General features: G+C 50.1%; 5 protein-coding genes and 1 long non-coding RNA gene across 14 annotated transcripts; 3 read left to right on the top strand and 3 right to left on the bottom strand.

Moving 5' to 3' along the window:
• The first annotated feature begins 47,530 nt into the window (after positions 1–47,530).
• LOC120697799 (common plant regulatory factor 1-like) lies at positions 47,531–51,838 on the top strand. Of its 9 annotated transcripts, none has more exons than XM_039981147.1 (12): positions 47,531–47,761; positions 48,710–48,791; positions 49,158–49,202; positions 49,280–49,369; positions 49,443–49,526; positions 49,632–49,768; positions 49,870–49,915; positions 50,044–50,086; positions 50,396–50,598; positions 50,767–50,844; positions 51,014–51,139; positions 51,248–51,838. In XM_039981147.1, the coding sequence occupies exons 2-12, from the start codon at positions 48,732–48,734 to the stop codon at positions 51,464–51,466; spliced, it is 1,131 nt and encodes a 376-aa protein (XP_039837081.1). In that variant the 5' UTR covers positions 47,531–47,761; positions 48,710–48,731; the 3' UTR covers positions 51,467–51,838. The 9 variants fall into 9 exon arrangements, with proteins under 9 accessions (XP_039837081.1, XP_039837077.1, XP_039837082.1 ...); XM_039981143.1 differs by having other exon boundaries at positions 50,387–50,598; XM_039981148.1 differs by having other exon boundaries at positions 47,544–47,761; positions 49,139–49,202; positions 50,447–50,598.
• Positions 51,839–55,548: 3,710 nt separating this feature from the next.
• On the top strand, positions 55,549–58,960 carry LOC120697798 (putative glucose-6-phosphate 1-epimerase). Its single transcript, XM_039981138.1, has 8 exons — positions 55,549–56,151; positions 56,271–56,345; positions 56,860–56,916; positions 57,069–57,232; positions 57,764–57,898; positions 58,001–58,103; positions 58,329–58,428; positions 58,519–58,960. The coding sequence occupies exons 1-8, from the start codon at positions 56,035–56,037 to the stop codon at positions 58,722–58,724; spliced, it is 957 nt and encodes a 318-aa protein (XP_039837072.1). The 5' UTR covers positions 55,549–56,034; the 3' UTR covers positions 58,725–58,960.
• Positions 58,961–59,952: 992 nt separating this feature from the next.
• Positions 59,953–61,084, bottom strand: LOC120697797. Its single transcript, XM_039981137.1, has one exon. It carries the CDS (start codon positions 61,050–61,052, stop codon positions 60,309–60,311), a length of 744 nt encoding a protein of 247 aa, XP_039837071.1. The 5' UTR covers positions 61,053–61,084; the 3' UTR covers positions 59,953–60,308.
• Positions 61,084–62,900, bottom strand: LOC120697796. Its single transcript, XM_039981136.1, has one exon. It carries the CDS (start codon positions 62,743–62,745, stop codon positions 61,105–61,107), a length of 1,641 nt encoding a protein of 546 aa, XP_039837070.1. The 5' UTR covers positions 62,746–62,900; the 3' UTR covers positions 61,084–61,104.
• Positions 62,901–66,909: 4,009 nt separating this feature from the next.
• On the top strand, positions 66,910–68,109 carry LOC120700634 (F-box protein At5g49610-like). Its single transcript, XM_039984881.1, has one exon. The coding sequence runs from the start codon at positions 66,910–66,912 to the stop codon at positions 68,107–68,109; it is 1,200 nt and encodes a 399-aa protein (XP_039840815.1).
• Positions 68,110–68,489: 380 nt separating this feature from the next.
• On the bottom strand, positions 68,490–69,119 carry LOC120701249. Its single transcript, XR_005686014.1, has 2 exons — positions 68,976–69,119; positions 68,490–68,875 (listed from the first exon to the last, which is right to left on the bottom strand). It is a non-coding gene; the product is annotated as an uncharacterized LOC120701249 (long non-coding RNA).
• Between the last annotated feature and the right edge of the window lie 921 nt (positions 69,120–70,040).

Raw genomic sequence — 70,040 nt, 5'->3', positions numbered from 1 at the left:
TTCAGCAGATGCAGCAAACTGGTTCAGAGTCTTCTACAAAGGACTAGATAATCCCCTATATTTCCCATTTACTGAATCTGAATCCTTCGAAAACCCAACTGCCTTCAGACTAGATAGTTTTGCCGATGACGACAGCACTCGGCATCTGTATTCTTTGATGATTCGACCTGGCTTTCTTCCTGTTGGCATCAGCACCTCTAATAGAATTATCAAGCCAGGTTATGAATCTTACCAGCCAGTCATAGCAGCCCGGCAATTTGGCCTAGGACAGGTCCCTCCCCACTTCCATATTCACCACTTGGTGGAGAGCAGAGCCGATCTGCCTGATGGTCTCACTAGCTCAAGATGCTATAACATGTTCGATGACATCCACATTCCAATACCAGCCGATCTGTCCTTCACATTCTCATCAATCGGCTTCAGCACATGGTGGGGAATGTGGAAAACGCATGTATTCAGGAAAGCTCTAGGTCCTCGACTACAGCAAATCGATCCTGAATACATAATCCCCGAGGAAGAGGTACTGAATCTATGCATTTCATTCCTTCCATGTCTTCCATCCTTTCTCTTGGCTAATCCTGCTCATCCTATTAGCAGCAACAAGATGGCCCAGAACCTACGACCAGCACTGGAGAGCCATTCCACTTTCTTCCAACTGCTCCTGATGTACTCTTCTGCAAAGGATCACCACCAATGAAGAAAGTGATAATGACTGTCCAGTCAGACTTACTTCAGTCGGCTTCCAAACAAAGACAAACTTCTGCAAGTGTTGCCTCCTGAGTCTTGACCAAGAAAAGGAAGATGATCACGAGGCGAGTGGTCAAGAAACTAGCACCAACTTCCCCAAATCCATCAGAGTCAAACACCAACCAGGTAACTCATCATTCAAAAATTCCTTCTTTACTGCATACACATGTACTCTGGTTGACTGTAATTCTATGTTTAGGATGCAGCTGAAGACATCTCCAATGCAGAAAGCCCAGCACAACATGAGATGACTGCAACTCGTAATGCACTGATGGAGGCAAACGAGGAACAAGCCGATACAGTCGATGTTCTTGACGTCAACACAGGCTCTAACAGGACGATTGCTCCTGAACCGTCCAATGCTTCTCCTTCAGAACAGGTAACATCACAAAACCAATTCTGAACCAGCCGATATCTCCATAAATACGTCTTGCTCTAACTCCAGATATGTCCATAGGGCTTTGACATTTCAGGTTTGCTTTTCTTCGACCCGGCATCAATGGGTCTGACTGTCCCTGGAGCAGAGACATCATCTCTGCAGCAATCGGCTAACTTGGCACATCAGCTTCAACTCATCAAGGATCTTCTATCTACTCCAATCACTGCTCTAGTTGATGATTCCAGTAATATAAAGAACATCTTCGAGCAAATAGAATCCCAACTCCCGGAGCCATTGCAAATCAAGCTCTGGCCAGCCAGCAACCTTCCATTCTTTCGGATAGAAGTGAGTAAAGCACAACAAAGGATGGAAGCACGTCGCTCTCAAGCTTCTCTGAAAGCTGACATTACCCAAAAGTGCAAGGCCCTCAACCAGAAGAAGGCAACTCTAGATATCAAAGCTGACGTGTCTGCCAACATGAACCGACTCGACCACCTGAATAAGGAACTGGCGGAACTCGAAGAAAAGGTCTGCACCACCAAAGAATTCATCCAAGCCGAGGAAACTTCCATTGCAAACTCCAAACAAGAAACCCAAGAAATAGCCGAGCAGATACAAGCAGAGTTTGCAGAGATCAGCACCTTGAGTCGGCAGATAGTTACAGACGATGACAAGGATGACGAAGCGATTGTAGCACGAGCAGACGCCGTCCGTACTGAAGCCATCCATGCCATAGAAGAATTCCTAAACCAGTAGACAGGCTCAAGAGATAATTAGCACTGCCTGTTAACATGAAACATGTAACTGTTTTAAAAACATCTTAAGTCGATGGTTACACATCGGCTGTTTGCTTCTCATATATATTTTTTACTAGCCAACTCAACGTGTTGGCCCCTTCTCTTTTTTTATTGTTGTTGGCCAACTCAACGTGTTGGCCCCTTTTTTTTGCGGCCAACTCAACGTGTTGGCCTGTCATGATTACAGCCAGATGGATCTCCCACATGCTCGGGAAGTACTTCTTGAGGTGCTGATCATTGACAGCAACAGGAAACTTGACACCGTCCAATTCCTCGAGCATGTACGCATTCCCAGGCAAAACCTGATCAACCTTGTACGGCCCGTGCCAAGTTGGGGACCATTTACCAAACTTTTTATCTTTAGTTCCCAATGGCAATAGTGCCTCCCAAACCAAGTCTCCAACTTGGAAATCCTTAGGCTTGACCTTCTTGTTGTATGCACGGGCAACTTTAGCCTTATTTTCCTTGATCTTCTCCAACGACCAAAGCCTTAGCTCTGTTAGGTCCTCCACATTATCGTTCATCAAAGCTGCATACTGTTCAGCAGATAGATCATTCTGGAACTCAACACGCCTTGATCCGGCCGTGATCTCCCATGGTAGCACAGCATCCTGGCCGTAGACAAGATGGTACGGCGATGTCTTGGTGGACCCATGACATGAAGTACGATATACCCACAAAGCTTCTGACAATACCTCATGCCAGCGCCTAGGATATGCCAACACCTCTGATTGGATGCTTCAGCCTGTCCTTTAGCTTGGGCATAATACGGAGATGATCTGATCAGCTTAATCCCCATGTCATCGGCAAACTTTCTGAACTCCTCCGATATAAAGACCGATCCTCCATCGGTCGTAATGGTCTGAGGGATCCCAAATCTGTGAATGATGTGCTCTTTGACAAAGCTAATCACATCTCTTGACGCTACTGACCTCATGGGCACTGCCTCTACCCACTTTGTAAAATAATCTATGGCAGCTAAGACCCATTGGTGACCTTTACTAGACGACGGGTTGATCTGACCAATCATGTCCATGGCCCAACCTCTGAATGGCCATGGTTTGATGATAGGATTCATTACTGATGCCGGCACCATCTGAATCTTGCCGAATCTCTGACATGCTTGACATCCCTTGTAATATTTGAAACAATCTTCAAGCATAGTGGGCCAGTAGTAACCCGATCGCCTAATCAGCCACTTCTTCTTATGAGCCGATTGATGAGTACCGCAGGCTCCTTCATGAACCTCATGCAAGAGCCGATTTGACTCTGAAGGTCCCAGACATTTAAGCAGTAGTCCTTCCAAGGTCCTGTAGAACATGTCATCCCGTATCAGAACATACTTCATGGTCTTGAGTCTTATCCTTCTGGGTGCCCCCCGAGCCGAATCCTTCAAGTAATTGAAGATATCGGCTCTCCAGTCTCCGGGTTCTAGAAACTGAACCTCCACATCGATTCCATCAGCTGTCTCCTTGTAGCCAGAAGCCATCTGTGCCAAATCATTGGCTTCATTGTTCAGAACCCTACGTATCCAGTGGAAATTGATGTACCTGAATCGTGACATCAACTCACGGCACTGCATCCATATCGGGAAAAGAGCCTCACTCTCACATCTATATTCCTCCGTGAGCTGAGAAATCACCAATTTTGAATCTCCAAAAATTTCCACCGCTTCTGCTCCAGCTTCGAGGAGTAGTTCCATCCCTCTGCGAACGACTTCATATTCCACCAGATTATTGGTGCATGGGGCAGTCATTCTGATAGAAAAGGAGTAAGTCGCCCCACGAGGTGACACCAACAGAATTCCCACACCGCACCCATCATCACAAGCCGATCCGTCAAAGAACATAGCCCAAGAACGAATGAATAACGCAGCAATATCAGTGCCGATCCTGTCTGCAACAAGATCCGCCAGTGCTTGTCCTTTGACTGCTTTTGCAGGCTGGTACCGGATATCGAACTCTGACAATGCAAACATCCATTTTCCAAGTCGGCCTTTCAGGACAGGAGCCGACAGCATGTGCTTTATGACATCCGATTTGCATATGACAATTGTTTCCGTCGAGAGCAAAATATGACGAAGCTTCGTACATGTAAAGTATAAGCAAAGGCAAAGCTTCTCGATTTCAGGGTACCTGGTCTCGGCGTCTAACATGTGTCTGCTGAGGTAGAAAACCACCCTCTCCTGGCCGTCATGCTTCTGGACCAACACTGAAGCAATGGAAGTGTCACCCACGGATAGGTACACGTAAAACGGCCTATCGTGTTGAGGAGGAACCAACACTGGAGGCTTTGACAAATATTCTTTGATTTCATCGAAAGCTTGCTGCTGTTCTACCCCCTAGCAAAACTCATCATCGGATTTGATCTTCACCAAACCCATGAACGGCTCAATGCGTCCAGACAGATTAGAAATAAATCGTCTGACAAAGTTAATTTTACCGATGAGCTTCTGCAACTCTTTCTTTGTAGTAGGTGGCTTCATCGCCTTCACAGCTTCTTGACTCTTTAGGCCGATCTCAATTCCCCGTTCATGCACCAGGAATCCCAGAAATAGACCGGCCGATACGCCGAAGGCACACTTCTTTGGGTTCATTTTGAGCCCAAACCTTCGAGTCCGTTCCAGAATTCGGCGCAGATCTTCTAGATGCTCCCCAGCTGATTTGGACTTGACCACAACATCATCAATGTAGATTTCTACCAATTTGCCGATGAGATCATGAAAAATGTAATTCATGGCACGTTGGTACGTTGCACCGGCATTTTTCAGTCCAAAGGTCATAACCAATTACTCGAACAAGCCGACCGCGCCTCGTACTCTGAACGCGGTCTTGTTCACGTCTTCCAGGGCCATGAAAATCTGGTTGTAGCCGGCATTGCCGTCCATAAAACTCATCATTTTGTGGCCAGCAGCTGCGTTGATTAAAGTCTCTGCAATAGGCATCGGGTATTCGTCCTTCGGCGTTGCTCTGTTGAGATCTCTAAAATCGACGCAGACACGCCATCGGCCATCCTTCTTTTGCACCGGTACCACACTGGAGATCCATTCTGCATACCGGCACGGCCTGATGAATCCAGCATCCAACATCCTCTCCACCTCTTTCTTGACTTCTTCTAGAACTTCGGCCTTCATCTGACGTGCTCGTTGCTAAAACGGCCGAAACCCTTTCTTGAGCGGGAGCCGATGCTCGATGATGCTTCTATCTAGACTGGGCATCTCAGTGTAGTCCCACGCGAAACAATCCCAGTACTCTTTCAGCAGTGCAATCATCTCCTCTCGCAAGGCCGGATCCAACTTTTTGCTGATAAATGTCGGCCGTGGCTTATCCCCAGGACCGATGTCAACTTCTTCCAAGTCATCAGCTGACGTGAACCCGTATCCTAGCTTGCCGTCATCTGAAAAACCAGCTGCGAGTGCAGGCGAGTCTTCGTTGTCCACAAGGGCGCGGCGCGTGCTCGACGGGCATCATTTCCGAGTCAGGGACGCAGCGAGGAGGGAGGTAGTGCTCCAACTGCGATGGAACGGAGCAAGCAGGCGCGCGTGCTAGCTGCAGCATGATGGCTGCTCAGCTCTGCGCTCAGGAAGCAGGAACAAAGTAGAGTAGTGAAGGAAGAGAGAGAAGAGAGGGAAAGAGAGAGAAGTCAGAGAGTTGACTTTAAATTTTCTCAAAATTTTCAATTGGATCATGAAAAAGTTTAAATATGAAAGTTGTTCAAAATTCAAAATCCTACAACTTTTGTTTCAGGCACAAACTCATTTGAAGCCTTGATAAAGAGTTAAATTTAAATTATTGATGAATGTGCATTATTGCTCTATTTGAATCCAAATTCAAATTTTTCTTAAATTTTTGTGTAGCAGCTTGAAAAACTTTGAACATGAAAGTTGTTCATCATTTGAAACCCTACAACTTTGGTTTTAGGTAAAAGTGCATTTGAGCTACGGTTTGAAATTTGTTTTTAAAGCCGGTTTGTTACAATTTGAATTAATTCGTCATTTTATGTGACATTTATTCAATGCATATTTGAATATCCTAATGAATTTATGCAACATCATCTAGAGTGTGCATTGATGCATTTCATGTGTCATTTCATGGTAAGCGTGAAAAGTATACTAGCTCTTTATAAAAGGTGTATTTGCTCTCAACTACAAGCACATACATACACGCACACATGCAACTATTTAAATTTTTCTTGGTTAATGACGCATGATGACAGGTTTAATTCCTCTTGCTTAGTAGTTTAAATACCTGGGCTGTCACAATATGCTCAATAACCACGATAATAATGGACTATTGAGAGGAATGATTGCAGGACCAATGCAATGCAATGATGGACTTCTCCATGCGAATGAAACGGTGCATGTGTGTTGTCGGTCGAAACCCACCGGCGAGTAGCGACGGGCAACACGAAGAGCCGGGAGGTTGCTGGGGCGCTGGCAGGCACTGCTCCCTCGTCGACGGCCCGCAATTCCGTCACACGCCCGGAGGTTCTGTGGAAAACCGGGCGTGCCACCTGACCTATACCCGATCAGGAGGGTGTGAACGTGCTCCGAACAGTTTTCTGCGTACAAAGACACGTGTAAACGTAAGTCCGAGCCGTGGTCGGCTCCCTGGGACGACTCTTGCATCGGCTTTAAAGAGCCGATCGAGTCCCGGTGTCGGATTGGATCTGCATCTATCCAGATACTGATGAATAAAGCAAATAACTGTAAAGCTGCTTCAATTAAATCTAGCTAATCTAACCCACGATGGTAAAAGCTTCACTGCTAAATCGGAACATCCTACATGTGACTAGGCCTAATGAACGTAACAGACAACTGAACTAGAACCCAAAACAGAGGCCTAAGAACTAGCAAGAGCCGATTCCCGGAACAATCCCTATCAAGGCCAAGATAAAGCATCTACTACGCCACCGGATCATCCAATCCGTTTGTAAGGCCTAACCTAGCAGATATTACGCCAACTCCTAAGATAAGAGCAAACCATAACAGATTAGATCTACTAGATATAAAAGAAGTAGGGTGTTGCCTCTGTGCGACTAATTCTATGCGACAAGAACTAGCATAAGATTGAAACATGATAGCACAGAGACAACGTGATATTCGTAGATGATAAGCAAGGAAGCACAATAAATCTACTAAAAGCCATGCTACGAAAATCAGGATAACTAGCATTACTCGCCATCAAAAATGCTTCAGTACGAGTAATACCAAGGTAAAATCAAGAACAACGCTGCCCTGATTGCGAGAAGCAATCAGGGCAGCATGGCGCTTACTTGGATGAAACCCTAGGATTAGGGGTGGCGATGCGCCGAGAGTTGTTGTTTGCGAGACGTGATGACGCTCTCTTTCATGAATAACATAGGGTACATATTTATAGTCCGGAGACTTGGGAAACAATCTAAGCTAATCTTGTCCCGATCGGACTCTATCTCTAATCTTGAACTAAATCTAGGATACATGGCCTATGTGGCCCAAATGCTCACGCAGGAGCCAATTTACAAGCCTTCTTCAATCTTCTGCTTTAAGCCCATCTTGCTTTCAGCCCATAAATTAATCCTGTTAATTTATGGCGATAACAATGTGATATGATGCATTTGCCATGATGCTGGTTCAATGATGCATACACCATGATGCAAGGATGACAATGCTCTCGATGTATGCATGTATGAGATGCATAAGCATGATGCGCACATGCATGAGTTGATGATGCACATGGTTCGTATCCTGTAACCGTTCTCTCGTGACTAACCTCACGTTAACCCTATACCCTGGAGTAAGTATTAGAAGTTAAAACACTAGTAAGGGTTGCACAAGAAGGGATTGAGGTGAGGTATGTCACATATACCGAGACACCAGCGCGCTCCTAGTGGCTCAATCATGTGGTTGCAGCACACATGAGGCTCTAGGTTCCGTCGCGGCATCAGGGTCATGTGATTAAACACCACCACAAGAGAAATCAAGAGTAGCAACCCAACAGGCCAGAAGAGGCAAGATAGGTTAGAGGAAACCCAAGACAACCCACGATGTTACACTCGAATGCATTCCCGTTAGTCAATCTATGGATTCTCAACGATGATGCAACACCATGCACTGACCAATGACGTGATGCATGATTGTTCCAATGACTATATTCAAAAAGTTATTTTGTCATGAACTTTTTTAATTTATCCAAAACTACTGAGCAAGAATGGAATGTACAAGGTTCCGGTGTTAGAATCAAAATAGCCAACAATATAGATTACGACATCAATGATAGGCCGGTCATTGAATGATGGATTGAAGGACTTTGTTGGCAAAATCAAGGCTTAGCCATGGAAAGTAATAGTGGTTTTTTTTGGAATAGGTCCGAGACATAGATCAAGAGGTTGATTTGAATGATAAGCTAAGATTTACTGAAAAGGTTCTCACATGATCCAAAGCCACTGAGAAAGATCTTCTCAACCAAGGTCAGACTAGCAGATTGCATGGGTCTCACTACTAACAACACAGAATTAGGTACAAGCAACACATTTTGGTAAACCGACGCAACACGCATGACAATCAAACAAACTCAATGTCGGGGTCCCGACTCGGGGGCCTGGATCCCAACTAGTAAATGTTGCGTGTTTCCTCGTCCCAGATGATGATGCAAGAGGCAACACAGTAACGCACGGTTTATCCTGGTTCCGGCCGCGGGGCCGTACGTCCAGCAAAGGGGGTGTGCGAGAGCACTGTATTATCTTGCACCCGGAGGGCTTGTAGTAGGGGGTACAAGCAAGACGAGAGAGGGAGGGAAGCTCCCCGGTCTCTGCTAGAGGTGGAGTCGATCGAAATGAGCGCTTAGTAGTGCTGAACGTCCTCCCAGAGAGAGAGAACGAGAAAGCGAGAGCCAGAAAAAACCAGAGAGCGCCTAAAGGAAGCTTGCCTCCTCCTTTTATAGTCACAAGGAGGGGCGTCACACATGAGTGGGGGCATGGAAGTCGTCGTTTTCCCCCGAATCGCGGGGGTACAGTGGCCGAATACTGTAGGAAGTACACTGTAGGGCATGGCACCAGGCGCGGCAGTCGTCCTGGATATTGTCCTTGGTCCCGCGGAGATCACGCCGGTCGTCCTGCCAGCCCCTGCAGGCGGTGTGGTCGTCGCTGGTGTATGGTCTTCTATATACGGCGCGGTGGCGTTCGGTGGGCCCTGCGGACTGGGGTGCTGCATGCACCAGCGATAGCGGGGTGCGCGACGGCCCCGGACCCCCTGGTCGGAGTGCGGGCGTGCACACTAGGAAGTCCGGGGGACACGTGGAGGTCCCGGACTCCGCGAGGGGGAGGTCTGGGACCCCGTCCGTGTGTGATGAGCGCCCCTCTCTGAAGGATGCGTGACGTCGCTGGACCCCTTCCCCAGCGGGAGGCGAGTCCGGTTGGTCGGTGTAGGCAGAATAGTAACGGGAGCAGTGCAGAGCCTGTCTTGTCTCGCGTCGCAGGTCCCACAGTGTTGCTACAGCAACTGGGATGGCGGAGCGGTGACCGGAATCAGCGGATGGGACCCTGGTCACATCCACTGTGGGAATGGCGGCCCGACGCCGCCTGTCCTGGGTGCCGTGGTGGAATGGCTGGCCTTTAATGCCTTCGTACGACGGGCGAGTGAGCGGCAGGGCCGTTTGTCCCTTGTGCCGAGAGGCGGCCTCGAGCGAGGCGGAGATGATTCGCCCGCTCGAGGGTAGATTCGCTACCCTTGAGCGAGGCGGAGATGTGGGGCGCAGTCGAGGGGTCTCGACGGGGACCCTCGAGCGAGGCGAAGATCGTCCCGCGGGTTCGAGGGGGATGCGAATGGGCCGCATGCTGGGCTTCTTTGAGTCCTTTTCTTTCTTTCGGATTGGAAGGAGGCCGTGGGCCTTCGTGGGCCCGGTTGCCTTAACATGTGTTTTTGCGTTTTAAGGCGATCTTAGTACCCCGATTAGGGTGTCCCTAATTGTGGTACACGACAGTAGCCCCCGAGGCTTTGGTCGAGTCAAAGGATTCGGCCAAAGGGTGATTCGGTGATTTCCCCCTTGGACGTGATCGGTCAATGTCGCGCACCCGCCAGACGCGCCTGAACGCCTGCCCGGCGGATGCGACAACTCGTCAGTCGGGGTAGTGCGCCTACAGGGGGAGAGCTTCGAGGCGCGCGCCTCTTTGTTTGTTTGTTTCGGGGACAAGACGTGTCTGCGTGCTGAGGGGGGCCCGGGTGATGATGGCGCCTGCTGCTCGGCAGCTGGCGCTTTCGTCGCGCTGTCCCGCACTCAGGGGCTTGGCTCTGCCTTCCCTGGTTGCCTTGCGGCACGCCGTTCGAGGGCGATCGGCTTGAGCCGATGCTGTGCCGCCTAGCGTCCAGGGCTCAGCTTCGTTTTATTTTGTTCAGTTGCGTCACGGTGCGGTGACCGAGGGCATGCTTTGCTCGTGGAGTGCCGCGTCGTCACGGGCGATACAAGCCTCCGCTCTTTGATAAGCTTGAAGCTCTATGCCTGGCGCAGCTATAAATAGGGGCCGTGGAGTTCCCTTTCCTCTCCAACCTCCCAGCTCTGTCTTCTAGCATTACCCAAGTCTTAATGTTTTCCTTTGCCTTTTGTGGCCGGCCCCCAGATGGGGGTGGCCTGGCTTTTTTAGGCCTTGGCGCCAGAAGAATGCTTGCGAGCGGTGGGGGAAGACCGGAGTGGGCATGCGCACCATCCCTCAGCTTAAGTGGGATCCGCAGAAGAGCATTGGGCCCGTGGGGTCCTGCTCCTGCGATGTCCCCTAACCTGAAGGGGGATGGAGGCGCCTGACCATGGCGCTGGTGCCATGTCTGGTGGCTGTTCTTCGCATCGCCCCCTGGCAGCAAGGTTGCTCTCGGGGAGACGGTACGGGGGGCGCTGTCCGCCAGCTCGACCCCCCGCGTAGTCTTCGGTGGAGGAGACGCTAGAAGAAGGCTTGCGAGGAGAGCATTCCGCTGGGCCCGTGCGGCCTGGGGGCTGCTCCTCGCATCCCTAGTAGCCTGGCCGTTGCGTCAGCCAGGGGCTCGGTGCCTTTCTTCATCATTCGTTCCTCCCCAAGATAGGGAAAATTGCCACGTAGGTGGCAATGTGTTTGTATCTTTCGACAGCTTCGCGCCGGTAACCCTTTGTAATCTTTATTTGTATTTGAGCAATAAAGTCACCTTTCTCCTCTACGGGGAGGATGACCGAGGGTATAGGGGTGTACAGAGAGTTACGACCCTCGAATATGCGTGAAGTCTCCTTCGCGGGGGCGCGTCAGCACAGCCGCGGGTGTAGCCCCCGAGGCTTTGGAGGAGAGTTTGTGCTCGTCCAAGGGCTATAAACGTTGTCTCACTGGATAGCTTTACTGGGGTGACCATCCAGCGTCTTTCTCAGCCGGCATTGGCACTTTTTCAGCCGGCCTCGGCATTCTCAGCACTGGTACAGTGGCCCGGCGTTCAGCTTAACCATCAGGAGAGCGCACGTTAACAGCGGAGGGTTTGGTTAGACACGTGGAGCTTCACAATTGACGGTCGTCGACTTATTCGAGGGTGCGGTTTGAACCGTGGTGTGCGAGGAGCCCCCGAGCCTAGGCCCGTGTGAAGGCGTTCAGGGGAACCTTCGACTTTGATTACGACCCTCGTCGCCCTTCCGCAGGGAGGAGGGGTGAAGCACACCATGCTACCCATGCCCGGGCCGCGAGCTATGGCTGCTTCAGTGAGCTATTAGCGGGTTGTTCAAGCGGACGTCCGTGCCCCGTTCGATAGGGGTCGGCTCGTGGTCCATGGACACGTCTCATAAAGCGCTCGCGAGGATTCGCTAGGCGGGGCTCGGACCCATTCGATAGGGTTCGAGGGCTCGATGCTCTCCCTCGATGGGATCCCCCCTTCTAGGCACCCTCGACTGGCCTTGAACACTGCGTAGGATGTCTCGAACTCCGCGTTCGAGGGTGGCTTGTACGGCATATCCCTGCAGTCCCTGACTCTGGTGATCTGGGGCTCCTGTCGAACCTCCGAAGGGCCAGGCTTCGAACCCCTAATCAGTAAGGCCTCGAAATGCGATTCCTTCGAGCGTAAAGGGACCCCTGAAGCAGTATTCCGTCTTGATTCGAAAATGATGCAAAGTCGCGAGTCACGCGCGCGGGTCTTCCGCTGGTGGTGGGCGACGTGGCTCGATTCGTGCGGTGCGGTGCGGTGCGGTGCGGGCGCGCCTTTTCAGGCAGCAGCCTCGGGCAGACGAAGCGGCGTGGGCGGCGGCTGACGGATGGGATAGCGCAACAGTCGCGCCGCGCCCGCCGGTTACCATGTCGCAGTTATTGCTTCGTGCGCGCGTGGGAGACTCCGCGGTCGTGGGGCCCAGCCGTCAGCGACAGAGAAATCTACCGCATTTAATGCAGTAGATTTGGGCTTACCTGGCTGTTTGCCTTCGTCTCCCTTTGCCTTCTCCGCCTCCCCTGCATCCTGAGCCCGTAGCCAAGAGCGAAAGGAGGAAGAGGAAGGAGAGAGAGAGAGAGAGAGAGAAAGCGCACCTTAGCCATCCCAGAGCCTTTGCTTCCACATTCCCCCTTGAATCGAAGAGATGTCGGACATACAGGAGCCTTTGCCGTGGGGGAAGTCCTCCGCCACCGTGGTAGTCCTGGAGCAGCGGGTCGCCGACCGGCTGCTGCCGCGGAACTCCGACTCGGGGGCGCCGGCGTGGATTTCCCCGCATCCGGACGAGACCGAGCCGAAGCCCCCGCAAGGCTACATTGTGAGCTTCGTGCGTCTTCACGAGCGAGGTTTCGGCGTCCCCGTCAGCAGGTTCATAAGGGCTTTGTGTGAGTACTACGGAGTGGAGCTGCACAACTTCAGCCCCAACTCCAACTCGCAGGCGGCGGTCTTCGTCGCCGTCTGCGAGGGGTACCTCGGCATCGAAGCCCACTGGGACCTCTGGATCCATCGGTTCTGCGGCGAACTCTTCGTCGAGAACGCGCGGGGCCAACCGAGGCGGTTCGCGCGCGCCAGTGGCCTGACGCTCCACGTCCGCCCGACCCGGAGGAATTTTTACATCTTGAGCAAGATGACGACGAACAACGCCGGGTGGAGTCGAGGGTGGTTCTACCTTCGGAACTACAGGGGCGCGCTCCCAGCGTTCACCAACAGAGTTCTCCGGGAACGACTGCCGAAGTGGGACTGGGGGGTGTCGCCCCCAGCGCAACAAGCCAAGCTCGAGGGCCTCACCGACGCGCTGGCGCGTCTGGTGAAGAAGGGGTTGACGGCGGCGGCCGTCATCGCAAACTTCCATCGACAGAGAGTGATTCCTCTTGTGGAAAGGGCCCTGCGGATCTTCCAGCTCACTCCCGGGAGCCAGGTTGAAGGCTCGAGGACGTCGAACAAGCTGCTTTCCCACACCACCGCCGCCCGGAGGGCGAAGTACGCGGTGGCAGAGTTCCCCCAAAATCCCGAGGATCTCTGGAGGATCAAGATGCGCCCCGAGCCGGGGTACATTTCTCTGGTAAGTTTTGATTTCGAATCTGCTGTGTGTTGTGTAGCCCCCTTTTCCTGACTCCATCTCGGCATGCTTTGCAGGGGTTGAGGTGTGACACCTCGAAGCCCCCGGTCCCGGAACAACGCCAAATCAACCGCCTCCATGTGGAGAAGATAAAAAGGCGGAAGGACGCGGCGGAGGCAAAGGTTGAGAGGAAGAGGAAAAGGAAGGCGAGGCACGACAAGGCGTGCAAGCTTGCTCGCGCGGAAGGGAAGCCGTGTCCCGCCACGCCCGAGTCCTCGGAGGAGGACGAGGAGGAGGCCTCGGACGCCGAGGACCACGCTCTAAGGAGCGACGAGGCAGTTGCGGGCGCGAGCCCCCCGCCCACCTATGAGTGGGATGCCGACGAGGGGGCGCCGGCAGCGGTAGAAGGGACAAGGGTCGTGGCAGAGCCATCAGCGGGTCCGTCCCTCGAGGGTTCAGAGCGGGAGTCATCCCCTCCAACAGCGGGTGAGGAGACGCCCGCACCCCAGGTGCTTGTCCGTGGCGACGAGTCTGCGGCGGGCACGGGGTCGTCCGTGCTGGCAGCCTCGAGTCACCAGGCCGACACGAGGGGGGCGCCCTCGGGGCAATCTTCGAGGGGCGGCACGGTGCCGCGGGCCCGAAGAAGCGCCACGAGGAAGGGAAGCATGAGTGCTCGATCCGGGTAAGCAAACTTCGGTTTCATTTTTGTTGCATGTTTGGTCGATTTCTCGATCTTGTTGTCCTCAACTTGTGTTCCTCGATTTTTTAGCCCCGGGGCCGTCGCCAAGGATACGGTGCAACTTGCCCCGGCTAAGGCCCTCAAGACCGGGGCACGCAGCACGCTGCACACAGCGCCGCAACCCCTGCCTGCTATGGACCTCGAGGCGGCGGCCGCGAAGCTACGGGAGGCCATGGCTCGAGGGGCCCAGGCGGCGCAGCAAGCTCGGGCACAGGAGGAGGAGGGCGACGCCGGCCAGAGCGGTGCCGAAACAGACGCTAAGGCTATCGACGCCGAGGAGACCTGCCGGGGCGGCGTGGACGGCGCCGCCCTGGTAGTCACTGAAGTCGAGGCCGGTCAGGGCAATGCGGCTAGCGCTGCCCGACCGGACACAGGAGGAGAGACTGGCGGAGGCGCGCATGAGCTCCCTGCCGACCAAGCAAAGGAGGAGACCCTCGTCCTCGAGCCCCCGAGGGCCAAGGGCGAGGGCGTCGCAGAGGAGGAGACGGCGTTGAGGGCACCGGGGGCAGAAGGAGCCCCCGTCTCGGAGCCCACCGAGGCCCGGGACGAGGGCACCGTCGCGGTGGTGCCCGCGCCAACGGCGCAAGGGAGCGCGGCGGTGGTGGTGGAGCTGCCGGACAGTAGCGAAGAATACGGGGACTCGATGGACATCGACCCCGCTGCTGCGGCAAGCGCCGCCGCGCACATTGCCGAGTTCGCATCGGCCAGCGCGGGTGTGCTCGAGGCGGGGACGTCCGAGGGGCCCCATCACGGGGCGATCGTCCCGTCTGGGCCCCCCTCGGAGTTTCTCCGCAAGGAGCAAAAGGTGGAGGAGGCCTGGAACGCGCAGATGAGCGTTGGTCGCGAGATCTTGCAAGCCCTCGACCGCGCCTTCTAGCTCCATCAGAATGCGGATTACCAGGTCAGCCAGGTAAATATTTCCCCCCCCCCCCCGAAAATTGCTCGGATTCGGTTTAACTTTAATGTGTCTTTACCCACGTCTTTCCTCTTGCAGCGGCTGAGGGAAATCTCGCGCGAGAAGAGCGCCGAGATGACCCGGATGTACTCCCAGATGAGCCAGCTTGGGCAGCACAACGCCGAGCTGGTGCTCAAGAACATCGAAGCTAACACGAAAATGGCGGATCTGGGAGCGCATCAGCAGGCGCTTGAGATGAATTTGGCACGGGTTGCCGGCGAGCGGGACGTCCAGAAGGCGGCAGCGGAGCAGAAGGCCCGGGAGGCCGAGGCGCAAGCTGCCGAGCTGCAATGCCTCCGGTCGGCGCTCGAGGAGAAGGCTCGGGAAGTGTAACACCTCCAGTGTTTAGCACTGTTTAAAACATGCAATTAACATAAAATGACACGTTAAACCCCCAAATTCTCAATTACTTAAAAGCCCGAAATTCATTTAAATGAACCAAAAAGTCAACCTCTCACCTTAGCCCAAATAAACTTTTGCCAAAAACAAAAGTTGTAGAGTTTGACAAGGCAAACAACTTTTGTATTCAAAATTTTTCAAGTTACAACATGAAATTTGGAGAAAACCCCGAAAAACAGTGGGTTTAGGGGGATTTCATTTAAACTTGAATTCAAATTTTTAACTTTCAAATCGTTGCTCAAACGAAGTTTGGCCTGAAAGGAAAGTTGTAGGAAATTGACTTTTGAACAACTTTCGTGTTCAAAATTTTTCGAGTTTCAATTGAAAATTTTGATTTTGGATCGAATCAAACCGTTGACTTCTCTCTTTCTCTCTCCCCTCTCTCTCTCCCCCTTTCCTCCTCCCTGCGCGCGCGCGGCAGGGCCACTCGAGCACCGGGCTCGCTGCACCGCTGCATCGCTGCGCTCGCTGCCTTGCTGCTGCCGCACTGCTCCTTGCTGAGCTTGCCATCACTGCCCCACTCGAGCGCGCACGCCGCCCTCCATGGCACTCGCTCGCCATCATCGCCTATGCGTGCCGTGGCGCCATTGCTGCTTCGCCGCCTGGCCACGCCACCGAGCGCCTTTCCCCGCTGTGGACAATGTGGCCGCCTCGCTGCACCCGCGCACGCACTCACTGCACTCTCCCTGGCTTCAATGCCGCACCACGACGCCGGCTACACGACGCGCCCTCGGCGCGGTCGGCCATCAGTGCCGCCCGGCCTTTACCTAGCCCCTTCCTCCTGGGCTCTCCCCTCCCCATTTGCTTCGCCAAGAGGCATTCTACCCTCCCGCTCCACTCCCCTTCCCTTCCCAATCCGAGCCGAGACATCCCTGGGCCAGAACGGCGCTGCCGCCCCGCCATTGCCGCCGCTGCTCGAGCTCACCGTGGCGCCCCTACCTCCGGTGCCCCTCGGTCCCAACTGAACCCCGGAACGGGACCTCCTCGCCGCGGTGAAGCTCTACGGCCTGGCCTCGCCCATTCCCCATTGCCGCCGGGCGCAGCCGTCGCGAGCAGAGCCGCCGCCGGCCGCCGCCCGCCGCGGAACTCCCTGCTCTGCCCCTCCCCGACTCAATTCAACCCCCGGACTAGCTTCCTCGTGGCACCGTGAAGCTCCCCGGCAGGTCGTCGCCCTCCCTCCCGCGCCGGAGCGCCGCCGCAGCAGCTCGCCACCGCCGGCGAGCCACTGCTCCGCCGCCCGCCCCGCTCCCGGCCACCCCCGACCTCGACAAGACCCCCTACGCGTAGCTCTCGCCTCCCTCTTGCCCTTCCCCCACTTCCCCTCGCCGCCGGTGAGCTCCCTCGCCGGGAAACGCCACCGTCGCCGCCTCCTCTGTTCCAACGCCGGACAGGGGCATGTCTGTGAGCCCCCAAATCTTTCCAGGGGCCTAGATGCAAGCTTCCGTTTCCTTTTTCTTTTGTTTTGAAAAACATGAAACTTGTAAATTAGTTTAAAAATCGTAGAAAAAATAGAAAAATGCAAACTCAACTGTTCTGGAATCTTTGCAAAGAGATCTACAACTTTTGCTACATGCACTTTCATTTGCTCAATAGTGTTTGCTTCATTTAAAATACAAAGAAAATATACCTTTTAGTAGATCTCAAGTTACCAGCATGAGCTGTTAGCCATTTTTGGTCAGTGGGTTAAATGTTAGATGAATAGCCTTGTGTAAAAGTTTCGTGGACATGTTAGATGAATAGCCTTGTGTAAAAGTTTCGTGGACAGTTGACATGCCAAGCTGTCAGTTTATTTAAATCTTGGTGTATGCCTAGGATAGATAGTTGTATTTATCCAAGTTGTTATGTTATGTTTCATGGGTTAAAACTTTCAAAGTACCTGTATTTTCATTCCCAGAGTCTACAGAAAAAGTTTGAGAATTTTTAGTTAAATCGAACTGGACCAAATGATTTTTAGTGAGGATAGATACCTTAAATCATGAAAAATAGTTCCTACACATTAAAAATTCTAATAATTTTTCTAGGGGTTAACTTTGAACATATAACCATGCTGGTAAAATATGAGGCTCTGGAACTTGCTATAACGGTCTGTGGAATTTAGTTTTGATCCATACAGCTATACATTGTGCTATTTTTAATGCCTTGTGTAATGCTTAGTTAAATCTGAAATAATTACAGTAGACTTAAAATAAGTTTAGGAGCACTCAGTAAAAATTTTAGCATCTTTACTTGTAGGGTTTGTTCTGTATAAATGAATCTTAGTCCTAGCAGTAGCTGTTTAATTCATTTTTAATAATTAATATGCTCACTGAAAATAGCAGAAAATTTTATGGCAGGTTTGTACTTAAGTAATTGACTCTCCATAAAAATTTCATCTTCAGAATCTATACCCATCAGCAGTTTTAAATATTCCATGCTTACACATGTGAATAATCTTTCTAAAAAATAACAAAACCCTCACTTCCTTAATAAGAAATCGTTAATCTAGATAATGCTCTATAAATGATTGCCCAAAGAAATGTAAAGAAAATATTTTACCACTCTATCGTGAATTAAATTTAGTTTGTTACTATCACCACAACTCATGCATGTGCATTTCATATAGATTTGACTACTCTCGCCGACGGTACGTACGAGCTGGTGCCGGAGTCCGAGAGTGAGCAGCGTGAAGCTCAAGTTAACCTAACTGAAATCACTGAAGACCTGAATCAGAGTTCAGAAGAGCCCAAGGCTAGCTCCGCTCAGGAAGGCAAGCCCCGGAGCATGTCCTACCTATTTTAAATTTATGCAACTGTTTATATTCCTATCTACTTGTGCATTAAGTTTGTAGGAATTGTTTGAAACCCTAGCTGCATAATCTTAAGTACCTATGTTTGAATACTAGTATGTGTAGGTCGCTAGTTGGCTATGCTAATGGTTCGGTAGAAGTCGAGTGATTTCCTGTCACTCGCGAGAATTATAGGAGTTGGATGTTTACTACACACTGCAATATAAGGTTTACGAGCGGGGTTGTTGTACTTGTGCTACCCCGTCTGTTTAGTGAAAATGGATAAGGTCGCGGTGTGTGGTAGTGGTGGTTAAGCGTTTGAACGTACTAATCACATGCCGAGAAATATGGTAATCGGTAAGCTTAAGTACCTGATCGGACCGGGGAGTGGACATTTCCCTCACCCTCTTGGAACGTTGTTTCTCATGCGGCCACATGCGGGTGCAAGCGTGGTCACGACCCGGCGTCAACCGTGGCGTGGGGCTCTTGTAGTCGAAGGGGGTGACCCTGATCCACAAGCCGGAAAGAAAGAGGAAATGTTGCGTGGGGACTCGGTTCCCATGCGTGTGTTTAGGTCTGCCTGGCCAGGTTAACAAATTCGATTCGAATCGTCCGCTTCTCACGGATATTGGGACTACTTAACTCTTTTGCCACATAGAGTAAGAAGTGGAACAATGATGATGAGAAACATGGTTGAATGATGAAAAATAATTGTTGTCACCGCGTATGCTATTGGATAGATGCTAATGTAGAATGGTTAATCAAACTAGAACCTGAAAGCTAAAATCGGAAAATAAGGACTTACAATTTATTGATTTTCGGCAAAAACAAACCCCTCAAGCCAAAAGCCTTGCATGTCTAATTAGAGGGCTAAGTATATCCTAGTCGGGTAAGCCTTGCTGAGTATTAGCATACTCAGCCTTGCTTGTGGCTCAACTTTGTTTTCAGGTGATACCTTTGAAGATCGGATAGCTAGCTTGACTTGGCCGTGTACTTTACCTCCTGGTTGGTCGGTAGAGTGGGATACGACTCCGGCCAACGATGACAATGATGAGTGATGTCATGTACGGGCTTCATCATGACATCGTGTATCGTCGTTTAGTACTCGCTTTATTTACGCTGCAGTGAACTCTGAACTACTTTCAATTTGAACTTCAAGTACCTTTCTGAGTTTTCGAACTTGGTTTGTAATATTTAAGTTAAGACTCGGTAATGTAATATATTGTGAAATGTTGTACTCTCTGGACTCACCTTCGTGTGGTTTGTATATAAGCTTTGGGTTTCGAATGCAGCTCAGGTGGTTTTATCGGGACTTTACCCGACTGGACTGTCGGATTACTCCGTTTGAAGTGCGTGTTAGCCGGGATTAACTTTATGGTGATGGTTAGCGCACTTGAGCCGGATTAATTCGGGCGGTGCTGCCAAAGGAAGCCGAGGCGCAGAGCGCCGAGCTACAGCGCCTCGGGACATCGCTCGAGCAGCAAAAGACCGAGCTCCTCCACAAGGAGATGACCATAGCTGCGCTCACCGACACCCTCCGGGAAATGGGCGAGGCCCTCGAGGGGAAGGAGGTGGCCCTCCAGAACGTGGGGGCCGCTCTTAGGGAGAAGGAAGCCTCCTTGTCCTCGCTCGAAGAGGCCGCCCGGACCCAGAAGGAGGAGGCGCAGAAAAGTATCACGGGTGAGTACCTTTGAGTTTTCGTCGGATTGTTTCTTTTCGTAGCTGACATTGATTTCCTTTGCTCAGAGCTGGAGCAGAAGGTGGCGGACAAGTCCGCGGTGAAAGAAGCAGTCCACACCGCACTCACGGCGGCGCAAATGGAGTTTGCTGAGCTGGAGCAAACCGCCGTGAGCGTGTGTCAAGAACTCGAGGGGGAGGGTGCCGTCTCGGGCAGTTCGGTGATCAGCCGCCTGCGCGCGCTGGGCGGTCGGATTGCCGAATACGCCAAGAGCACCTTCCGTCTCGGTGTCCTACGGGCCCTCGCCGTGGCCTCGACACACTACCTCATGGATCTCCAGAGGGTGTCTTCGGGGTACGTCGTTCCCGATGAAGCCGACGCAGCCGCAGAGGAGTTCACCACCGTCCTCGCCGAGAAGCTCGAGGCAGACATCCCTCCCATTGCCGAATTCGACGCCACTGAAGACCCGCAAGGGGGAATGGTAGCCTGTACGAAAACTGGGCCTCGAAGCCCATGTAATGGATTAGTGTTTATCGTAATCACACTTTGTAATCGCATCTTATGAATATAAGAGATTTATTTTCGTTGAATCGACTGTGTGGCCCATCGAGGCCTTGTGCGTTCGAGCCTATGTTTCTTTACTTTATTTCCGTGTTATTGTATGCGACTTAGATGAACGTCTGCGAGGAATTTCGCGTTCATAAGCAACATAGGCGTGGGGTGGTGAGGGGGGTGCCGTATCCCGGAGGCATAGGCGGCCCCGCGATTCGGCCAGCCCCGTACCGTAGTTACTTACGCCTCGCGTCCGTTTCTTCCAAGGATACGAGAAGCTTAGGGGCGAGACGGAAATATTTTGAAAAAACATTGGCGATTTTTGGGGACGTTCGGGGGTTCCCCCCGTAGTAGCCCCCGAGGGAGGCTCGGCTTTGCCGAGGGTAAAGCCGAGCGTACCTCAGTGTTCGTGCGCATCCGAGCCTTCGAGGGTCCGGAAGGTTCCCAAAAATCAATAAGTAAAGCGTACTTCCTTATTATTTCGGGAAATTGAAAATGCGAGTACAAACAATGTACAAATAGCTTGGAATGCTAAGGATAGAAGCGACGTAGCTGTTGTATGTTCCAAGCGTTGGTGAGGACTTCGCCGTTTTCGTTCGCCAACTTGTACGTGCCGGGTTTGAGCACCTCGGCGATTATGTATGGTCCTTCCCATGGAGGTGAGAGCTTGTGGCGGCCCCTGTTGTCCTGTCGGAGCCTCAGCACCAAGTCCCCTTCGTTGAGGTCTCGGCGCCGGACCCCCTGCGCTTGATACCTTCGTAAGGACTGCTGGTAGCGCGCAGAGTGTAGGAGTGCCATGTCTCGAGCCTCGTCCACTTGATCCAGCGAGTCTTCGCGAGCTCGCTGGTTTTGTTGCTCTTTGTATGCCTTGAGCCTTGGCGACCCGTACTCCAAGTCAGTGGAGAGAATGGCCTCGGCGCCATAGACGAGGAAGAACGGGGTGAAGCCTGTGGCTCTGCTTGGTGTCGTCCTGAGGCTCCAAATGACCGAGGGTAGCTCCGTGAGCCATCTCCGGCCAAATTTGTTCAGCTTGTTGAAGATTCTTGGCTTCAGTCCTTGGAGGATCATGCCATTGGCACGCTCCACTTGCCCGTTCGTCTATGGGTGTGCCACAGCCGACCAGTCCACACGTATGTGGAAGCTGTCGCAGAACGCCAAGAACTTCTTGCCTGTGAACTGGGTGCCGTTGTCGGTGATGATCGAGTTCGGGACCCCGAACCTAAAGACGATGTCGGTGAAGAATAGAACTGCTTGCTCGGATTTGATCTTGCCGATGGGTCGAGCCTCGATCCACTTGGAGAATTTGTCAACCGCCACCCAGGCGCCTTCTGCAGCGGACCGACGAGGTCCAGTCCCCACACGGCAAATGGCCATGTGATGGGGATGGTCTGCAGAGCATGGGCCGGGAGAAGTATCTTTCGAGCATAGAACTGGCAACCCTCGCAGGTCCGCACGACGTTGGTGGCGTCGGCGACCGCGGTGGGCCAATAGAAACCTTGCCGAAACGCGTTACCCACGAGGGTGCGCGGCGCAGCGTGGTGGCCACAGATGCCAGCGTGGATGTCGCGAATCAGCTCCTTACTCTCGGGGATGGGGATGCATTGTTGCAGGACACCCAAGGGACTGCGCTTGTGTAGCTCATTGTCGATTAGAACGAAGGACTTGGCCCGCCTAGCAAGGCGCTGCGCCTGAGCACGGTTCGAGGGTAAGACCCCTCGAATCATCCAGTCAAGGTACTGGGCGCGCCAATCTTGCGAAATGGGGGCCTCGTCAACTTCCATTGCCTCGGCCTCGTCCGCGGAGGTGGTGCCGAAGTCAATGTCCATGGGCTCGACCTCGTCCGCCGGGGGGTTCCCGCCGGAGGGCCCAGCGGACGAGGGGCCTGACTCCGTCGGATCCTTGAACTCGACGGAGGGCTTGGTGATGTCGCAAGCGAAGATGTTCGGGGGGACAGTGGTTCGCCCCGACGCGATCTTGGCTAATTCGTCGGCGTCCTCGTTGTACTTGCGCGAGACGTGGTTGAGCTCTAGGCCGTCGAATTTGTCTATGAGGCGGCGCACTGCATTGCAGTACGCCTCCATTTTCGGGTCGTGACAGCTAGACTCCTTCATTACTTGGTCGACGACAAGTTGAGAGTCGCCGCGCGCGTCGAGGCGTTTGACGCCGAGCTCTATGGCGACGCAGAGGCCACTGAGGAGGGCCTCGTACTCCACCATGTTGTTCGACACAGGGAAATGCAAGCGTATCACGTACCGCATGTGTTCTTCGAGGGGTGACATGAAGAGGAGGCCGGCACCGGCGCCGGTTTTCATCACCGACCCGTCGAAGTACATAGTCCAGCATTCGCCCTGGACTTGCGATAGGGGCAGCTGAAAGTCCGTCCATTCAACCACGAAATCGGCCAAGATTTGTGACTTGATTGCTTTACGGGGGGCGTAGGTGAGAGTCTCTCCCATCAGCTCCATAGACCATTTGGAAATTCTACCCTCGGCTTCCCGGTTGCGGGCTATCTCTCCCAAGGGGAAAGACGAGACCACGGTGATGGGATGGGCCTCGAAGTAGTGGCGCAACTTGCGTCGAGCCAGAACCACTGCGTGGAGCAGCTTCTGAATCTGCGGATAGCGTGTCTTAGTTTCAGACAACACTTCGCTGATATAGTACACCAGTCGTTGGACAGGCAAAGCATGGCCCTCCTCTTGTCTTTCGACCACAATCACCGCGCTGACCACTTGGGTTGTCGCAGCTACGTACAGATAGAGGGGCTCGCCGTCCGTGGGTGGTGTGAGAATGGGAGCATGAGTAAGAGATGCCTTCAGCCTTTCGAGGGCTTCTTGAGCTTCGGGGGTCCACGTGAAGCGCTCGGTTTTCCTCAAGAGTCGATACAGGGGTAAACCTTTCTCGCCGAGATGCGAGATGAACCGGCTAAGGGACGCTAGGCATCCCATGACCCTCTGTACCCCCTTTAGGTCTCCGATCGGTCCCATCTGAGTGATGGCCGATACTTTATCAGGGTTGGGTTCGATGCCCCGCTGGGAGACAATGAAGCCCAAGAGCATGCCTCGAGGCACCCCGAATACGCACTTCTCGGGGTTGAGTTTTACCCCTTTGGCTCGTAGGCAATCAAATGCGATCCTGAGATCGGCAACCAGGTCATCCGCCTTCCTGGATTTTACAACGATATCATCGACATATGCCTCTACGCTCCGCCCGAGGTGGTCTCCGAAAACGTGGAGCATACACCGCTGGTATGTAGCTCCAGCGTTTCTGAGGCCGAAGGGCATCGTAACGTAGCAGTACATGCCGAAAGGTGTGATAAAAGAAGTCGCGAGCTGGTCGGACTCTTTCATCTTGATTTGGTGGTAACCGGAGTAAGCATCAAGAAAGGATAGAAGCTCACACCCCGCAGTAGAATCTACAATCTGATCAATTCGTGGCAAAGGAAAGGGAACCTTCGGACATGTCTTATTTAAACTAGTGTAATCTACACACATCCTTCAGTTTCCACTCTTTTTCTTTACAAATACTGGATTAGCTAGCCACTCGGGATGGAATACCTCTTTGATGAATCCGGCCGCCAGAAGTTTTTGCAACTCCTCGCCGATCGCCCGGCACTTGAGCTCGTCGAAGGTCGCAGGTGTTGCTTCACCGGCTTGGAGTTGGGTCGAACATCAAGGGAGTGCTCGGCGACCTCCCTCGGTATGCCAGGCATATCCGAGGGGCTCCACGCGAAGATGTCAGCGTTGGCGCGGAGAAAATCGACGAGCACCACTTCCTACTTGGTGTCGAGGGTGGCGCTGATCTACAACGCCTTGTCGTCGTGTTGCTCGGGTCAATGGGCACTTTCTTCATGCCCTCGGCGGGTTCGAAGCTTCCGGCGTGTCGGTGCGTGGAGTCCAAGGCCTCGCTTGCTATTTTGTCGAGGGTGGCTGCGAGGGCCTCGTCCTCCGCTTGAGCCTCTGCGTGCTCAACGCACTCGACGTCGTACTCGTAGGCGTGCTCGAACGAAGAGCCGATGGTGAAGACGCCCTTTGGACCCGGCATCTTCAGCTTGAGGTAGGTGTAGTTGGGGACGGCCATGAACTTGGCGTAGCAAGGACGACCAAGGATGGCATGATAAGATCCTCGAAACCCCACCACCTCAAAAGTGAGTACCTCCTTGCGGAAGTTGGCTGCTGTGCCGAAGCACACAGGTAGATCGATCTGGCCGAGGGGTTGGACTCACTTCCCCGGCGCAACGCCATGGAATGGCGACTTGCTGGGGCGAAGCTTGTCCAGTCCGATCCCCATGAGCTCCAAGGTGTGGGCATACATGATGTTGAGGCTGCTGCCTCCGTCCATGAGCACCTTGGAGAAGCGGGTGTTGCCGATGATGGGGTCGACAACGAGCGGATACCATCCCGGATGTGGGACGTAGTCGGGGTGGTCCTCGCGGCCAAAGGTGATGGTATCCTTCGACCAATCGAGGTAGGATGGCGTGGCTTTGGTAACGGAGAAAACTTCCCGGCGCTCACGCTTGCGCTGCCGAGAAGTCATGTTCGTTGTTGCTCCTCCAAAGATGAAGAAGGCGTTCTCCACTGGGGGAAACTCGTCATCTCCACCTTTGTTGCCAGCATCTTTCTTCTTGTCTTCGTCGCGATGCGCGACGCGGTTGTAGAATTTATTGAGCATTTCGCACTGCTCGAGGGTATGATTGACCGGGCCCTTGTGGTAAGGGCACGGCTTCTTAAGCATGTCGTCGAATTGGCCAACACCGCCTCGAGGGGGGCCTCGAGGTCCTTTGCGGTCTGGCGCGGCAGCGAAGGCCTCCTCGGAGTCCTCTGCCTGCCCCGACCCGCGCTGGTTCGATGGGACCGGGTTCTTTCCCTTCCTCCCCCGCTTCTGTTTCTTGGCGGGGGCGTTGGGCTTGATGTTGCTGCCCTCCACGGGCGCATCGTCCTTGCGTTTGCTCGACTTGTCGTTGAAGATGGCACCAACAGCCTCCTCGCCGGCGGCGTAGTTAGTGGCAGCGTCGAACAACTCATTGGTGTTGACGGGTCGGCTTCTCGCAAGCTCATGCACCAGGTTCCTGCATGTCGTACCCTCGAGGAAAGCGTTGATGACCTCGACGTGGGTGACGCTGGGGAGCTCGGTGCATTGCTTGGAGAAGCGTGGCACATAGTCACGCAGGGACTCGCGGGGCTTCTGGCGACACCCTTTGAGGTCCCCGGAGTTCCCAGGGCGCACGTACGTGCCCTGGAAATTGCCCAAGAAGATATGGACCAAGTCGGCCCAGTTGTGGATCTGGTCCGCGGGCAGGTGCTCGAGCCACGTTCGTGTGGCGTCAGCAAGATGAAGGGGAAGGTTGCGGATGATGACCGCATCCTCCGTCGCGCCGCCTAGCTGGCACGCTAGGCGATAATCGTTGAGCCAGACTGCGGGATCGGTCTCGCCCGAGTACTTGACGAGGGTGTTGGGTTGTCGAAAGCGCGGGGGAAAAGATGCAGTTCGGATCTCCCGGCTGAACACCCAGGTGCCCGGAGGCTCCGGTGACTCACCCCTGTCGTGCTCGGGGTCGAAGCATCCACCCCGCCGAGGGCTGTACCTCCTGCCGTCGATGATGCAGCGGGCGTCGCCGTCGCCGGCATGATCGCGCATGTCACGGATTCGCTCCCTTGCGGGAACTCTCCCGATGCGCTCGTGCACCGAGGGTGTCTTCGCACCGGGCGCTACGGCCGCCTTGCCCTTCCCTGCTGGTGGTGTGTGCACAAAAACCTCATTGTCTATGGCTTTCGAGCGCATACGAGACGCAGAACTCTCGGCCTGCTGCACGGCAGCTTGCTCGATGAGCTCCTGTGCCTCGCGGCGCAGGTTGCGGCCCGAGGGCGTTGATGGCTCGGGCATAGCATGGAGTAGGTAGGCCGCAGCGACGAGTTTTTCGTCGGCCGTTTGCAGTTCCGGAGGTTTGTCGACATTGTCGTTGGCTAGGATCCGCTCCCGAGCGACGCGCCCCGCCGCCTGGGCATGTGCACCACGCGCGGTACGCTGCTGCTCGAGCACGGTGCGCAGCTCCTGGGTTTGCTGACGCTGCTCGTCGAGCTTGGCTTGAAGCTCCTTGAGCTGCGCCAGCTGAGCTTGTCGTGCCGCCGAGCTTGATGAATAAGAAGGGGCTGTAGGCAGCACCAAAGTTTGGTTCGCCTGCGCGTCCACTCCGCCGTCCCCGTCGTCACCCGGAATGTTGTCGTCTTGCCCGTCCGCGAGCTGGACCATGAAGCACTCCCGGGCAGGATCGTAATCCCCCTCGCTAGAGTCTTCAGAGCAGGTGAGGCAGTAAGCCATCGCCAGCTGGAACGAGTGGAGATTGTCGGGGTCGCGAACCCTGGAGTAGTCCTCGGCCTCCTCGGCCGTGAAGTTGTTCATGAAGAAGTTGACATCGTCGGCGATTGAGCTCGCCATCTCGGGTAGGATTCGTCAGGAGACGACGCGTTGAGGCTGCGGATCGACAGAAGATGATGACCTGGCAGATCCTCACGCTTGGTGAAGTTAGCGCTGATTGAAGAGACGTAGGCAGCAGCGTTGCGCATCCCGAAGGGGAAGGGCGACGTCGTGGTCGAGCCCCCCTGGGAGGCACAGGTGTTGCAGCAAATGTTGGTGCTGGCGCAGACGACGCCGAAGCACGTGATGACGATGCGGTGGCCTCGTTGGCCGTGATGCTGAGTTGCGACATGCCAGCCTCGACCCACGTAGGGGAGTTGTGGCGTGTCGCGCGACGCCGCTCCGTGCGCGCTTGTCGCGAACGTTGGCCCGAGCGCCTGTTGTGCCGGGCTGGTGAAGTCGGAGTAACGGGGTTGCGTCCGGGCGAGAGGAGCTGCATGAGGTAACCGTTGCCGGTTGCTCTGAACTCGAGACTCCCGAACCGGATCATATGTCCTGCTGGAAGCGGATCCGAAACACCCATGGGGTATGGGATGGATCTGCCCGCCATCCCCTGGAGATCAAATGGGGAAAAGAGAGAAAATGTCACGCAGCTGCCCCTACCTGGCGCGCCAACTGTCGGTGTCCCGACCCGGGGGCCTGGATCCCAACTAGTAAATGCTGCGTGTTTCCTCGTCCCAGATGATGATGCAAGAGACAACACAGTAACGCATGGTTTATCCTGGTTCCGGCCGCGGGGCCGTACGTCCAGCAAAGGGGGTGTGCGAGAGCACTATATTATCTTGCACCCAGAGGGCTTGTAGTAGGGGGTACAAGCAAGACGAGAGAGGGAGGGAAGCTCCCCGGTCTCTGCTAGAAGTGGAGTCGATCGAAATGAGCGCTTAGTAGTGTTGAACGTCCTCCCAGAGAGAGAGAACGAGAAAGCGAGAGACAGAAAAAACCAGAGAGCGTCTAAAGGAAGCCTGCCACCTCCTTTTATGGTCACAAGGAGGGGCGGCGCACTTTAGTGGGGGTGTGGAAGTCGTCGTTTTCCCCTGAATCGCGGGGGTACAGTGGCCGAATACTGTTGGAAGTACACTGTAGGGCATGGCGCCAAGCGCGGCAGTCGTCCTGGATATTGTCCTTGGTCCCGCGGAGATCACGCCGGTCGTCCTGCCAGCCCCTGCAGGCGGTGTGGTCATTGCTGGTGTATGGTCTTCTATATACGGCGTGGTGGTGTTCGGTGGGCCCTGCGGACTGGGGTCCTGCATGCACCAGCGGTAGCGGAGCGCGCGACGGCCCCGGACCCCCTGGTCGGAGTGCGGGCGTGCACACTAGGAAGTCCGGGGGACACGTGGAGGTCCCGAACTCCGCGATGGGGGAGGTCTGGGACCCCGTCCGTGTGTGATGAGCGCCCCTCTCTGAAGGATGCGTGACGTCGCCGGACCCCTTCCCCAGCGGGAGGCGAGTCCGGTTGGTCGGTGTATGCAGAATAGTAACGGGAGCAGTGCAGAGCCTGTCTTGTCTCGCGTCGCAGGTCCCACAGTGTTGCTACAGCAACTGGGATGGCGGAGCTATGACCGGAGTCAGCGGATGGGACCCTGGTCACATCCACTGTGGGAATGGCGGCCCGACGCCGCCTGTCCTGGGTGCCGTGGTGGAATGGCTGGCCTTTAATGCCTTCGTACGACGGGCGGGTGAGCGGCAGGGCCGTTTGTCCCTTGTGCCGAGAGGTGGCCTCGAGCGAGGCGGAGATGATTCGCCCGCTCGAGGGTAGGTTCGCTACCCTTGAGCGAGGCGGAGATGTGGGGCGCAGTCGAGGGGTCTCAACGGGGACCCTCGAGCGAGGTGGAGATCGTCCCGCGGGTTCGAGGGGGATGCGAATGGGCCGCATGCTGGGCTTCTTTGAGTCCTTTCCTTTCTTTCGGATTGGAAGGAGGCCGTGGGCCTTCGTGTTCCCGGTTGCCTTAACATGTGTTTTGGCGTTTTAAGGCGATCTTAGTACCCCGATTAGGGTGTCCCTAATCGTGGTACCCGACACTCAAGATATGCTATGATGCATGCACGTTCTATCGTTCCTCATGAAACAATTGCCAATAACTAGGCATACGGGGACAACCGGTGGCACAATACGTACTCTCCCTATATATACTAGTCGTTCTTACGTTCAAAGCTTACGTAACGTGGTTAGCGTACCTGCAGTTAAACACAACATATAAAGAGATATACAATTCCATTTCTGGACCCTTCGTGCCAGCACACACGAACGGTCCCCATATGTCCTACGCCACACGGGTAACGCATATGCAGTTTTCCACGTATTCACACATACATTACCATCCACTATAGAGATGGCACCCAAACATTCGACGCTGAATGGGCAGCGCTTCATACGTTATCGGGGCAACTTATTCACTTCCCGTACAAATAGCCTTACGGGACACCCAAGGGTACACGTGTCCCAAGGTACACGGTTATGTCTAACCACATAACAGGTCTTCACCTCGTAACATTACCTTACGAGATGGCCGTGATTACAATCACACAGTGGGAAATCCGCACTCCATATCAGGCGGCAGTTAGCGACAGGCTCGTTTGAATTGAACCTTATCACCTCCTCATATGCTCATCATACGGGACCCGCACACGTATGAAACACATGAGCTATTCTAAAGGACTACCAAGAATGCTTACCTTGCTCACCTGAGCGTAGGTGCGTCGTTACAGAATATTAAATGCCAGTTGTGCAAGAAAGTAAGTTTTAACAGAATGTAAAGTGCTGGAAGTGCTGGAATAAAATAAATATATAGATGCCACCATAGCTAATAAAACCTAGATAGGGCATACGAGCTATCTATATTATTCCTTAGCGCAACTAGCGTCAAACTTTCGAAACCGAACATTTTGCAAGCCAAAAAGTTAGTTTTAAACTTAATTAAGCATACAAGTAATCATCCCCAGTGCGTTTCGACTCTGATACCAGCTGTAACAGAACCGCCTAAATTAAACCGGCTTAAGTGCGCTAACTATCATTTTAAGTATTAATCAAGCCACCGCGCACTTAAAACGGTGTAATCCGGCAGCCTGCTGGGTTAAGGATCGAAAACACCAGAAGTCTCACCCGAAGGCGAGCACAGATGATTACATGCAAACAGAAGTTTCTCAAATTTAAATTACAAAATAGAGCTTAACAAAATGAGTTTATCTAAAATATCAGAGTTCAAAAAGCAGCGAAAATTAAATAGAAGTTTGCTTCAAAAATCACGATACTACGAAGATGTGAGGATGTCACATCGAGCCCACCAATGTGAACCCTAGTTAGCTCCAACCAGCAGCAGCTACCTGAAAATAGGGTAACAACAAACCCTGAGTATACTAATACTCAGCAAGACTTACCCGACACGGGTATACTTAGCCCACTATCTAGACATGAAAAGTTTTTTGGCTCCGGAGTTTGTTTTGCTGAAAAGCTACTAATACTGGATCCTTGCTTTCAATATTTTAGCTCAATTTAAATTTATCAAGTACCAACTAGATTTGACTAAACATCTAGAGCACGCATGGTTCATCACATTATCTTTTCAGAGTACCACAGCCAAACATTCTCAGTTCAATCTCATTCCACTTCTTTACTACGATGTGACGAAGGGACCAAGGTTCTCTTAACCGAGAGAGACGGCGAATCGATCCGATTTAACCTTGCAAGGTGGACCTAACACACACGTCACATATAGGCCCCGTCGGACCCTACGTGGCAACCCTTCACATCTGCACACCGAATAGCCGAACTGCCCTGTGACCCGGGACTGCTAGCCCCACCGATACCAACGAAGGGTCAGCCATGAGTTTGTATACTAGCTCCACTGGTGAAGATAGTATCAAGTCCGCCTACCGGTGCACATATGGTACTGAGCTTACCGGTTTCGACTACCTCCTACTTTATATGGTTAGTACTGTTCAAACTTGGTCCGCACGGCCAACAACGGTACGGTCCTCAATAGACACAGGCGGAGGCTCACTTTCCATTCATTCCATGCCCAGAACCAACTTTCCTCCGCCCAGTCTCCATTTTCCCTTTCTTTTCTCAATGCTTCATTCTCCAGTAACTTTTCCATAAGTAACAAGACCTATATCTCGCGAGTGACAGGAATCACTCGACTTCTACCGAATCCTAATTAAGCATTGCAGTACTAACGACCTGTATACTAGTAGAGTGACTGAGGAAACCTAGGGATCATGCATCTAAGGTTCCAATCAACTCCTAGAAACTTAAATGCACAATAATTATATAACAAATATTGAATACTGAAATTAAGGGTTATGCACCGGGGCTTGCTTGGGTTTGACACAAAGTCAGTTAATTAGCTTGTAGTCTTGCACCGGCTTGACATCATCCCAGTCCAAGCATGCACTCCAGTCGGTCCTTCCGTCTTCTGGATTGGTCCACCCGTGCACCATCTTCTGGCTCGGCTTCAACATTGCCCTCCGGTTCCACGTGTCGCACATTTAGCTTACCTAGATGATATGCAACAATGCAAATGCAAATGCATTTAAAGGAAAGACATGACCGGGCGATCATTTATCGAGTAAACACAACAATCAAACTCAAAAGGCAAAAGAGTTGGTGCTGCAACACGAGAGTTCATTCAAGTATTTTAGCCTGAAGTGTTTCCTACTAAAAAGCATTACTAGCTTGCTTAGAAAAAGCTAAGCAAGGATATAAAGCAAGAAAGAATAATTTATTTAACCAACAAGGCATAAAAGTAAAATAAATAAAAGCAACCCATGAATTAGTTCTCAAGAGGTTAACATAACTTATACAAGACTAACTTAAATTGTTGGAATTAACAAGCAATCATGATTTTCCAGCATTTATTGATAATAGGAGGTAATTAAATTAACCCCAACATGACATACAAGTTAATTTAAATCAAATCATTGCAAGCACTCACCAAATAAGTGTTAGCCAAACCTGTCTATCTAACAAGAGTTAATATACTTCACCCAGAAATGACATAACTTGATGGATTGAAACATGCAGAAAGGAGAAGTTTAGCAATGCTTTTGTAAAATGAAGTCATAGCTGGAAAACAAACAAATACAAAAACATAACTTGCAGCCATGTTTCAGTAACAAAAATTAACTATCATGATAAGATATTGGTAAAGAGTGTAACAAAAATTTATTAACATTTATCGGTGACCGAAAATATTTATTTTAGCCCTAGGAAGACAAACCGAACAAAAATAGATTTACAAACATGCACATAGATTCTGGTTCTAAAATTTTTACAGTGAAATAAACATATAAAGAGTAAGCTACTACATAAATTTCATAATTTTCTGACTTCTAGAACTGCAGATATTAAATAAACAAAATAAAACAAACATTACTCATGATTAAATCAATACATCAAGAAAACATTAAACAACCAGCATATTAAATATTTTTCCTAAGTTATAAATGTCAAAACAAAGCTAACCCAACAAGTTTTACATTTTTTCCATTTTTCTACTATTTTCTACAGATTTTCAAAGTTTCAAGCAATTTGGTCCCTAAAATACTATTCCTATGAGTCTATGACATTGCAGAAAACCCCCTGGACTTAGTCTAATTGCTGCACGAGGCCCCTGGTCGCCATTACAGTGAGCATGAGCTCACAGAGCTCCACGGGAATGGCGCTCCCGGCCTCCATTCTCGAAGCCGAGGGCATGGGGAGAGAGAGGAGAGTGAGGAGGTTCTATTTAGGTGACTCGGAGCACGGGGAAAGGGGTGGAAGATGGTCGGCCATGAGCGGCCATTGTTGCCTCCACGAGAGCTCGTGGGGAGGTCTGCTCCGGCAGAGAAACGGAAGGGCGCCTGTTGGGGGTGGGTAGAGGAGGGAGTGTGGGTGCTTACCAAGTCCTCGAATCAGGCGGGGAATGGCCGGAGGTGGGGGTGCGGCGTGCAGGGCCGAAGGCGGCCATGGCGGGCGGCGGTGCTACGCAGACGCAGGCAAGCGGGGTCGGCCGGGGACGAGACAAGTAGCGCTGCGGCCAGGCACCGCTGCGGTGCCCCGTGGCGCGGCGCAGGGGAGTGCGGAGGCGGCTTGCGGCAGCGCTCGCGAGAGGAATCGAGGAACGGCGCCCAGAGATGGTCGGAATCGAGGAACCGTGAGTGCTCAGCTCGGCTTGGTGCGATGAGGAAGAAAGGAGGGGAAATCAACCAGAGCAGTCGGGAGAGGATAGGGCACTGATGAAGGATAAGGACGTGCTCGCTGTGGTGAGGATCGCCGACGCGTGGAGTCGACGCTGGCACGGATGTGCGGCATGGGCGCCGGGAGCAGTGAACAGAGAGAGAAAATGATTCAACGAAACTTAGCTCGATTTTGACCGTCCAAAACTAAAAATTTCACATCGAAATTTGAATTTTTGCCAGAACAAAAGTTGTAGAGGAAGGAAAAATCTACAACTTTAATGTTGGGCAACACTTGATTTGAGCTTTAGATTTGGAGAAAACAGGGGTCAAGGCTAAGTCAATAACTGAAATTTAACTAAGCCTACACGATTAACACTAATAACCATGCTTAAGTGATGATTAGCGACTAAGCACGGAATTAGCACCTAAATTAATACTGGGGTGTTACAGCCTCACCCCCTTAAAAGAATCTCGCCCCGAGATTCAGAACGAAATACTTCCAAGGAGAGAGGAGCAGACTAATCCTCAAAAGCGGTAGAAAACACTTACTCCGGAGAAGATCAAAGTTGATGGCAGGAGCGAGAAGGTCACTATTGATGGTAGGAGCCGTTTCAGATAAGGATTTGAGAACCTAAAGAGTGATTAAAAAGCGAAGTGCAAGAAACACGATATCTACCACAATTTCCTTTGCCCAACTGGCAACTTGTCTAACTTCAATTATTGCAAGTCCTCTTGCTCCAACAGTAATGGCATAAGTAGCTTGATCATCCCGGCATCTTCAACAAGATCGCTTGTCTACCACCTCTTAATGATGACGGCGCATTCAAGAAGACATCCGAACTCGATTCTTGCACGGCACTTCAATTAGATTGTACAAGCACACCATGCACGATTTCCAGGTCCAGAAAGAAAAGGTAAAAGAATAATCAATGACGATAAGGCAAAGTGGTCAAGTTCTCGCAGAGTCGAGATAAAAACATCCTTCAGTGTTGAATGTTTGCAGATATCGATGAGAGTTATTTTAAGATTTATGGATAGCAGAGGTAGATAGTACTGACGATTGGCTTAAGAGGAGTTTTTGGAACATCCCTGCTCAGGATTTTGCTAGTCACAAATCATGATTTTTTATGCCAGTGAAATGTCACTATGCTTAGGGATAGTGACAGAATGTTCAAACTCATGATGCATATGTGTGGCAGAACCGCCCAAATTAATCCGGCTCAAGTGCGCTAACCATCACCCTAAAGGTAATCCCGGCTAACACGCACTTCAAACGGAGTAATCCGGTAGTGCTGTCGGATAAAGTCCCGAAGAATCCACCTGAGCGTCGATTGAACCCAAAGCTTACATGCAACTCACACGAAGGTGAGTCCAGAGAGTACAACATTTCACAAATATATTACATTACCGAGTCTTAACTTAATTATTACAAACCAAGTTCGAAATCTCAGAAAGGTACTTGAAATTCAAAATTGAAAGTAGTTCAGAGTTTAACTGCAGCGGAAATAAAGCGAGTTCTAAACGACGATACAAGATGTCATGATGAAGCCCGTACATGACATCACTCGGTATTGTCACCGTTGGCCAGAGTCGTATCCCACTCCACTGACCAACTAGGAGGTAAAGTACACGGCCAAGTCAAGCTAGCTATCTGATCTTCAAACGTATCACCTGAAAACAAAGTTGAGCCACAAGCAAGGCTGAGTATACTAATTGTCGGTGTCCCGACCCGGGGGCCCGGATCCCAACTAGTAAATGCTGCGTGTTTCCTCGTCCCAGATGTTGATGCAAGAGGCAACACAGTAACACACGGGTTTATCCTGGTTCCGGCCACGGAGCCGTACGTCCAGCAAAGGAGTTGTGCGAGGGCACTGTATTATCTTGCACCCGGAGTGCTCATAGTAGGGGGTACAAGCGAGGCGAGAGAGGGAGGGAGGCTCCCAAGTCTCTGCTAGAAGAAGAGTCAGTTGAGGTGAGTGCTCAGTGGTGCTGAGAGGCGACGATGATCGCGAGTGTGGGTGACTGTGGTCGCAGATGTCCAGAACATCCGAAAGGAGTCCCCCTTAAAGGAAGCCCGCCTCCTCCTTTTATAGTCACAAGGAGGGGCGGTGTACACGAGTGGGGGAACATGGAAGTCATCGTTTTCCCCCGAATCGCGGAGGTACAGTGGTCGAACACTGTAGGAAGTACACTATGAGGCATGGCGTCGGGCGTGGCAGTCGTCCTGGGTATCGTCCTTGGTCCTGCGGAGATCGCGCCGGCGTCCTGCCAGCCCAGTAGACAGCGTGGTCGTCACTGTAGGATGTTCAGTCTTCCAGACGTGATGTGGCGTTCCGTGGTCCCTGCAAGTCAGGGTCCTGCATGCACCGGCGACGGCGGGGCACGCGACGGTCCCGGACCCCTCTGGACAAAATACCGGTGTATGCACTAAGGAGGTCCGGGGGTTGCATGGAGGTCCCGGACCCCTCGAGGGGGGAGGTCCGGGACTCCAGCTGCGTGTGCTGAGCGTCCCTCCTGGAGGGGTACGTGGCGTCGCCGGACCCCTTCCCAAGCAGGAGGCAGGTCCGGGGCCATACGTGTGATGAGGTAGAGCCCGGTCAACCGGAGTTGGCAGAACAGTGACGGAAGCAGTGCCGAGAGCGTCTTGTCCTGCGTCGCAGGTCCCACTGTGCTGCCACAGCGTCCGGGATGGTGGAGCAGTGACTGAAGTCGGCGGATGGGACTCCGGTCGCAGCCACTGTGAGGAATGGCGGTCTGACACCGTCTGTCCTATGCGCCGTGGAGGAGTGGTCGGCCTTTAATGCCCCCGTACGACGGGCGAGTGAGCGACAGGGCTGTTTGTCCTTTACGCCGAGGGGTGGCCTCGAGCGAGGCGGAAGTGAGTCCCATGCTCGAGGGTAGGTTCGCTACCCTCGAGCGAGGCGGAGATGTGTTGCTCGCTCGAGGGTAGATCCGCTACCCTTGAGCGAGGCGGAGATGCAGGGCGCAGTCGAGGGTCTCGATGGGAGCCCTCGAGCGAGGCGAAGATCGTCCTTTGGGCCCGAGAGGGGTGCGAATGGGCTGCATGCTGGGCTTCTTTGAGTCCTTTTACTTTCTTCCAGATTGGAAGGAGGCCGTGGGCCTTCGCGGGCCCAGTTGCCTTAACATGTGTTTGCGTTTTAAAGCGATCTGAGTGCCCCGATTAGGGTGTCCCTAATCATGGTACCCGACACTAATACTCAGCAAGGCTTACCCGACTAATGGTATACTTAGCCCTTAATCTAGACATGCAAGGCTTTTGGCTTGAGGGGTTTGTTTTGCCGAAAAACAGTAAAGAGTAGATCCTTAATTTCAGGTTTTAGCTTCCAAATTCTAGTTCAATTAATCATTCTAGGTGAGCATCTATCCAATAGCATACATAGTGGGAAACAATTATCTTTCATCATCCAACCAACCATATTCATCATCATCATCATCATCTTTCACTTCTTACTCTATGTGGCAAAAGGGTTAAGCAGTCCCAAACCATGAGAAACGGACGATTCGAATCGAATTTGTTAACCTGGCCAGGCAGACCTAACACACACGCATGGGAACCGAATCCCCACGCAACATTTCCCCTTTCTTTCCGGCTAATGGATCAGGGTCACCCCCTTCGACTACAAGAGCCCCACGCCACGGTCGATGTCGGGTCGTGACCACGCTTGCACCCGCATGTGGCCGCATGAGAAACAACGTTCAAAGAGGGTGAGGGAAAAGTCCACTCCCCGGGCCGATCAGGTACTTAAGCTTACCGATTACCATATTTCTCGGCATATGGTTAGTACGTTCAAACGCTTAACCACCACTACCACACACCGCGGCCTTATCCATTTTCACTAAACAGACAGGGTATCACAAGTACAATAACCCCGCCCGTAAACCTTATGATTGTAGCATGTAGTAGACATTCAACTCCTATGAGCTCGCGAGTGACAGGAAATCACTCGACTTCTACCGAACCATTAGCATAGCCAACTAGCGACCTACACATACTAGTGTTCAAGCATAGGTACCTAGGATCATGCAACTAAGGTTCCAATCAACCCCTGTAAACTTAAATGCACAAGTCAATAGGAACAACAATAAGTTGCATAAATTTAAAATAGACGGGACATGCTCCGGGGCTTGCCTTCCTGAGCGGAGCTAGCCTTGGGCTCTTCTGAACTTTGGTTCAGGTCTTCAGTAATTTTAGTTAGATTAACTTGAGCTTCACGCTGCTCACTCTCGGACTCCGGCACCAGCTCGTACGTACCGTCAGCGAGAGTGGTCAAATCTACATGAATGCATATGCGTGAGTTACTTTAGTGGTAACGATTTATTCATTTCTTCACTATAGAGTTGTAATCAAATAAAACCCAACTTTGGAAACAACCATTTTCAAAATCATCTCACAGGGAAATCATTTATCGGTTATTATCTAACATGATTTAGTTTACAGGGAACCGGGGTGGTTTTCCCAAAACACTACTCAACCAAGCAACTCAAAAGTACTTTATTTACACTAGTTATCCATATATAAATCAAAATCTATAGTTTCCTACACTCCCTGGTCATGAAATTTTTACTCAGCAGGAAATTCATGATAATAAATCTACCATAAAATTTTCAGTTCATTTCCTGCAGCAGAAACACCATGAAAAATCTTTTACCTAGCCTCTGCTGAAAACAAGATGAATTTTTACAGGGCAAACTATGCAAGTGCTGGTAATGAAACTTTTACTAAATGTTTTCTACCTCAAGATGAGCAGGCTGTAAAACTTTCACATTTAATTAAGCATCACACAGGTCATGAAAAATAGAACAATGTACAACTGCAGTAAAGAAAAATAATTTCTACAGGTAGTTATACTAAGTTTCAGATGTTCATATTTTTCTAACAATATTCAATACACAAATACCAGCTCTGGTAAAAATATAAGATTTTTCTAGGTACACAAACTATTTTTCATGATTTAATGTATTTCTCCTTACCAAAAAAACATTTGGTCCAGTTGGGTTTAACTAAAAATTCTCAAACTTTTTTTGTAGACTCTGAGAATGAAACTAAAGGTACTGTAAAAGATTGAACCCATGAATCATATCATAACAACTTGGATAAATAAAACTATTTATCCTAGGCATACATCAAGTCCTAAATAAAACCTATATCTAGGAGTGTCAAATGGACCTCAAATTTTTACAGAGTCCTACAAATGCCGTATACAACAATATATCCAAAAATCACCTACAGATAATGGCTATAACTTGAGATCTAAATGAAGGACTAATAAATTTGTATTTAATCTAGAAGAAAAAGCATTGAGGAAATGAAAAGTTCATGTAATGAAAGTTGTAGATCTAGTAACAAGGAACTCAGATCAATTAAGTTTGTATTTTTCCGATTTTTATACGAATTTATATCGATTTTACAAGTTTGCTGTTTTTGAAAACAAAAGAAAAGAAAATGAGATCTTGCATCTAGTCCCCTGGAAAGATTTGGGCGATTACAAATGGGTCCCTGGCCGGAGCCAGGAACAGAGGAGGCGGCGGCGGTCTGGTTCCTGGCGAGGGAGCTCACCAGCGGCGAGGGGAAGTGGGGGAATAGCTGGAGGACTTTGAGGCGAACCCGATGGTGGTCTTTGAGGGGGCTGGGGCGGCCTGTGGAGCAACGGAGAGCAACGGGCGGCGGCGGGTGTAGGCGGCGGCGGTGAACTTCCGGAGAGGCGGAGGTGGCATGGATGGACCGAGGAGCTTTGGAGCGGCGAGGAGGATCCGTTCCGGGGTTCAGTTGGGACCGAGGAAGGGCGAAGGGCAGGGCTCCACGGTGGAGCTCGAGCAGCGGCGGCAATGGTGGGGCGGCGGCTCCTGGGTGCGCGTTTCCCGGTGAGGGAGGAGGGATGAGGCCAGGCCGTGCAGCTTCAGTAGGGTGGTGTGGTGGTGGTTGGGGCCTCGGTGGAGTCTGGGACAGGGCGGAGGGGCGGGTTCGGCTGCAAGCTCGAGCTCGACGCAGCAATGGTGGCCGCGGGGCGGCTCGGTTGCGCGAGCAGGGAGCTCTGCGTGGCGAAAAAGAATAAGGGTGAAGGGAAGGAGGAGTGGGACGCTTTGGCTCGGTAAGGGAGGCCGGGCAGCTCAGGCAGCTCGGGCAGCTCGGGCGCTCGGCCGGACGCAGCTGTCGCCGAGCGACCGTCGGAGCGTGGCGTGCGCGGGCGGAGCGGAGCGTCAGCGACGGCAAGGGCGCGGCGCGTGCTCGACGGGCATCATTTCCGGGTCAGGGACGCAGCGAGGAGGGAGGCAGTGCTCCAACGGCGATGGAACGGGGCAAGCAGGCGCGCGTGCTAGTTGCGGCATGATGGCTGCTCAGCTCTGCGCTCGGGAAGCAGGAACGAAGCAGAGGAGTGAAGGAAGAGAGATTGAGAAGAGAGCGAAAGAGAGAGAAGTCAGAGAGTTGACTTTAAATTTTCTCAAAATTTTCAATTGGATCATGAAAAAGTTTAAATATGAAAGTTGTTCAAAATTCAAAATCCTACAACTTTCATTTCAGGCACAAACTCATTTGAAGCCTAGATAAAGAGTTAAATTTAAATTCTTGATGAATGTGCATTATTGCTCTATTTGAATCAAATTCAAATTTTTCTTAAATTTTTGTGTAGCAGCTTGAAAAACTTTGAACATGAAAGTTGTTCATCATTTGAAACCCTACAACTTTGGTTTTAGGTAAAAGTTCATTTGAGCTACGGTTTGAAATTTGTTTTTAAAGCCGGTTTGTTACAATTTGAATTAATTCGTCATTTTATGTGACATTTATTCAATGCATATTTGAATATCCTAATGAATTTATGCAACATCATCTAGAGTGTGCATTGATGCATTTCATGTGTCATTTCATGGTAAGCGTGAAAAGTATACTAGCTCTTTATAAAAGGTGTATTTGCTCTCAACTACAAGCACATACATACACGCACACATGCAACTATTTAAAATTTTCTTGGTTAATGACGCATGATGACAGGTTTAATTCCTCTTGCTTAGTAGTTTAAATACCTGGGCTGTCACAATATGCTCAATAACCACGATAATAATGGACTATTGAGAGGAATGATTGCAGGACCAATGCAATGCAATGATGGACTTCTCCATGCGAATGAAACGGTGCATGTGATATGATGCATTTGCCATGATGCTGGTTCAATGATGCTGGTTCAATGATGCAAGGATGACAATGCTCTCGATGTATGCATGTATGAGATGCATAAGCATGATGCGCACATGCATGAGTTGATGATGCACATGGTTCGTATCCCGTAACCGTTCTCTCGTGACTAACCTCACGTTAACCCTATACCCTGGAGTAAGTATTAGAAGTTAAAACACTAGTAAGGGTTGCACAAAAAGGGATTGAGGTGAGGTATGTCACATATACCGAGACACCAGCGCGCTCCTAGTGGCTCAATCATGTGAATGCAGCACACATGAGGCTCTAGGTTCCGTCGCGGCATCAGGGTCATGTGATTAAACACCACCACAAGAGAAATCAAGAGTAGCAACCCAACAGGCCAGAAGAGGCAAGATAGGTTAGAGGAAACCCAAGACAACCCACGATGTTACACTCGAACGCATTCCCATTAGTCAATCTATGGATTCTCAACGATGATGCAACACCATGCACTGACCAATGACGTGATGCATGATTGTTGCAATGACTATATTCAAAAAGTTATTTTGTCATGAACCTTTTTAATTTATCCAAAACTACTGAGCAAGAATGGAATGTACAAGGTTCCGGTGTTAGAATCAAAATAGCCAACAATATAGATTACGACATCAATGATAGGCCGGTCATTGAATGATGGATTGAAGGACTTTGTTGGCAAAATCAAGGCTTAGCCACGGAAAGTAACAGTGGTTTTTTTTTTGGAATAGGTCCGAGACATGGATCAAGAGGTTGATTTGAATGATAAGCTAAGATTTACTGAAAAGGTTCTCACATGATCCAAAGCCACTGAGAAAGATCTTCTCAACCAAGGTCAGACTAGCAGATTGCATGGGTCTCACTACTAACAACACAAAATCTAGGTGGAGAATTAGGTACAAGCAACACATTTTGGTAAACTAACGCAACACGCATGACAATCAAACAAACTAAAGATATGCTATGATGCATGCACGTTCTATCGTTCCTCACAAAACAATTGCCAATAACTAGGCATACGGGGACAACCGGTGGCACAATACGTACTCTCCCTATATATACTAGTCGTTCTTACGTTCAAAGCTTACGTAACGTGGTTAGCGTACCTGCAGATAAACACAAGATATAAAAGAGATATACAATTCCATTTCTAGACCCTTCGTGCCAGCACACACGAACGGTCCCCATATGTCCTACGCCACACGGGTAACACATATGCAGTTTCCCACGTATTCACACATATATTACCATCCACTATAGAGATGGCACCCAAACGTTCGACGCTGAATGGGCAGCGCTTCATACGTTACCGGGGCAACGTATTCACTTCCCGTACAAATCATCTTACGGGACACCCAAGGGTACACGTGTCCCAAGGTACACAGTTATGTCTAACCACATAACAGATCTTCACCTCGTAACATTACCTTACGAGATGGCCGTGATTACAATCACACGGTGGGAAATCCGCACTCCATATCAGGCGGCAGATAGCGACAGACTCGTTTGAATTGAACCTTATCACCTCCTCGTATGCTCATCATACGGGACCCGCACACGTATGAAACACGTGAGCTATTCTAAAGGACTACCAAGAATGCTTACCTTGCTCACCTGAGCGTAGGTGCGTCGTTACAGAATATTAGATGCCAGTTGTGCAAGAAAGTAAGTTTTAACATAATGTAAAGTGCTGGAAGTGCTGGAATAAAATAAATATATAGATGCCACCATAGCAAATAAAACCTAGATAGGGCATACGAGCTATCTATATTATTCCTTAGCGCAACTAGCGTCAAACTTTCGAAACCGAACATTTTGCAAGCCAAAAAGTTAGTTTTAAACTTAATTAAGCATACAAGTAATCATCCCCAGTGCGTTTCGGCTCTGATACCAGCTGTAACAGAACCGCCTAAATTAAACCGGCTTAAGTGCGCTAACTATCATTTTAAGTATTAATCAAGCCACCGCGCACTTAAAACGGTGTAATCCGGTAGCCTGCTGGGTTAAGGATCGAAAACACCAGAAGTCTCACCCGAAGGCGAGCACAGATGATTACATGCAAACAGAAGTTTCTCAAATTTAAATTACAAAATAGAGCTTAACAAAATGAGTTTATCTAAAATATCAGAGTTCAAAAAGCAGCGGAAATTAAATATAAGTTTGCTTCAAAAATCATGATACTACGAAAATGTGAGGATGTCACATCGAGCCCACCAATGTGAACCCTAGTTAGCTCCAACCAGCAGCAGCTACCTGAAAATAGGGTAACAACAAACCCTGAGTATACTAATACTCAGCAAGACTTACCCAACACGGGTATACTTAGCCCACTATCTAGACATGAAAAGCTTTTTGGCTCCGGAGTTTGTTTTGCTGAAAAGCTACTAATACTGGATCCTTACTTTCAATATTTTAGCTCAATTTAAATTTATCAAGTACCAACTAGATTTGACTAAACATCTAGAGCACGCATGGTTGATCACATTATCTTTTCAGAGTACCACAGCCAAACATTCTCAGTTCAATCTCATTCCACTTCTTTACTACGATGTGACGAAGTGACCAAGGTTCTCTTAACCGAGAGAGACGGCAAATCGATCCGATTTAACCTTGCAAGATGGACCTAACACACACGTCACATATAGGCCCCGTCGGACCCTACGTGGCAACCCTTCACATATGCACACCGAATAGCCGAACTGCCCTGCGACCCGGGACTGCTAGCCCCACCGATACCAACGAAGGGTCAACCATGAGTTTGTATACTAGCTCCACTGGTGAAGACAGTATCAAGTCCGCCTACCGGTGCACATATGGTACTGAGCTTACCGGTTTCGACTACCTCCTACTTCTTTATATGGTTAGTACTGTTCAAACTTGGTCAGCACGGCCAACAACAGTACGGTCCTCAATCGACACAGGCGGAGGCTCACTTTCCATTCATTCCATGCCCAGAACCAACTTTCCTCCGCCCAGTCTCCATTTTCCCTTTCTTTTCTCAATGCTTCATTCTCCAGTAACTTTTCCATAAGTAACAAGACCTATATCTCGCGAGTGACAGGAATCACTCGACTTCTACCGAATCCTAATTAAGCATTGCAGTACTAATGACCTGTATACTAGTAGAGTGACTGAGGAAACCTAGGGATCATGCATCTAAGGTTCCAATCAACTCCTAGAAACTTAAATGCACAATAATTATATAACAAATATTGAATACTGAAATTAAGGGTTATGCACCGGGGCTTGCTTGGGTTTGACACAAAGTCAGTTAGTTAGCTTGTAGTCTTGCACCGGCTTGACATCATCCCAGTCCAAGCATGCACTCCAGTCGGTCCTTCCGTCTTCTGGATTGGTCCACCCGTGCACCATCTTCTGGCTCGGCTTCAACATTGCCCTCCGGTTCCACGTGTCGCACATTTAGCGTACCTAGATGATATGCAACAATGCAAATGCAATGCAATTAAAGGAAAGACATGATTGGGCGATCATTTATCGAGTAAACACAACAATCAAACTCAAAAGGCAAAAGAGTTGGTACTGCAACACGATAGTTCATTCAAGTATTTTAGCCTGAAGTGTTTCCTACTAAAAAGCATTACTAGCTTGCTTAGAAAAAGCTAAGCAAGGATATAAAGCAAGAAAGAATAATTTATTTAACCAACAAAGCATAAAAGTAAAATAAATAAAATCAACCCATGAACTAGTTCTCAAGAGGTTAACATAACTTATATAGGACTAACTTAAATTGTTGGAATAAACAAGCAATCATGATTTTCCAGCATTTATTGATAATAGGAGGTAATTAAATTAACCCCAACATGACATACAAGTTAATTTAAATCAAATCATTGCAAGCACTCACCAAATAAGGGTTAGCCAAACATGTCTATCTAACAAAAGTTAATATACTTCACCCAGAAATGGCATAATTTGATGGATTGAAACATACAGAAAGGAGAAGTTTAGCAATGCTTTTGTAAAATGAAGCCATAGCTGGAAACCAAACAAATACAAAAACATAACTTGCAGCCATGTTTCAGTAACAAAAATTAACTGTCATGATAAGATATTGGTAAAGAGTGTAACAAAAATTTATTAACATTTATCGGTGACCGAAAACATTTATTTTAGCCCTAGTAAGACAAACCGAACAAATATAGATTTACAAACATGTACATAGCTTCTGGTTTTGAAATTTTTACAGTGAACTAAACATATAAAGAGTAAGCTACTGCATAAATTTCATAATTTTCTGACTTCTAGAATTGCATATATTAAATAAACAAACTAAAACAAGGATTACTCATGATTAAATCAATACATCAAGAAAACATTAAACAACCAGCATGTTAGATATTTTTTCTAAGTTTTACATGTCAAAACAAAGCTAACCCAACAAGTTTTACATTTTTCCATTTTTCTACTATTTTCTACGGATTTTCAAAGTTTCAAGCAATTTGGTCCCTAAAATACTATTCCTATGAGTCTATGACATTGCAGAAAACCCCCTGGACTTACTCTAATTGCTGCACGAGGCCCCTGGTCGCCATTACAGTGAGCATGAGCTCACAGAGCTCCACGGGAATGGCGCTCCCGGCCTCCATTCTCGAAGCCGAGGGCATGGGGAGAGAGAGGAGAGTGAGGAGGTTCTATTTAGGTGACTCGGAGCATGGGGAAAAGGGTGGAAGATGGTCGGCCATGAGCGGCCATTGTTGCCTCCACGAGAGCTTGTGGGGAGGTCTGCTCCGGCAGAGAAACAGAAGGGCGCCTGTTGGGGGTGGGTAGAGGAGGGAGTGTGGGTGCTTACCAAGGCCTCGAATCAGGCGGGGAATGGCCGGAGGTGGGGGCGCGGCGTGTAGGGCCGAAGGCGGCCATGGCGGGCGGCGGTGCTGCGCAGGCGCAGGCAAGCGGGGTCGGCCGGCGGCGAGGCAAGTAGCGTTGCGGCCAGGCACCGCTGCGGCCAGGCACCGCTGCGGCCAGGCACCGCTGCGGTGCCCCGTGGCACGGCGCAGGGGAGTGCGGAGGTGGCTTGCGGCAGCGCTCGCGAGAGGAATCGAGGAACGGCGCCCAGGGATGGTCGGAATCGAGGAACCGTGAGTGCTCAGCTCGGCTTGGTGCGATGAGGAAGAAAGGAGGGGAAATCAACCAGAGCACTCGGGAGAGGATAGGGCACTGATAAAGGATAAGGACGTGCTCGCTGTGGTGAGGATCGCCGACGCGTGGAGTCGACGCTGGCACGGATATGCGGCATGGGCGCCGGGAGCAGTGAACAGAGAGAGAAAATGATTCAACGAAACTTAGCTCGATTTTGACCATCCAAAACTCAAAATTTCACATCGAAATTTGAATTTTTGCCAAAACAAAAGTTGTAGAGGAAGGAAAAATCTACAACTTTAATGTTGGGCAACACTTGATTTGAGCTTTAGATTTGGGAGAAAACAGCGGTCAAGGCTAAGTCAATAACTGAAATTTAACTAAGCCTACACAATTAACACTAATAACCATGCTTAAGTGATGATTAGCGATTAAGCACGGAATTAGCACCTAAATTAACACTGGGCTGTTACAGTTACGACACTTTTTGTGGGCGTGATGAATGATAACATGTCTTAGCCGCAGGGGCAGGACATGATGGGCAATGGTAGACAAGAAAGATAGTTGATGGGAACAGAAACAAGGGAGAAGCATTAGTCTGTTGACGGCAGGGGCAGTAGCTTGCTAACAACATATGAAAGTGGCATGATTTCCCCCGTTTCTTCCCCCACCTCTTTTCCTTTTGCTGTATGATTGAGATTAATTTTCCTTTTTTGCTTCTTCAGCTGGGGCCTAGACTTGCCCCCTGTTTCATTAGGAGAAAAAAAACACCGTTAGTCATCTGACTGGATCCAGAGCTTGCTCTCCTCTCTTCATCCCCGGTCAGTCTTCCTCGCAACTTCTCACGCTGCTCTCCCGCGGCCTCACCCGCGCCATGCCTGCCATCTTGGCATCTTCGGCGGCGTGCACCTGCTTCCACCGCCGCCGTATCCATTCCACTTCCACGCTTCCTCGCCGTTGGCACCTCCCGCCGAGCTCCTCCCTTCGCTTCATTCTCTGCCGATCGAAGCCAGGACAAAGACGTGGACGAGTAGGCATGCTGCGAGCATCCTCGTAGAAACCGGTGGGGATGGGGGAGGAGTGCACGAAGCAGCGCGACGCCTTGGTCCAATGCGACCAACCCACGTGGGATCACCCATCCGCCTCCCAAGTCAGGATAAGCTAGCTAGGCCCCCAGAGCTGGCACCTAGTCAGTGACGTCTCCACGCTCCCGCGGGGCCCACGCCCGCCGAATCGCCGGCGACGTGGCTCAATCGCCTCCCGACTTCTACGCGGGCGCACAAGGGCCGTTCGACGTGGCAGGTTTGACGCACATGTTTGCCGTTTCCTCCCCAGCGAAGGCCGACCTGTGGGCCCGGAGGCACCTGGACCCCACAGCCAGAGTGGGTACAGGGTTTTCGCGCGCGTGAGAAAAAGGCGGAGGAGGAGAATCCTTCTCTTTCTCTCCGTCGTCTCGGAATATTTTATTCCAGGTTCTCGAAATAGTATTTGATCCAGGCGGCGGGGCCCGCACGGGATGCGGCCACCACGTCACCCACATGACTGGGATGCTGAGCAGGCCGCCGGGGCACGCCGTGCGGCGACGCGTAGGCCGGCGAGATGGTCGACACGTGAGCGCGGGTGGTACAACCGATGGTGGGGTGACGAGGAATAAACAAATGGGCCCCGTTTACCTTCACCCAGCTCACCCTCCACTTGCAGCGTCGCCCATCTCCACCGATAATCCAATGCACACCTGGGAAATGTACACCGCTATGTGCCCTTTTGACAGATTTTTAGTTAAATTTAAGAACTTTTGTACCTTGGACATTGCTGCTAATTTGTGATATCATTAATATGTAGTAGAAAATAAGGCAAAAAATTTAATAACCTTACATTCATGGAACGTAGTATTCATTAGAGATTTATGAGTGTCACTACTACGAAGATAAATTTATGTTTTGTCCCAATTATATGCATAGCAAATATTTCTTTTATCGATATGCACTATGTGAAGTAGACATGTATTCTTCTCCCAAAGAAACATTAGAGTAGTGTTTACCCGACATTTACACTTGGCTCTGTCAAGTGTTAAGGAACTTTAGCAGTTGCTGTCCTAGAACCAAGTGGGACCGAGCAAATCTGTGGGATGCAATCCAAGGTGCTTGTAGCAGGTAGCCTGGCCGGACACGCTCCAGAGGCCCAGTCCTTATCACAGACACGTGTCTCGTGACGTGGCTCCAGCCTTTGGCACCCCTCCCCTCGTCCCCTTCCTCCCCCTTCCCCGCTCGCCACCGCTCCCCTGCCTCGTCGCCTCTCCCTCGCGCACCACCTCCCCCTCCCGCGGTCTCCGTCTCTCACCTTCTCGCTGCACACGCATCTCCTGATTGGATCAATTGGGCTTCGCGTGCCGTCTGATCCGTGGAGCGCCCGCTGCCGAGCGGAATCGTCACCTGATTTGGCGAGGTGAGATGGTTCCCGTCCCAATTCGTGCGCCATGCTCGTTGATTTCTCCTGCTTCCCTGCGTAGGCTCATGCTCGTGTTATCTCATAGCGGTATTGAGCTGCATCTAGTTATTTGGCCTAGTCTCATCGTTGATACGGGAGTAATTCATGCGCGGGAACTTATTATCAGGGGGCAATTCGAGTTGTACACATATTCGTCAGGGAGACCTTGAGAGCTGGGTGCATGATGCATTGATGCGTCACGGCGAAAGGAAACATCCAACATGTCAGTTCGTCGGAGGCCGTTTATCTCCTCGTGTCCGAGTCCAACTCTTTGCTCCGTCTGTCCTGTTCGTTGGATATCGAAGGAGGAAAGTTATAGCCTCGTAGAAAGTTTTGATTTTCCTTTAATCTTGAGTGCAGGCTTGTAGAGTCAGCAGGGGCTCTATAATGGTTAGAAAAATTAGGTGCATCCCAGCTGCAGTTTTTAAATCTCGGTTGCGTGTGTTTTAAATTGGTGAGGTAGATTTCTTACTTTTCGTACGCATCCTTAGCATATTTCCCGGGCGAACTAGAGCCTTTATCCCCGTTTAAAAAAAGAACCCTAGTCCTTTTGTCCTGTGAAACTAGCTTATGGAGAACATGTCATTTTTAATAATCATGCGTGAATCTTCTATTACCTTTTGTATGAAAAGAAGTTGGCTGTAGAAAAGGATTTCAATTCAGATCTTATTTCAGATAATAAAACAGGACCATTCTGGTCTGTAGTGTTGAACATGAAAATAGGGTTTTGCAGCATAAGTCAACGCCTTTCACTTGGGGGGGGGAGGGGGGGTTACCTTTCAAGCTGGTTTGATATTGTTTTGGCTGACTAAATTGCATGTTGTTGTTGTTGTTGTTGTTTTTGAAAGGATTGTTGGAAAAAATAATAAATTACATCGTGTGATAATCTGAAGTTCTACATGTCAGACTAGCAGATATTTGTGAAGTCATGGCACACGATGAAGCTGTGGCTACCCAGAAGACTGGAAATACAGCATCATCTCCTAAGGTAGTCATTTGTGATATAGTAGCAGTATTTTGTTTTCCAACAATATGATTCAGTAGTAGTGATTACTTATCCCAAGTCAAGCTTAATTTATTTTCAAATCTCGAAGTTGACTCATCTATACAATTAGATATTTCTTAAAATGAAGCAAGGACTTAATTGGATCACTTTCCTCATATGGAGTTCGTGTCCAGTGTCCTTAATCTGTCAACATAACATGCACAGTGAATTCTTGCCTACCCATTCTCATGTTTATTGCCGGTTTCTTACCTTACATGGTATGATGATATAATGTATTTTCTGACTGACATGATTTCAAGTGTAGGACTACTTACCATTAATGCCCTCAGCGATTATATTTATTTGCAGGATCAACCAGCTCCTTCTCCATATCCTGATTGGTCGAGCATGCAGGTAGAGTTTCGGCCTTTTGCCACTCTCCCATTTCATAGGAACACGGTAGTCTAAGGAATATGCACGCATTTTTACAGGCATACTATGGACCCGGTGTCTTGCCACCAACATATTTTGCTCCAGCAATAGCTCCAGGTCATCCACCGCCATATATGTGGGGTCCTCAGGTACGTGAGTTCGATCTCCATTTGCATATGATGTTTCATATACTGTATTGAAATCTAATTTCACTGTCTGCAGCCTCTAATGCCACACCCTTTTGGGACACCATATGCTGCAATGTACGCACATGGCACAGCTTACCCGCACCCCCTTGTGCCCATGGTAAAGATACCTTTGACTAACCTTTTTCTTGATTATGAATTTCCTTTTCAAAGTTTTTCATTATGTTCAATTTTTATAATTTGGTCTTTTCATGATGCTTCCAAGGTATCAAATCCCTTGAGTGTGGAGCCAACGAAGTCTGCAAACAGTAAGGAAAAAAGTTCCAACAAGAAACTTAAAGAAATTGATCGGACGGCAGTATCTGCTGGTAGCGGTAACAGTAAAAGAGCAATGTCATCCAGGTACTGATGATTTTTCCTTCTGTTTTTGGATTTTTTTTACTGCCCCCTTACAGTTAATATTTTGGTAAACTGAACTTATATGCTTGTGATGGTCTACTCAGTGAAGATTACAGTGCAGAAGGCTCCAGCGATGTAAATGATCAGAAGGTATGGTCTTCTTCATGCTTGTAGTCGTTATGTTTTGTATTACCTTTTGGCTTTTGCATTGAAAATGCCTGAAATATTCTGCAATTGTAATATTCTTCATCATCACGCTGAACTTTTGCATAATCCAGGTGAACAAAACTTCCAGGAAACTGAGCTCAGTTGATGGACCTGGTATTTTCCTTTCCTTTTCGAACAACTCTTTCAATACTTATCTGATGTCATGGATTCACTATTTCTCCACAATCCCGCTTTACAAGACTTGTTAGAGCCAGATGCTACTAGATAATTTTATTATCTTAATATTGTCCACATTGGTCATCTCGTACTCTTCTACATGCCTTCTTTGGTGGTCTTGTTTGCATGTTTTCTTTTAGTTGCTTCATAGAATATTAACTGTGATCAAGTCATGTTCTATGAACAAGAGTTGGCAAGAAAATGTTTATAACTAAAATATATTTGCTGGTGCCGAAGCATCTGCAGCTGCAAGGATTGAAGGTGTTATAGCTCCTAACCATACACTGGCAAATACAGCCATTTTGCCACATCACTGCTTTCCAGCTCCAGTAGTTAAGACCAGCACTACAAATGTTGCTAACTCAAGGGCAATGGGTGGATCGATATCTCCATATCCTGGTGTGATTGTTCCGCCTCATACTGGAGGACCAGCTGACTTATCAATCAAGGTATATCCCATCTGCTCTTGTAACTGGTAGCAAATTGACTTTATCAGAAGTATATATTTTTTCGTTAGACTTGAATTTTGACATGTTATTACTATTCGTAATCCCTGAATGATATATTAGAACCTTTTGAGTTGATGTGCTTGATTATTTGTGATTTTCCCATGGCAGGATGAGAGAGAACTGAAGCGTGAAAAGAGGAAGCAGTCAAATAGAGAGTCTGCTAGACGATCAAGGCTGAGAAAACAGGTGTGTTGTTTTCACCATCTTATGCATTATTGTTCTTGTAAACGTTGACTTGCGACACAACTGCGATATATGTAGCAGTATCCTTAAACATATGGAACTGAAACTTGATTTGGATTTTGTCCTTATGATATATATCAACTGTATGATCTTAATGCTCTCCTGGCTGTAGGTTGAGACAGAGGAGCTGGCAACACAAGTGGAATCTCTTACAGCAGAAAACACGTCCCTTAGATCTGAAATCGGGAGGCTAACAGAGAGTTCAGAGCAGCTCAGATTAGAGAATTCAGCTCTGATGGTAATGAACCTTTTGCTCAGGCTATACGCACTAACGTTCTATGCACGGTTCGAGGCTCAGCATTTCACTCTGCCTTTCTCTGTTGGAACCGCATGCTATTTTTCTCAGGTGAAACTGAAGGATCCTGAAGTGCCGGCCCCTGCAGAGCCGTCTCCAAAAGCCACCGCATCCTCGCCCTCTCCCCGCCCCACCGCGGAGAATTTCCTGTCGATGATCGACGGCACCACGAGCGCGCCGGGCGCGAGCCGGCACACGGAGCACGGCAAGCCCAAGCTCCGGCAGCTCCTCGACTCCAATCCGTCGACGGACGTCGCTGCCATAAGCTGATGCTGATCTGCCTCTCTTTCCCCCCTGGCACGGAGAGAGGCCGGCTAATACAACACAGGTGCATGTGGCCGATCTTGGTCGCGAGCTCATGCTGTCTCACCATAACGTTCTGCGTTGCAGTGTACTAGGAGGCATTGATTCCGGTATAGCATTTGAGAACACAGGTGACAAGTATCTGTCTGCCCTAGTGCAGTCACTGGCAGGGGATGCCTGATGTATCGTGTGTTAATTAGTTTTACTTGCTATGAGCTTTAGCAGTGTTGTAACATAGGGTGTTGTGCTGCATGCCAACCTGAAAACTTTTTTTCGCAAACATGGCTGGGCACGTATTTCATTAAGAGGAAAGCAATACGACAAGTACAAACTTTAATAGGCAGAGGCTATTAAGTCGGAAATAGAGCCACCATCAAATAGATGGCAGGCGACCTAAAAACAAGTACAGTAAGAAAAACGGGGACGACACAGGCAATCGCGCAAACCTAGACACGACCGTAACTGAAACCTGCAATAGAGAATTACAATGCCAAGGGTATAATGATCGGTAACACTAGGGTGGCAAAGCATCCGCCCAACTCACCAAAGCGGCAAAGCATCCGCTCGAAATGACGACGGTGGTAAAGCATCCACCAGAACAGGGCGGCAAAGCATCCGCCAGACAACGACCAATGCAACCCAGACGATGATGATGATGAAAGCAAAGGCAAGCGCAGATGCAGAAACCCTCCAAAAAGAGCCAGCGACCACCACCAGCAGACGACCACCGCAAGCTGAGCATCCAAAACGACGCCTCTAGAGAGGGAGCGACGCCATTAGCGCCGTCGTCGTCCGACCAAAAAGGTCAAGGCTTTCGCCCGGAGAGCTCAACAAAGGAGAGGGGAGAAGTGGAAAAGATGACGCCTTCAAGAAGGTGAACGGCGCCCGCATGCGTCGTCGTCATTGGTCTGCGAGAAGACCCAAGGCTTTCGCCTCCACCTCAAACCCTCTCCAAAGCCGAGGGCCGAACAACGCCACCACAACACAGGGAGCCCGCCCCGCCTGCGGCCACCAGGAGCAGCAGAGAGGAAGGCACGTGCGAGGCGACGGCCGGCCCCGGGCCGGGCGGACGGCGGCGGCGGCGGGACCACCGGCAACAGCCGATGGAGGCAAGGCGGCCGCCCCGAACACGCGCCCGAGGAAGTCCAACGCGCCAGTGCCGCCAGGGGAACCGGAACCCTGTGCCGCCGCCGCCGCCACAGTGCCAGCAGCCACCGCCGGCGCCGGCGCAACCACCGCGCGGCGCCGGCGCAGCCACCGCACGAGCATCGACGCGCCGCGCCGCCATGCCGCCACCACCACCGCCGGCACGAGCACCACTGCCACCGCCGGCGCGCGCACCGCCAGGGGGCGAGCTGTGGCCAGAGGAGGACCGGCCCCAGCCAAAACCGCAGAGGGAGGCCAGATCCCGCCCAAGGAAGCCCCGATCCAGCAATGGAGGCGCCGGATCTGCACCTCCGCGGCCGGCGGCCGGCTACCGACGGTGGGGCAGAAGGCCTAGGTCCAAGAGATTGGGGGGAAAGGGAGGGAAGAGTGGGAAAGGGGGCGAGCCAAGCCGACTTTGCCCGGGCGGCGGCGCCCAACGGGAGGGGAGTGTGGGGTGGCGCGGCGTCGCCCCCGTGTCGCCCAGGGAGGACGACGCGGGGGAGGGGGCGGATTGGTCCAATCTGAAAACTTCGAGGCCGTCCTTTTGACCATTTTCGGTGCAATAACATAGTGCGAATCGGAGCTTGTACAAGCAAGGATGCCTGCACAAAACTGCAGCGTGGTTTGATCAATGGACTCCAGTGGTATGAACAGGAGCATGTGCCTGTATTTCGCAAAAAGGAAATAAAAAGGTTTCCGCCTTGACCATTTTTGTTTGTGAAAAAAAAGGATCGAACTGTAGCAGTGACGAGGTCCGGCTCATATCCGAACCCACTTTGACCATTTTAAGCAGCCGCTACTTTGACCATTGTAAGCAGCCGCCTGTAATTTCTTTTCCGTGTCAAAGGCAGCAGAAGCCTTTTAGGATGTCGAATTGTTGAAGCATGGATCCCTCGCCGAGTCACAAGCAAAGGTGCTACGCTTGCTTCAAATTGCGGAGCACCGACGGGCTTCGTGAGAAGAGGCCGGGAAATCCCATAAAAAAAAAAGAGGCCGGGAAAAAAGAAAAAAAAGGCAACGGAACGGAACCGGTTTCAAAATATTTGTCACTCCTCGTTTATTGTGCCAACTTTGACTAAACGTTTTTTTCTAAAAAAGTTTTATAAATACTTAAAAATATATAATAATAATAATAAAAAAATATATTTCATAACAAATCTAGTGATATATAAACATTAAATATTGATAAATATTCTAGAAAAAAATAATTGGTCAAAGTTGACACGGAAAACGAGGAGTGACAAATATTTTGAAACGGATGTTGGTATTACTTTTTTCAGAGTCCTAGATTGCCATCTAAAAAATGCTATCTAAAAAATGCTGCCAGCTGAACGCCTCAACCCAAGGCAGGGGATACACGTGACTCCGCCACGCTGACTAAGGGCTTGTTTGGTTTCGGGACTTTTTTCAAAAGTCCCTATCACATCAAAAGGAATCTTACTATTTTATAGTATTAAATAAAATCTGTTTATAAATGTTTTTTGACAGCTGAGTGCTTTTTCGCGAGACGAATCTAATGAGCCTAATTAATTGATGATTGGCTACAGTGATGCTACAGTAACCATTCGCTAATCATAGATTAAGATACCTCATTAGATTCGTCTCGCAGTTTAGCCCCAGGGTTCTGCAGTTAGTTTTATAATTAATATTTATTTAATACTTCTAAATACTAAAAAATCCCTAGGACTTTTTTAAAGTCTCTGTTTCTAAACACCGCCTAAGCCGCCACCTCTTTACACGGCGGACGAGGCTGATCCTGGCACGGACAGGGCTCGCACGCTCCGGACCCAACAACCGAAGGTGACTTTTCAGGGGCGAGCCCCAACTCTTTCCCGAAATCTTCCGAGCCCCTGACTCATCGATGACACTGTTTTGGTAAGACTCTCCGTTGCCGTAGAAGAAAGCTCCAACTCTTTTGAACAAAGTGGTGGCCTAAGCCCGGGCTAGAGCCTAGAATAAGCAGGGATTGCCCACACCAACGCACATCTTTTTGTTCCGCCTGCATGGCGCTCAAGTGGAGTGGGCTATGGACAGAGACATTTCCGGGGTGCTGCTCTGTGCGAGAGTCTCTTTCCCTGCACTGCAGCACTGGATTGTGACTGCAAGTGTGTCAGTGTGTGTGCACCCAAACGAATACTGTAGAAGATAAGGAAAAGAGAAGCCAGATATGTGTCATCCCAAAGATTTGATGGCAGAAAAATACAACACTTCCGGAAACACCAAAAATGCTTGGAGGCCAGAAAACTCGGACCTTTTTTTAGGAATATTCATGTGGGGGCTTCCTCTTGATGGAGGGAATCACGTTTATGCGAAGGGAAAAACGAACAAGCGCACGCAAAGAGCGAGCCTGGAAGAGAAGCCGTATAGTATAGAAATCCAAACCAAAAGCTACATTCTGAAGCACCCATACAAAATGGTTTATGTACACCAGCAAGTAAATCAGGAAAGGTAAAATTGTTAAGGCACGCTACTAACCACGTCTAGCATGAGCGTGCACCTTGACATTTCCTTTTCGGGTAAAAAACGCCTTAAAATTTGCGCGAAAGTCACCATTAGTAGCCAGTCGCTTGGATCTCAAGTCTAACCGCACGCCTTTGAAACAGAAATCCCTTTTGCTCCCGTAAAGCGGCGAGCCGCCGGGGCCCGGGGCACGTGTCCGTGGCGGACGGCCGCGCCCGCGCTTGGACTCGCTCCACGGGGTCCCCCGGGCTCTCGGGCCCGTTCCTACAGCTCTCACACGCACGCACCGCTACCACCATCTCGCTCCCTCGCCTTGGATCCTAGCGCACGCGCACTCCCTCCCGTTCTCCGCTCCACTGCCCGCCTCCTCTTCCCCATGGTGGCTTTGTGAGTTGTGACCGTGCCGCCAGGTGGTCGCGTCGCGCGCGCGCGCGCGCACGCTTCGCCGCTGCGCTTCTGACCCCTGTGGCCGCGCCGCGCGCAGGCAGCAGCTGCCGCGCCGTGCGGGCTTGCCGATCCCTCTCAGGCACTCAGGCCTTTGCGGGTGGTTGGGAAAGCGGAGGAGGAGGCGGACGAAGGCTGCCGCTGCCGCTAGCGCGCGCTAGGTGGCTCGGCTCACGGGTTCTAGGCCGTCCCGCGGCGCGCGCCTTTCTTTTTACTCACACGGAAAGTGCCCGTGCCCGTGCCCGTGCCGCCCGCCCGCCGCCCCGCGCGGCCTGGCCGTAACATCCGAACCGCCCCCAATGGCGACACCACGGGCTCCTCAACACCACCACCACCACCGCCACCGCCACCCTCCTCGGCATTAGTAGCAGCGGCTGCAGCCCAGCGCCCCCACTCGTCGGTCCCTCTCTCCCGCTGCGCGCGCGTGCTGCTCTGCTTCTCTTCTTGCGCCGAGCGCTGCTCGCTTGCCGCGGCGCCGGTTGTCGATGAGCATGGGGCGCTTCGCCAGCTCGATGGATCCGAGGTCGGGGCTGGAGGTGGTCAGGGACTGGAACGGGGTCGCCCAGGTCGTGCTGCGCTCGCCCAAGGGAGCCTCTGCGCGGGTAGGATTGCCGACTGCGGATTTGTTTACTGACCGATCGGCTTGGGCGCTTGGCATTGCTTGCCTTGGTGTGGTTCTAACGGGGTTTTGCGCTGCTGGATTGGTTGGTTTGCATTGCAGGTGAGCCTGCACGGCGGCCAGGTAGTCTACTGGAGGAACGACCGCGGTGAGGATCTCCTCTTCACCAGCAGCAAGGTGACTTTTTCAGTTTTTCTCTCCTTCATTACCCCTCCTTTCATCTACTTTCCGTGTCCAGTAATCTGTAATACCCGGAAGTTTCTGATAGTAATCTGTGGGCGCCTACGTCCTAAGATTGGAGGAATATTCGTTCACACGGTTAACTTCTTGTGGTCAAGCTGGTGAATGCTCTTTGACCATTCTGTTGGAGGTGTATGCGTTTCTGAAATTTACAGTCTGGTGGTAACTGTGTTCAAATGGTCTGGGATGCATAGCATTAATTTGTATCCAGACACATTCTTTCTGTAGTCCATCCTGATGGCTGGAGAAGGCAAATGGCAAATCAACTTTTGCTATGTTCCCTGTGAGCTGGGACTAATTTGAGGTCCTAAAGTCTCATAATGATTTCCCTCGGTTTCCTGTGCTGAGCTCCCTTTTCTCATCTTGATGGATAGCCCAGTGGTGGGCCTGTAGTCTTCCATTTGCTCCAATGGTCTCAAGCACTTTCATGTCTGTTGTTTCTGACGTGCAGGCAATCTTCAAGCCGCCAAATGCGATGCGAGGTGGAATTCAGATGTGTTTCCCACAGGTACTGCAGTATGCCCCATTCTTCTCATGGTTCCTATTGGATTGCACGTTTCTGCTGTAATTTTGAATTTATCCGCAACATACAAATTTGTATGTAAGCTGACTGATAGAGAGGGGAGTGTGGCGCTTCTGATAACTTAATACTCCATGCAGTTTGGGTATTCTGGGACATTGGAGCGACATGGATTTGCAAGAAACAGGATATGGGCCCTGGATGATGAGCATCCACCGATAAATCATAATGATAACATCAACAAAGTTTCTGTTGACCTTATACTAAAGGCATCTGAAGATGACCTCAAATGCTGGTCACATTGGTATGCATTTGTTTCTGGTTATCTGTGTTTGCATTCCTATGACTAGATGTAAATTATGTTGCAGTTAAATGTGACTAGGCGTCAGAGTTCTGTTAAGTATTGCGTCATCGAGAGGCGTCGTTTAAATACTGAAGCTGGGCATTTCTGATAGTATTGTTTGGATGCAAAATTTTGACAATATTATGCTGGCATATTTTCAAATGAAAATGTGGAAAATCAACCAGAAAGCATTTGCATGTCATTTCTTGTAAGGACTGTCTTGATATGCACAACAGCTACCCCTTCATCTTACAGCATTTATGTTTTTTTAATAAAAAGGTCTGAACAAGACTATTGTTCATAGCTGGATGATCCAGTACTGTTGATCGGTGTCAAACTAAGAGAAAGTAGTTCTATTTTTTTAATGGATCCAGATGCCTTCTCATGCTGAATCACAAGTTCACAACATGCAAAATTGAGTTCTCCTGGTAATTTTATATCTGTGTGTCCTTCATATGAATCTCCTCATGTACGACTATAATTTGATTGCAGTTTTGAATTCCGTCTGAGGGTCTCTCTTTCAAAAGATGGGGACCTATCATTAGTCTCACGCATCAGGAATGTCAATGGCAAGCCATTCAGTTTCTCATTTGCTTATCACACATATCTTTCTGTTTCTGACATCAGGTTAGGCATTATTTGCTCAGCAAGCGATTTTTTATACCTCACTATCTAACTACTCCCTTCAGTGACGTTCCATGAGTGACATGCTATGTCTTGTCAATCCAGTGAGGTGAGGATAGAAGGTCTGGAGACCCTTGATTATCTTGACAATCTTAGCCACAAAGAACGGTTTACAGAACAAGGAGACGCCATAACATTTGAGTCAGAGGTGAAAATTTTTCCCCAGTACTTTAAAGGATGCATTGATGATGTAAAACTATTTAAATCTGCTCAAACTAGTGGAAACTTAAGTCTTGCAAGTAAATTGCTGCAGTTTCCTTGGTATAGTCAATCATATAACTGTGCTAGCCTTTATGTATGCTGAAAGCATAACTGTAGAAGATTCTGTCTTAGGTGCTCAAGATTTCTACTGTTTTGTTCAATTGCTATACAGGTCGATCGAGTCTATGTTAGCTCCCCAAATGTAGTAGCAGTTCTTGACCATGAGAAGAAACACTCATTTGTCATAAGAAAGGAAGGACTTCCTGATGTTGGTAAGATACTTTGCCCTTATTGTAGTCACCTACCAGAAGATCAACTGTTAACAGATTTCTCATTGTAACCACTGTATGTATCCCTGTCAGTTGTATGGAATCCGTGGGAAAAGAAATCAAAGACTATGGTGGACTTTGGTGATGAGGAGTATAAGCAGATGCTTTGCGTTGATGCGGCCGCGGTGGAGAGAGCAATCACCCTGAAACCAGGGGAGGAGTGGACAGGGAAGCTGGAGCTTTCTGCAGTTTCATCCACCAACTGCAGCGATCATCTTGATCACCCCGTCAGCATCTAGCGTGTAGTGTGGAAGTTCACATTTCATAGTGCTATATGGTGTTCGCCTCATAAGAGAAGTAAGAATCTCCTTTGTACATCCGAGATAAGTAGGTGCACGTGCACCTATAATCAGTCAGCTGCTCGAATTGATCTAGAATCGGCAATTCTATTGTGACCTGGTCTCTGGAATCTAATGATAGTAACGCCTTGCTTCAGGCATAAGCATAATGCACCCAAATGGCAAGATTAAGTTTCTGCCTTGTTTTCTCAATATTTCCAGTCATATAATGTAGTCATGATCGGCCTAGACATCTGAAGAAATTGTAGCAGAACCAGTAAATGGCATCCAAGAGTCCTTATTCAGACTAGCAACTACAACGTGCTTAGTTCGATTGTCATAAGTCATAAGCTGAACATCCAGGCATGTAATCGCACGAGAATCCATTGGTAGTCAACTGCACTTCAGTCATATGGACGTAATGCACTTCATGACATGAATATTAAACTAAGCGTTTCAGTTTCAGCAATGAAATTCATGTAAAGTTATGGTGTGCCAGAAAGTATGAATATTATAAGTATAAATAGACCCACGGGAATCATCATGGATGCTAACAAATCTTAAATTAATGCCTGGAGAAGAGTCATTCAGTTGCATTTCTACTTAATCAAGACACAGGAACGTGTGGTGGCAAGAATCAATCGAGTCATCAATCATAAGTTCTGAAAGAAAATTATTTGACATGATACACACACGGCATGATATTTACGACACAGAGAAAAAAAGTAGGCTCAGTCAGCACATTCAGCCTCTACAAAACTACAAACTAGTACTACTACAGTAACTTCTCAAAGATCTCTGCAAACATTATTAAAAAAACTCTGACAAGCAAATGAGTCACTGAATTATAAATCTAGCATGTCAAACAGAAAAAAACAAGCAGCCATGCCACCAGTCAGTTAATGAAGACTACAATTCAGATTAGACACCAAAACCTCTGCAAAATAGTACTTCAGTAGTTAAGTAACCACAAGCATCCCCCTTGCTAAACTTGTAGTCATCAGTCTAGAACCAAATGAACATGGGGAGGGGTCAACGGGGAGGGGGGAGGGTCAGAGGATCCCCCATCTGAACAGTTCTTTCCTGCATTTCTTACCAGAACAGAGGTACTCGGCTAAATCAGTACCATGTCACTATGTCAGAGTATTCAATGGTAAACAAATTAAGGGTACCGAATCACACAAGTTCAGAATACAAGCATATCAATCTAACTCATTGTTAGGGTGAAATCAAAAGGAAAAACACTGATCACAAACACTAATATTCCAGAATGGTTTCTCTATTACATCTCAGTCACAACCGGTAACCTTTTATGCGTTCAGGGGCGCAAACTGAGATTTTCACAAGTACAGGAAAGTATATAACCGTAAGGCACGGCAATGATCTCAAAGTTTTCAGCAATCTCTTTCAAAAATAAAAAGTTTTCAGCAATCGTCTCAGTCTGTACAAGGTCACAGCAAACACTCACATCCAAGGCACTCTAACATCACAGACTAAGCGAATGGAGGTAGAGGGTTGTAGCAAAAAAACCTGCCATCTCAACTCTCAAGGGAGAAGCCAAACCGCAGAAGAGCTGTTTGAAGAGCTCTCCAGCTCCTGCTCCGGGAGGAAGGGCACGACACAGGGCGGCGATCCTTCTGTCCACTTGCCGTTGTCGCTGCAGGGGTACTGCCTCTCATCGACACTGCGGAACATGATCTGCTCGTCGTAGAAGCTCGGATCGTCCGAGAAGTAGACACCGTCCTTCAACCCCGGGTAGTCAGCAGTTTCGTAGGATCTGGAGCAGCCTCGCCCCACGAACAGCATCCGGCCATCCAGGCTCGGTTGCAGGGTACAGATACACGAAACTGCACCATGTCTACTGATGTCAAACTTCGGAACCTCCATTGTGAACAAGCTGAATTTTTCTGCCAAACTTCTGTTAGCACACGAGTAGTAGCGAAGTATCAGAAGCAGTTGCCCTCGAGATATCACCAGATAGCGGCTGCAGAAGTGGTTCTCATGTTCCAACTGCCCGCCGTTCAATTCATACTGCACGAAGAAGTGTTTCCAATCATTTGAATCATCCAACACGACTTTGCCATCGGGGAAGGTCGGGGTCCAAACCAACAAGTGATCGCCTCGCGAGATGCAATATAGTGAACCTTTGTAGAACCCGATATCATCCGCTTCCACATATACTGGTGTGTTGAGACCTGACAATGGATCTGTGGCGACAAGATCTCCGAAACTCCAAAGCCCTATTTGAATTGACCCCTTGCTGCCTTTTTCGCCAAATTGAGATGTCATAATAGGGTTCGGTGTGGGGTGCTGGTACCGGACGATTGCAGCTCCAATACAGCTACTGTTCGAATTCAAGTCCGGAGGCGGCGAGGATACTCTGGGGGTATGAGCCTCCCTGGTGAAAAGTGATCTGATCGGGTAGATGGTGCCTCTCTCCCGTAAGTAAGTTGCCCATCATGTGCTGACCAGTCTTCAGCACGAAGAACAACCACCGACAATCGAAGGACCCGTAGAATCGAGCGTGGCGGACGTCGAGGGGGGCGCCCGTGCTGTGCTTTGCACTCATCGAGTGGTTGCCGCATGTCAGACACCAAATTGCGGTACCTCTAGAGGATGGCTTGAGGAACCACGGAAGCTGTGGCTGTATGGCCCGCGCCCCGAGCTCTGAATCTGACAGCTTCAGGCACCACGCACGGAGCGCGCGGACGCGGTCGGTGTCGCAGATCACTTGGCGGATGATTCGAAGCACCAAATCCAGCGGTAGATGTTTGGCATGCCATTGGGATAACACAAGCCACGCCGGCGGAGAGCGGTCCGAAGGGCCCTGCTCCGGGAAGAAGAGCTCGACATTGGGAGCCGGCCCTTGCGACCACATCCCGTTGTCGTTGCAAGGATACCGCCTCTCGTCGGCACGGTGGAACATCATCTCCTTGTCGTAGAAGCACCGATCATCCAAGAAGTAGATGCCGTCCTTGAACCCCGGGTACTGAACAACCTCGTAGGATCTGGAGCAGCCTCGCCCCACGAACAGCATCCGGCCACCCAGCGACTCCAACTCGTCCCAAGACCAGGGGTACTCAACCTCCACTTGGTCACCCTCTTGCTCCCGCGGTCCATTCACTCGGAACACCATGAAGCCCGAGGTCGGTGAATCAGGATCGGAAGCGAACCTGACGACCATCAGCAGCTCGTCCCGGGACTCCAGCAGGTACCGAGCACGGACGGGGTCCTGGTAGTTGCGCCCCTCGGGCTGGAAGTAGCGTACATCCGAAACCACTTGGAGAGGCCCAGCCGCTTCATCAGGAACTGGTTTGCACACGCGGATGTGTTCTCCTTGGGTGAGGAAGTAGAAGACCCCGTTGCGGCATAGGACGTCCTCAACCTCCAATTGCGGCGGACTTGGGTCAGGGTCAGGCATGACATCGTAGGCGACGCCCTCGAACGCCACGTTCCAGAACGCGAACCGGCGCGGGGCGGGGGCGGCCGGCCAACGGGAGATGATGCAGGCGCCCACGCAATTTTTCTTGTCCGGTGGGGACGAGAGGGCGGCGGCGAGGATGGCCATGTCGTGGCCGTCGGCGAAGGGGTCGTCCTCCCCCAGGCGGAACGTGTCTGGGGCGAGGAGGGTCCTGTCATGGCGGAGGTTGACGAGCTCGTTGTCGGAAGTCTGGTCGAAGGCGAGGAAGAGCCAGGCGCCTTCGCACGAGCCGAAGAAGCGCGCGCCGTGCGGGGGCGCGTTGGTGCGGTAGTGGTGGACGCAGCCGCCGCTGAGGACGCAGTAGGCGCGGGTGGAGTCGTCCGACGAGACGATGAGCCAAGGGAACTGGGGCGGCGGGCGCGGGAGTCTTGCGAGCCTCGTGCGCCACTCGCGGCAGACGCCGGCCATGCTTCCTCGGTCGATGGCGCACGGGACGCGGCGGACGATCTCGCGCAGGGCGTCGTCGGGGAGGCCGTCCGCCCAGGGTGGTGGCTCGGCCATGGGAGCTCGGATGGGTGGGGGCGAGGGATTGGGGATTTGGGGTAGAAGAAGGGATGATGGCGAGGGGCTGCGAGAGGTGGGGACGAGAGCTTTGGGGGAGGAAGGGAAGACGGCGAGGAACTGGAAGGGGAACGTTGGTTTGGTGGGCGGTGCGGGATTTGATTTGCAACTTGTTCTGGAAGCCCTTGGAGCAGGGGACGGGGCGAGAAAGAGGAGGGCTCCTCCTTTCGAAAACGACGGCGGATCGTGCTGGCAGGGCTGCCTCTGCTTGGGCTCATGGGCCGGCTAGATCGCGCCAAAATTTCAGCCCACAATGATCATGTGGGCCCGTCCGGTCCGGTACTTCGACCATGGAAAGGTAGCATCCTATTATATTATTTTTCGAAACCCGAGAGAGCATGTAGCCTAGTGGTTATATGAGTCTCAGTAACACCTGAGATTCTGATTCAACTCTTTGTGGGAGTAAATTTTCAAGATTTAACGATGTTTGTGCTTTTAGTTGTAGGCCACGTTTCCATCGACCGTGAAGCGCCTGCTAGACTTCTCCATGGTTGGATCCAAACGCTCGTTGAACTAGGCCAGGAGATAGACAATAGCGGCCCAACAGGCTGGACAGAATTCGAGCAGTCTGATGTGTGCGGCAAAAATGCTCATTGCAGTGCTGGATGTCGTGCAGGAATTCAGGCAGCTAAGTGAGCAGGAGATTACTCTAAAACGTGACCTGAAAACACGTTTCCTTGGCATGACTGCGGTTGAAAAGTTAAGAGCCAAGCAAGTTGCCAGATTATCTTCGATAAGAGCAGCAGAGGCAAGCTCCAAATTGTTTTACTTGCAAGCCAATGGTCGTCGACGAAAGAACTTTATTCAGTCCATCCAATCAAGAACGGTGACAGAACATTCCCATGAAGGAAAAGCAAATCTAATTTTTACCCACTACCACTACAGCTCTCATTTTGGCAGCTCGGCAGGAAGAATTACATCTTTAAATTGGCAAGCAATGGGGCTGCAGCGTCATGATCTAGCACACTTGGAAGCAGAGTTTTCTGAGGAGGAAGTCAAGGCTGTCATAGATGATCTGGCTGCAGACAAAGAGCCGGGCCCGGATGGGTTTATCAGTATCTTTTTCAAAAAGAGTTGGTTGACTATCAAGGAGGATATTATGGCAGCACTGCTCTACTTTCATCAGCAGTATGATCAACACTTTCAGCACCTGAACAAAGCTCATATGGTTTTGCTACCTAAAAAGGAAGATGCATGTTGCTTAGGGGATTTTCGGCCGATCAGTTTGACACATTCCATTGCTAAGTTGTTTTCCAAGATTCTTGCAACCAGATTATCTTTAGTGCTAAATGATCTGATTTCAAGGGCACATAGTGCATTCATTAGGAGGCAGGGCATTCAAGATAATTTCTTATATACACAGAACCTCATTAAGGATCTCCAGTGGCACAAGCGCCCAGGGCTATTCCTGAAGCTAGATATAGCAAAGGCATTTGACAGTGTCAGGTGGGATTTTCTCATGGAAGTTTTGGAGCAATTTGGGTTCCAACCAAAATGGCGAGCTTGGGTCTCCATTCTCCTGGCAACAAGCTCCACATCTGTACTTTTGAATGGTTCTAGGGGCAACTGGTTTAAGCATTTCAAAGGTCTTCGGCAGGGTGATCCTCTCTCCCCAATTTTATTCATCATGGTTATGGAACCATTACAGAGGCTATTTCACATTGCAACTATGGATGGACTGTTGTCACCTTTGGGTGCAACTGTCACCAAACTACGTGCAAGCCTCTACGCCGATGATGCAGCCATCTTTCTGAATCCAGTCAAGGAGGAGGTGCAATTGGTGGCAGATATTCTCAATATGTTTGGCCAAGCTTCTGGACTGTATATTAATATATCCAAATGTGTTGTATTTCCCATAAGATGCGACGGCTACGACCTGGAGGACATCATGTCGGGGTTTCAATGTCCAGTAAAAAAATTTCCTTGTAACTAACTTGGCCTACCACTGCATATCAGGCAACTGAGAAGAGTCGACATCCAGCCTGTAATCGACAAGGTGGCCAATCGATTACCAACTTGGAAGGGCTCTTTCATCAATAAGGCCGGCCGGTTGAAACTGGTTAATTCGGTACTCTCATCTATACATGTTTATTTCCTGACTGTTTTTGATCTCAAGAAATGGGCACTGAAGAAAATTGATAAGATTCGCCGGGCATTCCTTTGGAATGGAACATCTGAGGCTAATGGCAGTAAATGCCTGGTTGCATGGGACAACTGTAAGAAACTGAAAGCAAATGGGGGGCTTGGAGTGCTTGATCTTGCTAAATTCAGTAGGGCTTTACGCCTGAGATGGCTCTGGTACAGTTGGGTGGACCCTGAAAGGCCCTAGGTAGGTTCACCGGTTCCCTGTTTTGAAAATGATAAGCAGCTGTTCCGTGCTTCTACCATGGTCACGGTCGGTGATGGGCGAACAACAATGTTTTGGGATTCAACATGGGTGAATGGTCATGCTCCGAGGGACCTGGTACCAAATCTGTATAAGTTAGCATGGAGGAAGGGGCTCAAACTCAGAGATGAGGTGGACAATCAAACATGGACGAGAGGCCTCTGGCGGATGTCGACGGCAACCGAGATATCTGAGTTCATTTTTCTATGGGAAGTGGTGCAAGGGGTTCATTTTTCAGATGTGCCAGATCTTATCACGTGGAAGTGGACTGCAAATGGACTTTACTCATCCAAATCAGCTTATGAAGTTCAGTTCTCTGGTTCTTACTGCACGTTCAACGCCCAGGCGATTTGGAAGGCCAAAACTGAAGGCAAGCATCGTTTCTTTACTTGGCTGTTGGTGCAAGGGAAAATTCAGACCGCGGACAACTTGATCATGAAAGGCATTCAGTGCGACCCAATCTGCAGCCTTTGCCACCAAGATTCTGAAACAGCATCTCACTTATGCCTACACCGTTCCTTCGCGCAACAAGTCTGGTCTCTAGTCAGGACCTGGACGGATGGGCTTGTTTTGGTTTCTGCGCAGGGTGTCAATGTCCAGGAATGGTGGAACTCAGCATTGCAGGTGCCTGACGCAGCAAAAAGAACCGGGTTGCAGCTATACTAATCTACACGGCGTGGAACATTTGGAATGAGCGGAATAGGCGCATCTTTCAGGGAGTCGTTCAGGCACCGCAAAGAATTCTGGGGCTCATCAAGGAGGAGATGGCGCTCCGGCAGCAGGCTTGTGAGCTTCAGGTGAATAATGTAGTTTCATAATGATTTCCGTTTCTAAGAGTATGAGTCCTTTAGTTATTTATGTAATCACAACATGTATGAACTTTGTACTTCTTCTCCTTCTTATATGATCTGGCAGCGCTCCTGCCTTAAGTTCAAAAAAAAAAGAATTCGAGCAGTTGAGGGAATCTGGTGGACACGTGTCGCAGCCTGGTAGGAGTAGTAGCATTTGTATTTGAAACCTAAAATGTGTTTTCTCCTAAATGGTGGACTTATTTGTGAATCCGTTTAAACTACTATGTTCTTGAGAATTAATCCAACACAATAAGATCCAATATGAATATGTTTTTACTATTTTTAATAGTCAATATTTTAGATGAACTAGTTCAACATTTTAGATATATTGTTTCAACATTTTCATATCAAATGTTGAGCTAGTTTATGTGAAATGTTGAATTTTATTTTTAAAAATGTTAACAGGAGCACATTTATACACTTGATAAATTAATTGAAGTACATGAAGGAAGATGTCTAAAAGGAAGATGTATGCATATATAAAAAGTTTAAAACAAAGCTAACATCTCCGTGAGCGATTCTGTCCCGCCGCCTGTTGCATGCTAGAGCTGGAGTTTCTCTAATGCCGGAACAAAATTTTGGGCCGTGGGCTGATTGATGGGCCACTGTTGGGTTAAAGATAAGAAGCAAAATTATCTAGCGGAAGGTAGAGCCCCGAAAGGTAGACCGTGCCACGCGTTCGGGAGCTCGGGCGATACATGTACAACGGACACTCGGACAGACCCAAGTTCGGATCGGATTCGCGACGCTGGCTCCTGAACGTACACGCACCGGCGGCGTTCATCGGGAAAAGGCGGCGTGTGTATATATACAAGAGCGACATGCAAAAAGATGGATCGATCGAGGCCCAAAATAAAGCCATCACCAATGGTCGCTACATTATCGGGAGCGACGGCGGCTGCCACCACCCAAATTCTAAACGACGACGTGCTGACGGAGATCCTGCTCCGCCTCCCGCCCGGAGCCGTCCGCCGCTTCCGTGCCGTCTGCAAGGCATGGCACCGCACCACCACCGGCCCCGCCTTCCTCGCCGCCTACGGCCGCCGCTGCACCGTCGACGATCTCATCGTCGTCCAGCGCCACGGCGTGAGCAGCACGCTGCTGGACACCATCCCCCTCCTCGCCCTCGACGAGACGAGGCGCCGGTGCCTCAACGTTAGGTACCCCGAGTACACGGGACCCCCGGAACACTGCTGGAGGGGCTACTCCTTGATCGGTTCTTGCGACGGGCTCCTGCTCTTCCAGAGAGGTTTTGGAATCGATTACTTCATCTACAGCCCGGCGACACGGCAATGGAGCAAGCTGCCTCGTCCGCCGGGCACCAGTATCCTGGTCTGCGGCTTCTACCTTCACGGGCCATCAGGCGAGCACCGGATCCTGTACTTCACCGACGACCAACACGGATCGCACTATGTTTCCTCGCTCCAAGTCGCCGGCGGCGGCGAGGCCCGCCGACTGGGACCAGCGCGCGCGGTCATCCAATACTACGCCACGCCTCCCTTTCGTAACCTCAACTGTCGCGGCAAGCTCCACTGGCTGTATCATCCCTGGGTCCTGTTTCCAGACGATGTGCCTGGCCAAGTGGTGCACGAAGACATGATCTTAACGTTCGACACCGTGGCAGAGACGTTCCGACGGATACCTCGCCCGCCACGGAGGAGGGACGACCGCACCTACGAGGAGCTCAGCTTGCTGGAGATGGACGGGAAACTCGCCATGGCGGCCATTTACGATGGATTCATGGACCTCTGGGTGCTGGAGGACTACGACAACGACGAGAGCTGGGCGCGACGGCTCTTGGTCCGCTTGCCGCCAGCGCTGCGGCAGGCAACGCTGGCGATCAAGCCAGGTGTGGAGGATCAAAATGTGATTCTTTTGGGAGACTGCAGGAACTACACGCTGGGACTGTACCATCTGATGAAGAAAAGGATGTTGAAGCGAATCCAATTATTTACTACTGATGATGATGATCAGCCAGGGAATTTTGTTCCTCACACCCCGCTGCATATTCTTGTGTTCCGTGATAGCCTTAAGCGTCACTCGTTCCTCGACTCTCTAGGATCCTAATAAATATCTAGGGCCAACGCTGCTAGAGCGTGCTCCTCAACCCTTCAGCAGTTTCTTTTAAAGTTTATTAGAATTTGAGTTTTCTAGAAATTAATTGTGTATATGCTTTGGCACAATTTCTCCACATGTCCCTGGCAACCAATCATGACATAAAAGCAGGGCGAGCTAGACATGTTTATTGATTTTTTGTAAAATCAGAGAAAATTAATGTTTTGAATTGTTTATCTACGGAGTTTTCACCGGTGTGCAAAGGAGGTGACACCGGTGGCTCCGATGGCTAGCTCCGCCCCTTAAAAGGAAGCAATCTTATGATGCGACTTACAAATACCTTGGAGCCCGAAGGCTATAGAAGGCTGACTTCTGAAATTAAGGTCTGAAGATATTCATTCAACCATTCAGGTGTATAATGAAACGAAGTTGGTTTGTGAACTATATTCATGCGATCTATCATTTTTTGACAAATAATAAAATACTATCAAAACTTCAGAGGAAAAACCGATTCACCTTCCCCCGTGTCGCCCCTCTCAGGCGGCATGGGAGGAACCCTAGCCGCCGCTGCCCAAGATCCTCCCACCGTCTCCCCTTCCTTGCCGCCACCAGAGCCAGCCATCGGAGGCCCGTGCGGCAGCAAGGATGGTGGCGGCGAGGCACTCCCTTTCTTCTCCGTCCAGTGCCTCCAATTTGTTTGCGAGATCAGGTTGGTGTGCGGCGGTTTCCAATCCTTGCGTTGGCGGTGGCAGCCAGATCCGGACTCTTCCGGCCGGAGCTGGTGGCGTCAACAGTGTTAGGAGTAAGAGTAACATTAGACATGAACCGAAGCTGTGAGATATGGAAGAAACAATAAAGGAATCAGACCAAGATCTCACCGTAGAAAGAAGCAAGATGACCTGCGAGGCAGGCCAGAACGACGTGCAGCAACAATAAGCACAAGGCAAAAAGCGCGGCGAGAAGCGGCGACGTCCCGTGGAAGCAGGTCAAGGGGACCCCGCTGGGACCCACAGGAGGGAACGGCAAGGCGGTGCGGCACGTCGGCAAAGACGTCGTCTCGTGGAGACTTTTTTCGGAGGGCCCAATGGGGCCGAGGTGTTGTAGCCGCGGCGGGTGGGCATGGCCAATCCATGGCCCTCATCGGGCGGTTCTCTCCCAACAGAGACACCCGGCGCCCCGTGGGCAACCAGTTACTCCCAACGTCCCCCTCCATAGTGTATAGTAGTTAGAGTATGTTTGTTTGTTATAAATGGTATATATTCCATTTGGATATTTTTAATGTTTAATATTGTTTCTATTGTCTCCTTTTGTTTTGGAGCTGATGTTCTCTCACTAAATGCAAGCCTCTTGAAAAAATACTACTACGACTCGTTATATAACATGGAACTCGGGGAGGCGGCAATTTTTTTTCTAGATAGTGCTGGGCTAAGTACTCCTTTGCTGGTATTCTTTTGTGGTGCACCGTGTGTCTCCTTGTAGCAACGGCCATTATTTTAAGTCTTGTTGACTTGTTCCAGTGCCAGTGCTGCCTGCCGCTAGACGCACGCTGTTTGGAGGGGTGTGTTAAGTTGGTGAAAAAGTTTCGGTTTTGGTATTGTAGCATATTTTGTTGTTACTTGACAAATAATATCCAATTATGGGCAAATTAGATTTAAAAGATTCATCTCGTGCTAATCAGTTAGACTGTATAATTAGTTATTTTTTTAAACTCCATTTAATACTCCATGCATGTGTGAAAAGATTCAAAAAATTTTGAGAACTAAACAGAGCCGCTGGTGCTGCCCATGCGCACTGTCGTGGAAACGATGGAACTGCAAATTTAGAGCCCGCGTCAGGCATCCTCCCACCACGATGTGTCAACCGGAGAGTGACCGGACGTGTCAACCGGAGAGTGACCGGCTGCTCTCTGGTCTCCCCTCCATGGCGTATAGGAGTAAAGGTAT

Source organism: Panicum virgatum, chromosome 3K (genome assembly GCF_016808335.1).
Source record: "Panicum virgatum strain AP13 chromosome 3K, P.virgatum_v5, whole genome shotgun sequence".
NCBI lineage: Eukaryota > Viridiplantae > Streptophyta > Magnoliopsida > Poales > Poaceae > Panicum > Panicum virgatum.
This window is presented reverse-complemented; position numbering and strand designations above follow the sequence as displayed.

Bases quoted from the DNA above. Each gene is read 5' to 3' on its own strand.
- LOC120697799 (XM_039981141.1), top strand. From the start codon at position 48,742: ATGAAGCTGTGGCTACCCAGAAGACTGGAAATACAGCATCATCTCCTA. The intron at 49,527-49,631 runs GTAAAGATACCT...GATGCTTCCAAG, and splicing joins CGCACCCCCTTGTGCCCATG to GTATCAAATCCCTTGAGTGT. The intron at 49,769-49,869 runs GTACTGATGATT...TGGTCTACTCAG, and splicing joins AAAAGAGCAATGTCATCCAG to TGAAGATTACAGTGCAGAAG.
- LOC120697798 (XM_039981138.1), top strand. From the start codon at position 56,035: ATGAGCATGGGGCGCTTCGCCAGCTCGATGGATCCGAGGTCGGGGCTG. The intron at 57,899-58,000 runs GTTAGGCATTAT...TTGTCAATCCAG, and splicing joins CTTTCTGTTTCTGACATCAG to TGAGGTGAGGATAGAAGGTC. The intron at 58,429-58,518 runs GTAAGATACTTT...TATCCCTGTCAG, and splicing joins GGAAGGACTTCCTGATGTTG to TTGTATGGAATCCGTGGGAA.
- LOC120697797 (XM_039981137.1), bottom strand. From the start codon at position 61,052: ATGACATCTCAATTTGGCGAAAAAGGCAGCAAGGGGTCAATTCAAATA.
- LOC120697796 (XM_039981136.1), bottom strand. From the start codon at position 62,745: ATGGCCGAGCCACCACCCTGGGCGGACGGCCTCCCCGACGACGCCCTG.
- LOC120700634 (XM_039984881.1), top strand. From the start codon at position 66,910: ATGGTCGCTACATTATCGGGAGCGACGGCGGCTGCCACCACCCAAATT.